This window comes from Balaenoptera physalus (assembly GCF_965194825.1).
Source record: "Balaenoptera physalus genome assembly, chromosome: 7".
NCBI classification, from domain to species: domain Eukaryota; kingdom Metazoa; phylum Chordata; class Mammalia; order Artiodactyla; family Balaenopteridae; genus Balaenoptera; species Balaenoptera physalus.
In genome coordinates, this window is record NC_138886.1 from 16522881 (window position 1) to 16594969 (window position 72089).

The 72089-nt window shown below is 38.9% G+C and overlaps 1 long non-coding RNA gene across 1 annotated transcript; it reads right to left on the reverse strand.

Moving 5' to 3' along the window:
- Window positions 1-15374: 15374 nt before the first annotated feature.
- Window positions 15375-49840, reverse strand: LOC309664729. The gene is made up of 2 exons (XR_014266008.1): window positions 49615-49840; window positions 15375-49249 (listed from the first exon to the last, which is right to left on the reverse strand). It is a non-coding gene; the product is annotated as an uncharacterized lncRNA (long non-coding RNA).
- Window positions 49841-72089: the final 22249 nt, after the last annotated feature.

Sequence of the window (72089 nt, forward strand, 5' to 3'; positions counted from 1 at the left end):
GATGCTTTCAGCCTTGGTCTCAAGATCAGCCTCCAGGACCTCCAGAATGATCCCATGAAATGACAGCAGGCCTTGGAGTGTCACCTCTTCTGAGATACGAAACAGGCTGTCCCAAACTCAAAAATCTCTTATAAAGATGCCAGCTGACGGAGAAACAAACTTTCATGCTGTTACCCTCAAATACCCTCATTTCTCAAGCCTTTATAGCACACTTTTTAAAACGCTTTTTCTTAAAACAACAACTTTTACAGGCCAGACACACCTCACTTACCTGGGAGACTTGTTATAAAAATACAGATTCCCACATACCATCTGTGGAGAATGTCTGGGGTGAAGCTCAAAATTGTATATTTTTAAAAGCTCCCTATATGTTTTTTACTTGTAACTAGGGTTTAGAACTTTTAAAAGTCTTTTGTGGAGTGCAGAGCCATTTAACATCGGTTATTATTTCATTTAGTGTTCACAGAAATAGCTAAGAGTAGTAGTCCCATTTTAGGAAAGAGAAAACTAAGGCTCAGAGAGATCGGATGACTTGCGTAGCACGGTCCCAACTTTGGGCTTAAGTTGGAACATAAACTCAGGTCTTCCGACTCCTAGTCCGGGGCCTGCCCACTGTTCACTTTGAGGTTGGCAACTGTAGCTACTAACATATGAACATGAACTAATTTATTAGGTTGCACTAAAGGGGATGGGGAAACCAGGGTAATACATTTGAATCAGAAAGAGAACCATATGAGCAAGAAAAGTTCGTATCATGGGAAAGCCCTTGAAAAGCCCCTGCAATCTGGGAACCAAGGAAGGAAAAATTCCTCTCAGATAGTCCCGTAAATGGTCAAGACTTTTTATATTTCTTTTTTTTTTTTTCTTTCCCATCTCCATCACACATTTCCTTTCTTTGCTTCTTCTCTGGTAATAGCTTAGACCCATTACCAATACAAAAAGTGTTAGATGAGATGGTCTCAGCTTAACAGAAAGAAGAGGTTGGGAATGAAGTGTGTATAGATGTACTAAGGTTGTTGCTTCTGAACTATTACTGCCCTGAAGAGGGTGCCTCATTGCCCCTCTTCTCATGTTTATTGCCTCCAACTCTCTAATAATCAGCACCTCTCCAAAGAGAAAAAAAAAAACATCGATATGATTGATCAGAATTCAGGGCTTTCACTGGGCCATATTCTACTAGTGCATGAGTTTACTCTGCCCCAAAAGTTAACATTTGTGTGTATCTCTTGTCTCTTCTTAAGACTTGCAAATGTACAGCATACAAATATACAGAACTTCAGCTCACGAATAGTGTGTCAGACAAGTGGAGAAAGGAGAGACTACTTCCAACTAAGAATAAAATGGTTATTCATATAGAAAAGGATAAAATTGAACATCTCTGTCACTTTATATACATTATAATTTAGATAGGGAAAGATTTATTAAAGAAATGTTTTAAAACTATAGGATCATAGAAACACATGCTACAGAGTTAGGTAAATAGATCAGAGAAAAGATCTGAGTCCTGAGGAATTCCAATATTTACTGATCAGGACAAAGAGGAGACTTTAAAAATGACCAGTGAGACAGGTGGAAAACCAAGAGAAAGAATCCAAAGGGAGAAAATATATCAAGAAGAAAGAGTAATCAACTATGTCCAGGTAATAGAGCAAGGCAAAGACTGAGAAATTACCATTGCATTTGGCAATATGGAGGCTATTGGAAAACCTGACAAGAATAATTACAGTGTGTTTTTTGTGAATAAAATTTGCAATAAGAATAAAATAGGGGAACTGACCTAAGGTAGCTGGGGAAAGGTAAGTAATTGATAATCTGAGATTTGATGGATAAGTAGGACTCATGTTAGTGAATAAAAGTGTAGGAAGTATGGGTAAGAACATTGCAAGAAGCAGGAACACCATACAAGAAGACTTCAACAGGGTAACAAAGTGTGGCCAAAGTGATAAGAATAAGGAAGTGAGAAGTATAATATAAGTTGGAGGAATAGGCTGGGACCATATTACACAGGACACGGTTAAAAGTTCATATTTTTTTTGACGGATATTGAAAAGAAATTGAAGGGACTTTAAGCTATGGATCAACTAGAGCAGATTTGTGTTACAAAAGGATAACTGTTTTATGAAGAAAGGATTGAAGAAAACAAATACATATGTAGGGGAACTGGTTGGGATATTATTAAAGTGGTTCACATGTAAAATGATGGTAGCACAGACTAAGCTGGTATATGGGGATATGGATGGATTTGAGAGATATCCAGGAGTTTGGATTGATAGGATATGGCAGCAGGTGGTTGGTGAGAGAGAGAGACAGATACTTTGAGGATGACTTCCAGGATTTGGGCTTGAATATGTGGGTTGATTTGGTGCCCTTACAAAGAAGAGAAGGTTTTGGAATCATAAAAGTAATGAGTTAATATTAGACATATACGATTTGTGATGTCAGTGAGATTTTCAGGTGAAGATGGCACGCAGTGGACCAAATTCTGCCAAGTGCTATGCTGGGTTCTGCGAACACAGAGATAAACAAAAGTAACTTTCTAGCCTCAAAAAAACTCACAGTTTAGGGGTTCCCTGGTGGTGCAGTGGTTAAGAATCCGTCTGCCAATGCAGGGGACACGGGTTCGAGCCCTGGTCCGGGAAGATCCCACATGCCTCAGAGCACCTAAGCCCCTGCGCCACAGCTACTGAGCCTGCACTCTAGAGCCCGCAAGCCACAACTACTGAGCACTTGTTCCACAACTGCTGAATCCTGCGCACCTAGAGCTCGTGCTCCACAACAAGAGAAGCCACTGCAACGAGAAGCCCGCGCACTGCAATGAAGAGTAGCCCAACTCGCAGAACTAGAGAAGGCCCGCGCAAAGCAACAAAGACCCAACGCAGCCAAAAATAAAAATAAGTAAAATAAATAAAATTTTTAAAAAATTTAAAAAACTCACAGTTTAGCAGCTCGTATTACTATATGAGTATAAAGTTGCTATAGGACTTCCCTCATTCTGAATCTGCTACCAAGTCTGAAAGCTAAACTTTGCCCAGGAATAACTGGAAGGAAGGAAAAAAAAATATTCCAAGTTGATATACTTTAACTAGGCAACAGTCACTCCTAAAAAAGATCAGAATGTGGTTTGAAATATGCTAATAGCATTTATGCAAATGAAGGTTCACTGTATTAACTACAAGATCAAGGGATAACTGCAAGTAATTTGGTAATGGGCTGTAATTACCCTTCCAACTATAGCATGGGGGATGAGGGTGATGCATGAATCAAACACTGTTAGTAAATACTTTCACATTTCATCAGTGTCTTCTCTTTATCATTGTACTTGAACATACCTGAAAAGCCACCACAAAATGAACATGTCATTTTTCATATCAGGTTAAACAGGGGAGAGAATAGTTTATTCTCACTTTTTTCCTTTTCCTTTTTTTTTTTCTTTTCTTCTTTTCTTATTTTTAACATGGTAATGTCTGAAGAGAAGTCTTTCTTAAAGTATTGGGTTGGCCAAGAAGTTCGTTCGGTGTTAAGTAAAAAGGCACACTTTTCATTTTCACCAGAATTTTATTGAACAATGTATTCACTAACCAAACAAACTTTTTGGCCAACCCGATATTAGCAACTAGGGCTATAATTCCAGGTCTGACAAGTACTACTCTTTGACTTTGGGTAAAGTTATCAATATTTTCCATTTGGTTTCCCCATTCTGTAAACAGAAATGTTAACATTTGTAATGACCTCTTCAAAAGAGTATCAGAAATGACTGAGTTTTATCTGTTTAGAAATGTTTAAGACAAATTTTTCGTTTTGACTTTTTATTCTGAAATACTTTAGAAAGTTGTGGAACAAAGAACTTTTCTCCCCTCACTGAATCATTACAGAATAAGTTGTAGGCATGTTGCCCCATTACCCCTAAATACTTAAGCATGTTTTCCTAGAACCATGATTTTATCCTGTATAGTTATGGTAGGATGATACAAGTTAGGTAATTAGCATTGATACTATCTACTCCCTGCTACCAAATCCACTGAACACATTCAATTTCTATCAGTTGCCCCAGTGATACTCTTTGTAGCAAAAGGATTAAATCTAAGGTCATTTAGTCCACATGTCCCTTTAATCTCCTTCAATTTGGAACAGTTCATCAGTTTCTCCTTGACTTGCATAACCTTGATACTTTTGAAGATTAAAGCCAATGGTTTTATAGAATGTCCCTCAATTTGGACTTGTCTGATCTTTTCTGATAATTAGATTCTAGTTAAGCCTTTTGGGGGACAGAAATATGACAGAATGATGTGTTCTTTTTATTGCATTCTATCAACTGGTACACAGTTTCAATTTGAACCATTACTGGTGATGTTAATCACTCGATCAACATGATTTTTGCCAAATTTCTCTTTTGCAGAACTATTCTTTTTCTCTTTGAAATGAGTAAGTGTTCTGAGGAGAGATAGTTTAAGATATATATAAACATCCCATTCATCTTCAGACTTTCATCCACTAGTCTTAGCGTCAATTTATTTTGTATTTGCCTGATTTAATTATTACTCTGATGGTTGAAATAGTGTTTTAAAAAATTCCATCATTTGTTTGAAATGTATTGCTTGGCATTTTGCTGTAATGAGATGCTTTCTCTTCTTCCCATTTGTTTATTCCTTTAAGTTGTACCAGTATGAACTCATGGATTTCTATTTTATGTAAAGTAGTATAATCTGTTATTATTTTTATTTATTTAAATTAGATTTGGCCAGTAGGAAGGATCCCATTGAAGATGGATTCTCCTTTTTTTTAAACATGTTTCCATGGTTCTCTGAGCTCTGCTTTACTGTTGGCACAATAAGATGTTCTAGGCTCATCTTGTACTTCTCTTTCCCCAGAGCTTTGGCATCAGCCATTTTTTCAAAGATTCCTTGTTCATTTTAGTGGAGGATGGTATTTTGAAACTAAGATATGAATATAAGATGTACTCACTGTGCTGGATGATGTAATATACTGCACAGATCCTAGCTGCTCTGGGAGTGCTGTCCCCAAACAGCCTCTGTCTGTCAAACCCTTTTAGCTGTCACCTCAACTGAAGAAATCTATCTTGCCCAAGGTCATGTTTGCTGTTAGAAGTGTCCCTGCAATGAATGACTTGTTATTAAAGGCTTGGGCTCCTTGCTCCAAATTAGGAATATTCTGAATTACTATCCCATTTCCTGTGGGGTCAGCTGAGGCCTTCATGGGGTCTGCATACCAGCTTAATTTCTCCCTTTGCCCAGTCCTGCTTCTTTTCTCTTCCTTCCACAAGGATAATTTCCCAAAGCACTCCCTACTAAATGTTCAAAGTCTGCTTTCCGGGGAATACAACCCTAGGAGATGTTGAGTATTGCTGTGCCCAGACCCTCTCAACGAACAGAGCTAGGGAATATATGTATGCATTTACCTCTACCTATACCTCTATCTATATCTATCTCTCTTTTTATTGAACATCATGAATGTGGTAGAGAGAAAACGCACACCATCACCACCAAAGATATCCACATCCCTGGAGGCTATGAATATGTTACGTTACATGGCAAAGGGGAATTATATTTGCAGGTGGAATTAAGATGGCTAATTGCTGACCTTAAGATACAGAAGTTATTCCGGATTATCTGGGTGGGCCCAATGTAGTAACAAGGATCCTTAAAAATGGAATAGGGAGGCAGAAGAAGAAGGGAGGCTGAGGAGATGTGACTACAGAAGGTCAGAGTAATACAATGTAAAGACGTGACCCACAGATGCTGGCTTTGAAGATAGAGGAAAGGGGCCACGAACCAACGGATGTGGGTGGCCTCTAGCAATTGGAAAAGGAAGGGGAAAAAATTGTCCCTTAAAGCCTCCAGAAAGGAATCTAGTCTTGTTGATACCTTAATTTTGCCCAGTGAGACCCATATTGAACTTCTGACTTACAAAATATAAGATTGCGGTAATTTGTTACAGCAACAATAGAAAACGAATATAAGGAATTTATACTGATTCCACTAATTCCAGTCTAACAGCACAGGGTTTATTACAGTTTTGTCTCTTTCCATATTTGTAGCTCCTTTTTCCAGCATTGAGAAACTTGGCTCTCATTATGCTTGGGATCAATCCCAAGCCCACTGGGCCACCTTTCTCATCTGGGCTGTCCGTATCTGCCCAGCCACCACTGCTATCTCATGCAAATGTCTTCCTTGCATGGCCCCCAACTAATGGGGGCTTAATTATTAAGAAAGGACTTAATTATTAAGACAATTATTAAGAAAGGAAGGGAGTATGGAAGGAAGGAAATTAAGGAAGGAGAATGGGAGGAAAGGGTATGGAAGGGAGAGAAGAGGTTGAAAGAAAAGAAGAGCAGCTAAGACAGGGATTTTTCTTTCTTTTTTTTTTTTTTTGATCCAAAGTCTATGCGTAGAGTCTATGGATGGACCTCGTGGAGCCATTGTATTACGTACTCCACCCCGCAAATATTCAGAAAAATCAGAGCTTATGTTTGCTTCCCCAGGGTATATAGATCCATATAGTCTTGTTTTTTTTTAACATCTTTACTGGAGTATAATTGCTTTATAATGTGTGTTAGTTTCTGCTGTACAGCAAAGTGAATCAGCTATATGTATACATATACCCCATATCCCCTCCCTCTTGCATCTCCCTCCCACCCTTCCTATCCCACCCCTCTAAGTGGTCACAGTAGATCCATATAGTTTTCATCACTTTCTCAAGAGAGATTCCTGAGCTCTAATAAATTAGAAAGCACCGAGTTTATAACTATTTAGTTGGAAAGTAGAGCAATGACCTAAGTGTCCTCCTTAAAATCCATTTACAAGCCTCGTGATAGACTATAATAGATCTTCAAAACACTCACAACACAACAACTGTTAGTAGGAGCTGTTAAAAATTTTATGTTCTTTATCTCAGTTTTGTCTGAGATACCAAGGATCAGAAAAATTCTGATAGGTGCTCAGAATCCCCACATTTCAAAGACAGATAGTAGGCCATTTAAAGGGAATGCTATAGGATTGAGAACCTAGTTTTTCCAGTTAGTGTTTCTAACTCCAACTTCTACAAAGACCTAGATCAAAAAGACCAGGAGAATGAATTTATTGAAGAAAAATTTTAATGTGTATGTGTACTTACCCTACATTCTACAATCCTAAAAGCTGTTACTCAGGGGTCTCAGTGCCCTGCAAGGAGAGGGGTTGAGTAAGGAAATGCTTCTCGAACTTTGAGGGCTAATTGTATATACATCAGATACTTAGGGATATTTTGGTTAACTTATTTAGCTTTCCTCACCTGAAAAACCACCTAAATACTTTTAAAGTTTCTGGGATTGATTATTTTTCTTATTCAAATTTACTTTCTCTCTAATGGCCAAGGCTATTTCATGACTGTATACTCCCCTCCAGTTGCCTCCCCAGTCACCAAGTTCCCTTTTATTCCATGGAAGTACAATGATTATTAGGAGTAAGGGCAAATGGGATAAAGATTCTAGAAATCATAAATCCTTTTGAGAGATGATTTCAGTAGTTCTTCTGCCTTTAAATTGGTAGTGTTAAATGTGCTTCAAGATATAAGATCTAGTCATTGAATAAGTAAATATTTGTGGGACATCTATTTTGAGCAAAGTCCTGAGCTTGGGACTCAGTAGAGAACCTTTTCAATAATTCTCAGAGAAATTATTATGGTCATCATCATCGTCATCTAAAACAACTCCATAAACCTTGTAACATTCCTTTCATAGTCTGACAACTCTTTTTTTTTTTAAGTTCTGTCTTTTGTTTTGTATAATTTATGTTAACCCTCTTATTTATTTACTTACTTTTGGCTGCATTGGGTCTTCATTGCTGCACGTGGGCTTTCTCTGGTTGCGGCAAGCAGGGGCTACTCGTCGTTGAGGTGTGCGTGCTTCTCACTGTGGTGGCTTCTCTTGTGGTGGAGCATGGGCTGTAGGTGCGTGGGCTTCAGTAGTTGTGGCACACGAGGTGAGTAGTTGTGGCTCGTGGGCTCTAGAGCGGAGGCTCAGTAGTTGTGGTGCATGGGCTTAGTTGCTCTGCAGCATGTGGGATCTTCTTGGACCAGGGATCGAACCCATGTCCCCTGCATTGGCAGGCGGATTCTTAACCACTGCACCACCAGGGAAGCCCAGTCTGACAACTCTTGTGATTAATCCATTTCTAGGTTCTATATATTATGCTCCAGGATTCCATTTCTAGGTTCTATATATTATGCTCCAATCCTGGATTCACAGGTCATTGCTGTGTACTGCCTGAAATCACCTATGTGTAGGCTTGTCAGATATGTGTGTCTGTGTACGCATACACATACATTCATATACACACATATGGATTGTACTAGCTGTAGCATGGGAAAGGAACACATGGGAAAGTTAAGGGTATTCTGAAATAGGCTTTACTTTACAAGTGGATGGTTGAAGGAGGCTTTGCATTTATAAACATTATTTAGAAGTACAATGGCTAAGATCACTAACTTGTATATCAAACTGACCTAGGATTAGTCTTATCTATGTTTACTCTCCAGCTTTATGACCTGACACAAATCATTTATCTTTTGTTAGCTTCACTACTGTCATCTGAAAGATGGGACTAACAGAATTATAGACATTCACAGAAAGACAGACAAAATGAAAAGGCAGAGGGCTATGTACCAGATGAAGGAACAAGATAAAGCCCCAGAAAAACAACTAAATGAAGTGGAGATAGGCAACCTTCCAGAAAAAGAATTCAGAATAATGATAGTGAAGATGATCCAGGACCTCGGAAAAAGAATGGAGGCAAAGATCGAGAAGATGCAAGGAATGTTTAACAAAGATCTAGAAGAATTAAACAACAAACAAACAGAGATGAACAATACAATAACTGAAATGAAAACTACACTAGAAGGATTCAATAGCAGAATAACTGAGGCAGAAGAACGGATAAGTGACCTGGAAGACAGAATGGTGGAATTCACTGCCACAGAACAGAATAAAGAAAAAAAGAATGAAAATAAATGAAGACAGCCTAAGAGACCTCTGGGACAACATTAAATGCAACAACATTCGCATTATAGGGGTTCCAGAAGGAGAAGAGAGAGAGAGAAAGGACCCAAGAAAATATTTGAAGAGATTATAGTCAAAAACTTCCCTAACATGGGAAAGGAAATAGCCACCCAAGTCCAGGAAGCACAAAAAGTCCCATACAGTATAAACCCAAGGAGAAACATGCCGAGACACATAGTAATCAAACTGGCAAAAATTAAAGACAAAGAAAAATTATTGAAAGCAGCAAGGGAAAAATGACAAATAACATACAAGGGAACTCCCATAAGGTTAAAAGCTGATTTCCCAGCAGAAACTCTACAAGCCAGAAGGGAGTGGCATGATATACTTAAAGTAATGAAAGGGAAGAACCTACAACCAAGATTACTCTACCCGGCAAGGATCTCATTCAGATTCGATGGAGAAATCAAAAGCTTTACAGACAAGCAAAAACTAAGAGAATTCAGCACCACCAAACCAGCTCTGCAACAAATGCTAAAGGAACTTCTCTAAGTGGGAAACACAAGAGAAGAAAAGGAACTACAAAAACAAACCCAAAACAATTAAGAAAATGGTATAGGAACATACATATTGATAATTACCTTAAACGTGAATGGATTAAATGCTCCAACCAAAAGACACAGGCTTGCTGAATGGATACAAAAACAAGACCCATCTATATGCTGTCTACAAGAAACCCACTTCAGACCTAGGGACACATACAGACTGAAAGTGAGGGGATGGAAAAAGTTGTTCCATGCAAATGGAAATCAAAAGAAAGCTGGAGTAGCAATACTCATATCAGATAAAATAGACTTTAAAATAGAGAATGTTACAAGAGACAAGGAAGGACACTACATAATGATCAAGGGATCAATCCAAGAAGAAGATATAACAATTATAAATATATATGCACCCAACATAGGAGCACCTCAATACATAAGGCAACAGCTAACAGCTATAAAAGAGGAAATAGACAGTAACACAATAATAGTGGGGTACATTAACACCTCACTTACACCAATGGATAGATCATCCAAACAGAAAATTAATAAGGAAACACAAGCTTTAAATGACACAATAAACCAGATAGATTTAATTGATATTTATAGGACATTCCATCCCAAAACAGATTACACTTTCTTCTCAAGTGTGCATGGAACATTCTCCAGGATAGATCATACCTTGTGTCACAAATCAAGCCTCAGTAAATTTAAGAAAATTGAAATCATATCAAGCATCTTTTCTGACCACAATGCTATGAGATTAGAAATCAATTACAGGGAAAAAGACGTAAAAAACACAAACACATGGAGGCTGAACAATACGTTACTAAATAACCAAGAGATCATTGGAGAAATCAAAGAGGAAACCAGAAAATACCTGGAAACAAATGACAATGAAAACACGACGATCCAAAACCTATGGGATGCAGCAAAAGCAGTTCTAAGGGGGAAGTTTATAGCTATAAAAGCCTACCTCAGGAAACAACAGAAATCTCAAATAAACAATCTAACATTACACCTAAAGGAACTAGAGAAAGAAGAACAAACAAAACCCAAAGTTAGCAGGAGGAAAGAAATCATAAAGATCAGAGCAGAAATAAATAAAATAGAAACAAAGAAAACTATAGCAAAGATCAATAAAACTAAAAGCTGGTTCTTTGAGAAGATAAACAAAATTGATAAACCATTCACCAGACTCATCAAGAAAAAGAGGGAGAGGACTCAAATCAATAAAATTAGAAATGAAAAAAGAAGTTACAACAGACACCACAGAAATACAAAGCATCCTAAGAGACTACTACAGGCAACTCTATGCCAATAAAATGGGCAACCTGGAAGAAATGGACAAATTCTTAGAAAGGTATAACCTTCCAAGACTGAACCAGGAAGAAATAGGAAATATGAACAGACCAATCATAAGTAATGAAATTGAGACTGTGATTAAAAATCTTCTAACAAACAAAAGTCCAGGACCAGATGGCTTCAGAGGTGAATTCTATCAAACATTTAGAGAAGAGCTAACACCCATCCTTCTCAAAGTCTTCCAAAAAACTGCAGAGGAAGGAACACTCCCAAACTCATTCTATGAGGCCACCATCACCCTGATACCAAAACCAGACCAAGATACTACAAAAAAAATTACAGACCAATATCACTCATGAACATAGATGCAAAAATCCTCAACAAAATACTAGCAAACAGAATCCAACAACACACTAGAAGGGTCATACACCATGATCAAGTGGGATTTATCCCAGAGATGCAAGGATTCTTCAATATACGCAAATAAATCAATGTGATACACCATATTAACAAATTGAAAAATAAAAACCATTTGATCATCTCAATAGATGCAGAAAAAGCTTTTGACAAAATTCAACACCCATTTATGATAAAAACCCTCCAGAAAGTGGGCATAGAGGGAACCTACCTCAACACAACAAAGGTCATATACAACAAACCCACAGCAAACATCATTCTCAAAGGTGAAAAACTGAAAGCATTTCCTCTAAGATCAGGAACGAGACAAGGATGTCCACTCTCACCACTATTATTCAACATACTTTTGGAAGTCCTAGCCACGGCAGTCAGAGAAGAAGAAGAAATAAAAGGAATACAAATTGGAAAAGAAGAAGTAAAACTGTCACTGTTTGCAGATGACATGATACTATACATAGAGAATCCTAAAGATACCACCAGAGAACTACTAGAGCTAATCAAGGATTTGGTAAAGTTGCAGAATAAAAAATTAATGCACAGAAATCTCTTGCATTCCTATACACTAATGATGAAAAATGTGAAAGAGAAATTAAGGAAACACTCCCATTTACCATTGCAACAAAAAGAATAAAATACCTAGGAATAAACCTACCTAGGGAGACAAAAGACCTGTATGCAGAAAACTATAAGACACTGATGAAAGAAATTAAAGATGATACCAACAGATGGAGAGATATACCATGTTCTTGGATTGGAAGAATCAATATTGTGAAAATGACTATACTACCCAAAGCAATCTGCAGATTCAATGCAATCCCTATCAAATTACCAATGGCATTTTTTACGGAGCTAAAACAAAAAATCTTAAAACTTGTATGGAGACAGAAAAGACCCCGAATAGCAAAAGCAGTCTTGAGGGGAAAAAACGGAGGTGCAGGAATCAGACTCCCTGACTTCAGACTATACTACAAAGCTACAGTAATCCAGACAATATGGTACTGGCATAAAAACAGAAATATAGATCAATGGAACAAGATAGAAAGCCCAGAGGTAAACCCACGCACCTATGGTCTGGTCAACTAATCTATGATAAAGGAGGCAAGGATATACAATGGAGAAAAGACAGTCTCTTCAATAAATGGTGCTGGGAAAACTGGACAGCTACATGTAAAAGAATGAAATTAGAACACTCCCTAACACCATACACAAAAATAAACTCAAAATGGATTAGAGACCTAAATGTAAGACCAGACACTATAAAACTCTTAGAGGAGAACATAAGAAGAAAACTCTTTGACATAAATCACAGCAAGATCTTTTTTGATCCACCTCCTAGAGTAATGGAAATAAAAACAAAAATAAACAAATGGGGCCTAATGAAACTTAAAAGCTTTTGCACAGCAAAGGAAACTATAAACAAGACAAAAAGACAACCCTCGGAATGGGAGAAAATATTTGCAAACGAATCATCAGACAAAGGTTCAATCTCCAAAATATATAAACAGCTCATGCAGCTCAATATTAAAAAAACAAACAACCCAATCCAAAAATGGGCAGAAGACCTAAATAGACATTTTCTTCCAAAGAAGACATACAGATGGCCATGAAGCACATGAAAAGCTGTTCAACATCACTAATCATTAGAGAAATGCAAATCAAAACTACAATGAGGTATCACCTCACACCAGTTAGAATGGGCCTCATCAGAAAATCTACAAACAACAAATGCTGGAGAAGGTGTGGAGAAAAGGGAACCCTCTTGCACTGTTGGTGGGAATGTAAATTGATACAGCCACTATGGAGAACAGTATGGAGGTTCCTTAAAAAACTACAAATAGAATTACCATATGATCCAGCAATCCCACTACTGGGCACATACCCAGAGAAAACCATAGTTCAAAAAGACACATGCACCCCAATGTTCATTGCAGCACTATTTACAATAGCCAGCTCATGGAAGCATCCTAAACACCCATCGACAGACAAATGGATAAAGAAGATGTAGTACATACATACAATGGAATATTACTTAGCCATAAAAATGAATGAAATTGGGTCATTTGTAGAGACGTGGATGGATCTAGAGACTGTCATACAGAGTGAAGTAAGTCAGAAAGAGAAAAACAAATATCGTATGTTAACGCATATATGTGGAACCTAGAAAATGGTACAGATGAACCAGTTTGCAGGGCAGAAATTGAGACACAGATGTAGAGAACAAATGTATGGACACCAAGGCGGGAAAGCCGTGGGGGACTGGGGGGATGTGATGAATTGGGCGATTGGGTTTGACATGTATACACTGATGTGTATAAAATTGATGACTAATAAGAACCTGCTGTATAAAAAAAATAAAATTAAATTTAAAAAAAAAGAAATAGGCAATAGTTTGCCTGCTCCTCCCTTAAATGTCTTATTTATTTTTTATAGCTAATTCTCATGCAATTGTACAGAATCCTAAAATAATCAGAGTAATTCTCATTCACATTTCTTTTCCCCAGGTACCCATTCCCTTTTTATAAAACCAACAACTGCTCCTGACCTCTCTCTCTTCTTCCAGAGACATGCTTGGCACCCACAAACACATGTTTGTTTTATCATGGGTCCCTTGTCCTGTGTTCTTCCATTTCTCTTGTTTTAAACAGTGATTTGATGTTGCAAATCCTTGAGTAAGTACATGAGCAAGGGACGTCTTTTTTTAAAATTAGCTTATTCACACCTGAGAATACCTTTTTATCTGCCAAGTGATCGAAGCCCAATGAATCCTACTAAAAAAAAAAATTATAACCTGCCGCACTGAGTTATGAGTTATTAAATGAGGGGATACACAAGTGCTTAACTTACTGTCTGGCACATAGTTTATGCTCAATAAATGGTATCTTTCTAGGGCTTGCTGTGTGCTTGTGATCATTATAACTTTATATGGTAGTGTGAATTCACTAACCATGATCACTTTCTTTTTCTAGATGTAACAACTTAAACTGAGAACATTTAGATGCTTATCTACTTTTGTGCAGCTACTAAGTGACAGAATCCCAGACTCAGCCCCACTCCTAGCCATGACATTCTGCTCTCTCCATCTCTCTGGTGCACAAGTGTGCTTGCACACACACAATCACAGGTGAGGCTAGACCTTCCATCATCTGTGACATCTTAGAATCAGGGAATCCTGGAACTGTAGAGCTGGAAGGAACCATCAGTAGTAATATTGGAAATGCAATTCTAAATTTTTCATAGTCCCTTGGAGATTTATATGTTTAACAGACTTTTGCATATTTTATGTATTTCAGTTCTCAACTTCCCAAATATATCTTGAGGTGGATAGAGAATGGTCTATTAATGCCAATTTACAGAAGAGGAGAAATAAGGACTCAGAGTTTTCTTTGACTCTGCTTGGTTCTCAACAGAATGACTTGCTAAAGGCCACACATCTGGTAAGTGATAAAGCTCTGACTCCAACTAAGCCCTTCTAATTCAAGTGCAATGCCCTTGTATACACATTACTTAACACATGAGTTATAATACCTCTCATTTATTGACAGCTTCAGTATTTGCTCAACACTCTTCTAAGGTTTTACGTGCCTCACCTAATTGAAGCTTTGAAACAAACTTTTTGAGGTGTGTATTAACACTCCTTCATTTCCCTGATAAGGAAAAAGGAAAGAAAGGCCTGGAGAATTTAAGTAAATGACTCAAGATCTAATAGAAAAGATGTTTAGAAACAGGTACATGAACTCAGATCATTGTACCGTAGAAGTTATTGCTCTATTACTCTACCACAATGCCTGAAGACTAAGAGATAAGAGAGCTTCACCATGGAAGATTTTCATAAGGCCTTGATGAATACCATTGCTACTTTCATGCACAAATTGTTTTCACGCTTAAGTAGGTTGTCCATGGTCAAACTGCTATTTGGTAGATTCCTCTTCCTTTCTATTCTGATTCAAGCCATCACGTAATGCACATAATAATTGAATTTAATTTTCATGAAAAAATGCAATGTACCCAATCTCCTGTCACTGCACTCTTTCCTTCATCTACACACAGGCTTGATTACAGTTGGTTCAGAGTGGTGGAAATCATTTTTTTAAAAAAGCACGGGTTCCCAAATCCTAGAGTTTTAGTTTTCTTACCCTCTAGATTCTAAGTGGCCACTAGCTGAACCTGAAAGATATAACAACTTCCTGTGGAACCTCTCTGAGTTGTTGCTTTAAAGGGGCAAACTGAGAGGAAAGACACTGATTTTAACATCCACTTATCCTCTAACCCAGTGGGTATCCTTGCTGTGATGCATGATGGAGCAGAAAGTGTTTAAAATGACAGCACATCTTGGTGGGAGTGTAAATGCGGGGGAGAATTTCTGGAGGACAGTCTGGCAACATAGATCAAATTGAAAATGTGCGGATCCTTTAACCCAACGATCCTGGTGTAGAAATAAATTATAAGAAGGAGTTTGCGTAAGAGTAAGAGAGAGAGATTGAAATATTGACAAACTGAAAGCAACCTAAATATTATTCAGTTAGAAAACTAGTTCAGTAAACCGTGACAAATCAATTCAATGGATTTAAAAGGTTTTTAAAAAAAGAATGATGTACACGTATATGTAAATGCAAGAAAATGGATGTTTAAGAATTTTTGATAAGTGGAGAAACAGAATCAAAAATAGAATTTTTGATAAGTGGAGAAATAGGTTACAGGTAAGTACGTACATGTATTTATAAATGCAATGAATGTTTACTGCTCTGATGCAATCAAATCTGTATCACAAGTATTTTGTGTGCACACACACAGTGGGAGAAATATCTAAAGGGTTTCTCATATAATGATAAAAGTATGGGATTTGGGAGACAAATTTTACATTTATTCTATTTTCTTGTCCAAATTGTTTGCATTTCAAAAAGAGTTTGCATGTATCGTTTTTATAATTAGAAAAGTCAAATAAATTCATTTAGAGAAAAAGGTGAAAGAAGAGCCCACTGGTGGATGGACCTTTTGCCATGATGGTTCTGCTCCAATAAGAATGGAGAAAAAGGCAGGGATAGAAATTCCACTGGTGCTCTAGTTTCCCAAGAAGTGAAAAGATAACCCCCCTTCCAGTCCTACTCTGGAGGGGTCATCTTTTAGGCACAGAGAGGGGGTCCAGGAAATGTTGTACTCACTGGGAGACAGTGGGGCATCGCGTGCCTGGAATTCCCTGAGTTAGAGAAGCAGCTGCTTTAATTACAGCTAATGAAGTTTGCAAAAAGAGGCCGGATGAGGGTTGTGTCAGCAATTGTCCCTAGAGCTAATGTCACTTCATTATGCTCAGTCTTAGCCAGAGTCTTTGGTCTTTGCCAAAAACAGTGGATTTGGGTTCATGGTGAAGATCCCTGCTCTTGAGTGTTAGGTACATGGATCTAAATGGTGGGGCCATCTGCTAAACTCTAGTGATTCTCACCTCTGGTTTTAAAGTCATTTGCAGGAAGATTTTTAGAAAACACCAAAGCATGAGTAAAACACGTACATGATTCAATTAGTCTGGTTTAAGTCTGGGTATGAGCATATTTTAAAAGCTCATTAGGTGATTCTAAACATATAGCCAACATAAACATACAGCCAACACTGGCCTTAGAGAAAGAACTCCTACATTCTTGTCTTATCTCTAATACTTAACCGGTTGGGTGGCCTTGGGCATAATATTTAATCTCTCTGAGCTATCACTTGAAAAACAAAATGAAGATAAAAATATTCACTTTACCAAACTCATGTGGTTGATGTGAGGATTACATAAGAGAAATGTATATTAAAGTACTTTATAAAGTGCTAAGTAAATAATATTATTTTGTTAGTTTCACAAGCTTCTGTTCTCCCTGCCCAAATATGTCACATAATTCAAGATCAGCATTATTTCTCAATGTGTGTAATATGAACTGTCTGCATCAAAATCACCTGGGCCACTTGTTAAAAATGCAGAGTAAACATGAAAAAGAATGCCTGGAAATAGGTTCCAAGATCTGCCTTTTAAACAGGCAATCCTGTGTGCGCCTGTGAAATAAGATTGAGAACCAGTGCTAAATTCTTGCAAGGGGATGCAGCTGACTGTGGTAACTCTGATATAGGGCAAAGACTGGCAGCAGTTCAAAGGGTAGTAGCCCTAGAAGCATTTGGTTAATATTAACAGCAAAAGCAGATCAGAAGATACAAATTCACCCTCAGCCCTAACCATGTCAGGGTGGATTCTCCTAGTGCCCTCCTGACATCCTGTGCTATGTCTTGTAAAAAAAAGGACTGATCTCATCACTGTTTGGCCTAAGACAAAAGAGTGGCTTGCCACTGGTGAAATTTCACTTGACTTAAATGCATGGGGTTGGTTGTCTTTATACCACTCCCCTAATTACACTAAGCGTATACCCTTCAGCCCCTTGTGAGTGGGCGACTCTGCTCACTCTGCTTTTTAAGCTCTCTCACTACATGGACTAATTCAGCACCTTGTCCAGCACAGTGCTTTTTCATGGTTGGTCTTACTGCTGTTCTACTGAGAAAGACATCTGAACTTGGATTGAAAGCGCTCTGAGATCTTCCACAGGAAATGCTAAATTCTTAAGTGTTGTATCCTGCCTCCAGTGGCACCCAAAATCCCCCAAAACAGAGAAAGAGCTTAAGATATTTGCTTCTCCTATGAATTCTTACTTTTTTTTACTACTTGTAATAATTGCCTAAGAGATAGTCAGCTCATGGGGCACAAGGTAACACATTCTGGCAGAGTCTGTCAAATATGCCTTTTGTAGAAATAAAGTACCCTAGGCTGGGTAACTCAAGACTTGGGATCATGTCCTTGTACCTATCACTTATGAGCTAAGTCACTTCACTTCTCTGAGCCTCAGTTTATAAACCTAGAAAATGGGGACAGCAAAACTTTTTTCAAGCATTTCTCAAGAAACAACAGATCGTGTGAGATTAGATTGAGAAAATGAAAGGATAATGTTTGGAAAACTACTAACTATTATAAAAAGTTTTATAGGATTTTACATGACTGCAAACAAAGATGTGATAGCTAGTCATCCTTCAAATAATCAATGTTCTCCTCTCAAAATAGTACCCTTTGCAAGTGCTCAATGATTACTGAATTTTTTTTTAACAAGAGGCAAATCCCATCCTACCATAAATTCAAGTCATAGTTTGGAGTGCAAATGACTTGTAGCATATCTGCTATCATGGGGTCGTAATGACATAAAGAACTAAGAGCAGATGTGTTTCTCAGCACTTCTGTATGGAGAGAGTACAGACTCACAGAGCCCCAAAGTAAAGCTGATAAAGGAGGCAAAAGAATAAGGGTGAGGAATGTGCAAATGTACAAGATTCCTGAGTGCAGGCAAGTTAGGGATGCTCTTTGGTACAAAATTTAGATGTTTTGAAGTAGAGAATAACCTTCCCTTTCAAAACCTCTTCTGACTTGAGAGAAGCCTGAATGTGACTCAGGACCCTGAGAGCATCTTGCCTGGAACAGATAGGACATCTTCTCTCTGGGGGTCATGAGGAAGGGTTGCTGGGCCTGGCATTAGCAGAGCAGATTAGTGGCAGGTCAGCCCTTTCACAAGGATAAGCTATTTCTCGATAGAAGTATGCTGCCTGACAGAGGCAGGAAACACTAATTCACAAGCTTTTAGTGGCTGAGAGACACTTCACATTCATATCTTGCTCTCTGCTTGCAACAGCCATTGACCCAGTGGCAGGAGGCTTGGGGCTCCAAAGAGAGCAAGATGACCTTGGTCAGGGTTAGCAGGGAAGAAGAAAAAGAAACAGCATGGAGAGACATTGAGATCTACTCTTGTAACAGTAAAAATAGAATTAAAATAGTCCGAGACCATTGCCACTTAACCACAGAAACCTCTCACCAAGTTAGCCTGATACTCTGTGTTTCTACATTACAGGCTTTTAGATGGTCAGAGTCAATACAAGACAAAAAGAGAACCTAGTTAACTCCACTCCTTTACAAAGTTCTAGGGAGGATGAGTGGTCTTTTCTTAGATACCAATATATTCAGTGACATATTCAGAGTGGAGATCATGGGATAGGGATAATTCTTGAAATATTACATCATGAGGCAGATCTGAAATTCCTACAAAGTACTTCATCATGCTACATTTTGAATATACCTTGTCATTTTTAAATGCTAAAAAAAGTGCAATATTTTATTTAGCTATTTCAATTACAGGCAAAATAAAATACACATATAGTTATAATAATGCTAGTATTAAAAATGTGTATTAGATACTTATATACCAGGCATTGTGCTAAGTGCCTCATGTGGATTTTCTCATTTAACCCTCACAAGAACTCCACAAGACTGGGTGATTTGTCTTCCTATTTTGCAAAAAATAAGACCAAAACTTAGTAAGGTTAAAAGACTTATGATCACACAGTTAGTGGGAGGCAGAGCTGGTATTCAAGCTCAACTTATAGGCCCTTCATAATCCTGTGGATGTATTCAGACTCTTAAGAGAAGTAGTCAAGCAAAATGGTCATAAACATAAACGATGGTGGCCAAAGTGTCTGGGTTCAATATGGGCTTTGCCATTTACTAGCTGTGAAACTTTGGGCAAGTTATCCAATCACCTTGCCTTAGTTTCCTCATCTGTAAAAATGCTGTTATTTTTGGCACCTATGTCAGAGGGTTTCTATGAGAACAAATTAATCATGCAAAGGAGGTAGAGCAGTGTCTTTCATGTAGTTTAGCCTTCATACCTGATAGCTAGTATTACTATTAAAAGGAAAATCAGAAGAAAAATATTTTAAGTGAAATACAGTCTAGAATATGGACGTATTCCTTATGATTCAAAAAATAAACACTGAAAACCTACTATGAGCTAGGCATTGTATACCTGCCGGGAAAATAATGATGAAAAATTCTGATATGGTGCCTGATAACAAAAGTACAGTTTCAATAATAAATAAATGAAGCCTGTCCAACTGTTACAAAATGTTAGAAGTATTTTGTAGCTGTTATGCAGATGAGGAAACTGAGGCCTAAGAGACATACTTGCCGAAGGTTACAGGAATGAGGGGCTGAATCAGAATTTAAATCTAAGTCCTAATTTTTCTGATTCTAAAAATCTGTGTTCTCACCTGCTTCTTTATCTTGTATTATAAATGTGTGTTTGTGCATGTGTGTCCTAACTTAAAAAAAAAAAAAAGATAACTAGTGGCCAAGATGATGCAGGGGGCCCGATTTTTTACTTTCAGTTCAGTGCCCTTTTTATCCACATGAATGGTAAGGGATACAAAAGTACTAAAAATTATAAAGAAAACTCTGAGATTGTAAAAGCTAGTTGGATATCGGAACTGAATTAGATTTAGGTTAAGTTACAAAAAAAAAAAAAAAGTTTACCCTTACCTGATGGATAGCCTATCCATCCACACTATCTGCCATGCACCTCTTCCCACAACCAGGAGGCACAAAGCCAAGGACCTTAACGATGTAAAAATGTACCGTGACTTTACATCCCACCCTATCCAAGGATGATTCAATTCCTAAATGGGAAGGATAAATTAATAAAAGTTTAACAGGGAATAGCTTTATGACCTTAAGATTAGGAAGGATTTCTAAAATCAAGACTCAAAAATCACAAACCACAAAGGAAAGCATCAATGGATTTTAATAGGTCAAAATTAAAATAACGGTTTAACAAAAAAGATAGCATAGACAAAGTTAACAGACAGGTGCCAGACTCAGAAAAGATAATTGCTAAATTAATAACTGACAAAGAATTAATTAGAATTCCTGCAAAACAGCAAGAAAACACTATGAAACCTGAAAAGAATGGACTAATTATTTGAATAGCGCATGAGGAAAAACATGAAAGAATACTCACTTGGAAGAGACGCTCAGCTTCAACACTGATCAGAGTGATGCAGATTACAGCAGTCACAAAACATAATTTTACACAATTAGAATGGCAACAATTAGAAACACGAATCCCACACGCTTGTGATGATAGGTTAAAATGGAAACCCTCATGAACTCCGGAAAGGACATAAACTAACTTTGGAAAAAAATCGTGTTACATTTATCCCATTAGTTTTGCCCATACTCTAAATATAGCAATTCTGCTCTTGTGATAGGTCTCAGAGAAGCTTTTACTGGTGCACAATGAGCCATGTACACTATGTACATCTGCCCTTTTTTCACATGGTAGTAAAGAGTTGAGAGCAATCTATGCTCTATCAATAAGAAAGCAGATTAATAAAATGAAACATTCTATTCATTGCATAAGATTTATACTGTGCAGTGATCAGAAGGAGTGAATTGTATCTACATGTGATGATGTGGTTTGTTCCCCAAAATATGATGTGAAGGGAAAAATCATAGAAACAATACTTACAATATAATAAAGTTTATCATAATTTAAATGTCATACAACCACTCAACAAGGCATATATATTCCAGACTTCTATATATGTAAATAAATATACTAAAGTATATTAGAAGGAAATAAATACTTGAATAGGAAATTTATTGGTCCCCATCAGGAGAGGGAAATAAGATTATACATGTAAAATGCAGGGGAAATAATGAAGCGCATGATGACTGTGTACTATGAATATTGGAGTGGCTGTGACTATCTGAAGTAAGAAGAAAAATAGTGAAGGAGTCATATATAATAATACTTTACCATTTTTGAGGACTTACTATATGCCTAACTCTGCACTATGCACTTTCCATTAATTATCATATTTAACTGTCACTAAACATAACCAAGTGAATATTGCATAGCTCTTTTATGAAGGAGGAATTTGGGGCAACAGGAAGCAAAATTGCCAAAGTTTACAAGGATGATAAGAGGTTGATCCAGAATTGATACCGAGGACATTATTTGTCTGAGTCCAAACCCTGTTTTCTCATCCCCATTGTCTTAGCTCATGATTGTTTTAAGAGAGACTCCTATGTGAATGTGCACAGAAGACAAAAATAAAGTAAAAGCTTATTTCAGCCTAGAGTATCTATGAATCATTTTAGTTTTGAATTTCCAAATACTAATCACCTTGGAGAATCTTGGGTAGCACAATAAATCTAATCTTGAATATGCTGTGCTCCATTTTGCATAAGGAGGCAGTGAATGGGGATGAGACCTCCAGCCTCTAGCTTTATGTCTCACACATGGTAGATACCAAGTGATCGTTCTCCAAATGATACAATGGCTCAATCAAGAAATATGCTTAAGTTGGGGCTGAAGTGGAGTATAAAGAAGCTCAAGTTTTAAATGATAGACATGTCTAGACAAAGAAGATTGGACTCAAACTAAAGATTTTGTCACAGATGGTGAAATAACAAAAGGGTTTAATTTATTTGGACATGTGATGAGCCATTATAAGCAAGTGCCAAGACAGAATCAGTGGAAAAATTAGTTGTGGTTCCATCAATGAATAGAATTTAAGACAACAGGTCAAATGCCAGGGTTGATGTTCAGTCAGAACCATGGACAGCACAACAGGTCTTAATGAGACCATTGCCCTTTGTCTACCGCGTACTAAATTTTCTGCCAGGCTAATCCATGATGCCATCATCCCCTGGGCAGTAAGGGGCCCATGTTTCTAGAGTCAGGTCCTTTTCTTCAGTTTAAGAGTTTTCATTTTCTTTCTCCTAAGAATTCACAGCCTGTTTTATGGCTACACTCTAGGGGTAGGTATACATTTTAGCTTGAGGAGTTTCATGAAATAGGTAGGAGCTGATTGTAGAGAGTATCTGAGGTTCATCTACATCAATACATCGTTACTCCAGGGACTTGTAACAGAAATGCTCAGATTCTCAAGCCAGGGTGTGAAGTGTGTCTCTGTGTTTCCATTCACCTGTCAGTATGCAGTGTTTCCCAACTTAAAGGATGACAGGAAAAGGAAAGAAAGAAAAATCTTTATGAAGAGTAAGCAGAGGCAAGTCATGTCGTCGGGTAGCATGGAGATAAAGAGAAAGCAACCCCAGAAAGTAGCATGCAGCTAGAGAGAGTACAGGGGCAGAAATAAGATGTGGATTATATTTCTGAAGTTTCCAGTAATGAGCTGAATGACTTTGGATTACTCATTCAACTTCACTCTGCTTCATTTGGTGAATGATCACTCAGTTTTCTTATCTGTCAAGTGGGAATAATTAGACTTATTTTGCATGACTTACAAGACTATTGAGGGGAAATAAGATAATACGTATGGAGGCTATTTGGAAAATGTTATATAACTGTGATAAGAACCCAATAATTATTAATGGCAATATGTGGCCAGAGAAGGTATATTTTAATTGACAATGGCTTAAATATATCAAGAGAAAATTTTATTCTCACCTATGTGGGAGTGCAGTAATAGGGGAAGTGAAGGTGTGAACATGAGAAATTCAGGAAATAGTCATTCAAAATGGAATGGAAATATATTTTGTCACACAGAGAATCATAACAATGTGAGAAGATCTAACAGAAGATGTCTTTAAAGCCAAGAAAATATATAGAGAAACACTAGGGACATTCAAGAAATAATTAGATGGCTCCCTGGGGAAAATAAACTGTATTTTGTGAGAAAGATATAAGGGAGCACAAAGATGGAACATGAGAAGCGAATAATAAGACAATCTAGGAAGATCTGATGGAAGATTTCTTGCTTTGCTCAAGAGACGTTTGTTGGATGTTGTTAATGAGTGTGTGGATGCATGAAGGAAGGATCACATTCCGTATGGCCACCCATGTATCTTCCATAAAATTATAGTTTGTGTCCAAATGTTGAGTCTAAGAGTTGAAAGGGTCTCAGAGATTGATTAGCAATTCACTACTTCATGCAGGAATATGAATATGCATTTACTGTACTTTCAGAGAAGGGATGCTCACTACCTCCTAAACTACTCTCTCCCATTATCATACAGCACCTTCTGTCCAACCTGGAGCTGGCATTTGCTGCTGTGCCATGTCTAACAGATGGCTTTATTCTATATATCAAAAATATACTCTGCCCATCTCCCAACATTTTCTGAGTCCCTTCTCTGTGCCAGGCACTAGACGAAGCAGTGAGGATTTAAAAATGGAAAACATATCCTTAAATGATTCATAGATGTGGAATGCAAAAATGATTGTAACTATTGGGAAAGCAGGACACACCTCCTCTGGAGTCCTTCAAATACCGGAACGCAATATCTGAGTCTTTCTTGATCTTTTATTCTACTACATAAGTGCACAATTTACCACCAATCACTTATTTAATATCATTTCCAGATCTTCTCATGCTCTTACTTTTTTTCTTTTCTGAACCTGAGCCAGGTTTTAAAAGTTTTTATTAATATATGGTATTCAAAATGTTAAAGGTAAATGAGCAGTTAATTTTTTAGAGCTTTGCATCCTCCTGAAATAAGAAATGTACTATTAGAAATTTATGAAGGGGACTCCATGATCATATGGAAGAACAAACTTGGGGACTCACAGATAGCCCAGCTTTTGCTGGCATCATAGTCAAACCCTCAACAATAGAGAACAGTTGTAGATTTTAGTAATTTGGGCAGCATGATGTAATGAGACAAACCTTGACCTTAGAGTAAAAAAAAAATCTGGATTTGAATCCTGTCTCTGTCATTTATTAGCTGCAATAACTTGGCCATAATTCTCTGAGCACCATTCTCTGAGCATATTTGATCATATTTAAAATAGGAATACTATCTACCTATTTCACGTGGTACTGAGAAGAAAAAATGAAAACAAAATGAAATCATATCTGTGTAAGTGCTTCATAAACAATAAAATGTAATGCAAATGTAATATGGCATCGCTATTCTTATGATCAAATGGGTTGACACAGAACGAAAAGTTCCATTCTGTAATTACCTGAATTCAGTAAACGTGTGTTATAGTCTAACAAATTAAAATCCCAGTGGTGGTAATAGCTACCATTTATTGAAGTTGTATTATGTGCCAGGCCGGGCCAGGTACTTTACAAACATTATCCCATTTGGTTCCTGAGATACAGACAATGCTATGAGTTTACCCAACCTGTTTCATTTTCTTTTTGGGCACAAACAAAGGTACATTTCCCACTTTAATTGTAGTAAATTGGGGTCATGTAATTGAATACTGTCCTATCCAGGAATGCCCATGAAATGCTCTGCATGATGTTCTGTCTTGTTGCCTACTAGCTGGAAGGATAGAAATGCTCAAATGGATCTCTGGTGTCATGTACTGAGAGTCACTAAAGATTACAGTTCCTCTGTCAGCTCTTGGTTCTTGAATGATGTTACGGATCAGAGTCTCCTCTCCAGAGCCCCCATGCTCACCTGACATGTTGGAATGGGTTGTGAGCAAGAAATAAACTTTTGTTGTGTTAAGCTACTAAAGTTTTGGAACTGTTTATTATAGAACCTAGCATTAATTATCCTGATTATGAGAGTTGCTTAAAACATTTACTTTTTGCCACAATCAGGAAAGAATGTCCATAAGATCCCACCACTGTATCTATCAACCTACAAGCAACTGGGCTTATGAACTTCATTTTCCTCCTTTCCTAACCATAGGGGTTTTTGTCTGCTTTGTTCATTGCTTTATCTTAATTTTCTAGAAGAGGACTCAATCAATATTTGTTGAATAAATCTGTAAATGTATAAGATTCTTTTGATGTAGATGGTTGTTTTTAATACCAGTTTTACAGGTGAGGAAATGGTATTGCTGACTTACACACTCTCAAACACTCTAGGGAACTGCCTCATTTGACCACACCAAACCGCAGTTAAAGATGATGACCATGTTTTATCAACTGCAACTTTCTATTATCAAGATGTTCTCTCTACTTAAGAACAAATTTTGTGGCTCATAATGATGGACCTCAAGGGCCAATAGTTACTTCCAGATCATCCAGGGAAGTTATGGGATCAATATAAGCTTAACATTAATAAATTCCATTTCATTCCCTTTAGCCAATCAGACAGAATTTGGCGTCTCATGGACCATCATTCCCAGGAGACCAAACAAAAAAGATCAGAGAAAAAAATAAGAAAATGAAATGTTTAAAGGGAGGGCAGAAAGCCTTACTGATTTCCATTTTCTCTAAGCCACTATAAGAAATAAAAGGAAAGAAAACTACTACTAATTAAATGCAGTAAACCACATTTAGTCCTAATAGGGACATAAAAAGTTATTTTCCTTATTTTTGCAGATGAAACCTCAAGAGTCGACAAGTTGAAGGCTATTATATAATTTCACAGAGCCGTTACATAGTACACCCTGGTTCTAATCTAGTTCTTTGGTCTTAAAGACTTCAGCTGGTTCAGTTAATATTATTTCCATGGTTTATTATCATGCATTTGCTACTACCAACTAGTAGCAGAAACACTGTTGTAACGGGCAATAGTTAAGGGCAGAGTTTGTAAGAAAGTCAGAATTGGGATTGAAATTTGACTCTGCTATTAACCTGCTGTAACGTTAACTTCTCTAGACTTGAGTTTCCTCAGGTGTATGATGGGGGTTGCTAGTACTAACTGAGTTAATATATCACAAATTTATCACATTTACTATTTGACTTTCACATAGTAAATGCTCAAAAAGTGCAACTATTTGCATCATTGTTATTAGTATTCAAGTCAGTATCTCATTGAAAGCTTTTCGATACTAAAGATTTGCTTTTACCTCAGTAGGACTTTGAGTTTAATAATAGACACTTTTCTTTCTCTGGATTTAGTTCATTCATTTAATATAAATTTATCAAGGACATGCACAATGTTAGATATCAGGGATAGATATGTAATTAAAGTGAGCTTCCACCATGAAACCTCATTGAAATTACATACCATTGGTAGCATTTAGCAACAAAAACAGACAGGGAAAAATAACAAAAAATATCACAGACCCAACACAGCAGTTCCTTAAAAATACAAAACTCCTTTCTGTGAAATGCAATTCAAAACCATAATGAGAGGAAGCTTTGGATTTCAACTCCACTATGTAAAGAACTTGGAAGTCAACACTCATTCTTAACAACAAGATAAACAAACTGAAGATCAAACTGAAGATCAAAGACTTTTCTTGGAATTAGCAGAGAATGGAATTTGCAGGGTAAATCTGCACCCTGAAATCTGGAGAGACAGGCTCATACAGAGAGAGAGAACCAAGTTCTGCTTACCTAGAGCAGAAGCTGCTGAGAGCCATAAACTGGTAGGAACACATAAATGGTAATTTTGATAAGTAGCTAGAGATAGTATGGATGAGCACGAGAGTGAGAAACTTCTGATTGCTACAGTCTTAGGGGCATCTCCACACATTTGTGGCCTTTACCTTGAGAACCCCACCAGGTTCTCAAGGTGAAAATACGAGAAAGATCTCCTCATGGCTCTGGCAGAAGAATTCACATTAAAGTTGAACACCATGGGTTTGAACTGCATAGGTCCACTTATATGCGGATTTTTTTCGAAAAATACATGATCCTCAGTGGCTGAATCCATGGATGTGGAACCATGGATGGGGAGGGCCTACTGTAAAGTTATAAGTGGATTTTCAACTGCACAGGTGTTGGTGCCGCTCACTCCCATGTTGTTCAGTGGTCAACTGTAAAATATGTAGATACTCCACTTTCAGGGTGGTAGAGCATAACTCCCAACCCCTTAAGTATGGGCTGCACACAGTGCTTTCTTTCCAGAGAGTACAGTATTAAAGGGGGGAAAATATAACCTCATCAAGAAGAAAGCTACCCCTGCCCAGTGATCAAGGTTAATATCAGTAGTGATAAATCATGTTGATGGTATGTACTCTTTTTTTAAAAAATTTATTTATTTTATTTATTTAGTTATTTTTGGCTGTGTTGGGTCTTCGTTGCTGCGTGCGGGCTTTCTCTAGTTGCGACAAGCAGGGGCTACTCTTCATTGCGGCGCGCGGGCTTCTCATTGCAGTGCGCGGGCTTCTCATTGCGGTGGCTTCTCTTGTTGCAGAGCACAGGCTTCAGGCACGCTGGCTTCAGTAGTTGTGGCTCGCAGGCTCTAGAATGCAGGCTCAGTAGTTGTGGCGCATGGGCTTAGCTGCTCCGCTGCAAGTGGGATCTTCCCAGACCAGGGCTCGAACCCATGCCCCCTGCATTGGCAGGCGGATTCTTAACCACTGTGCCACCAGGGAAACCTGATGGTATGTACTCTTGATGTGATGTGATGAGAATGATGCTTTACCCCTATGGTCTTCCACCTCAAAACCCATAATTCCACTCTAATCGTGAAATGCCATTTTTAACTTTTGAAAACATAAGACGAATTCCAAATGGAGAACTTTCTACAAAATTCCTGATTGGTACTCAAAACTGTCAAGGTCAAAAACAAAGTCTGAGGAGCTGTCACTGCCCAGATGAGCCTAAGGAGATGGGATGACTGAATACAATGTGCTATCCTGAAATGGATCCTGGGACACATGCACAGACAGGATACTGGGTGAGAACTGAGGAACTCTGAATAAAGTATGGTCTTTATTTATTTTTAAGTGAGATACCATTAACTACACACTACTGTGGCTAAAACTAAAAAGAGTGATAATTCTAAGTATTGGCGAGTATGTGGAGCAGCTGTGCTCTTGCGAGCTATTGATGGGATGTGAAATGGTACAACCACCTTGAAAACAGTTTTATAGTTTCTTACAAAGTTAAACACACACCCTACTATGAGACCCAGAAACTCAACTTCTACCTATTTACCTCAAATAAATGAAATCATACAGCCTCACTAATATTTGTACACAAATGTATATAGCAGCTTTATTTATAATGGCTGAAAAACTGAAAACATCCCAAATGTCCCTTTGCAGGCGAATGAATAAACAGATTTTTGTATATTCATATAGCAGAATACTTTATCTATGATTTAAAAAAAAAGCAAACTGATATGTGCAACCACATCAATGAATCTGAAAAACTTTATGCTGAATAAAAGGAACCAGAAAAAATGTACATTGTGCATAATTTCATTTATATAACATTCTAGAAAATGCAGACTAATCTATAGTGACAGAAGTCAGATCACAGGTTTCATGGGAGTGGGAGTAGAGGGGTGATTGATTACAAAGGGCTCAAGAAAATTTTGAAAAGTGATGGAAATATTTGTTATCTTCTTGTGATTGTTTCACAGGTACATGTGCATATGCAACTGTATATAACTACGTAATTGTACATGCAGCTTATTGTATGTCATTTATTCCTCACAATTTGTTTAAAAAACGAGAAACGTTTTGAAAAAACTTATTCCCTACTTTATTGTCATTCATTTCTAGTGCCACAATCAACAGATTCCCTTATTAACACAATAGTTGGAAAAATATTTTAATCTGTGTTATCTATCTTTAAATGAAATATTAAAAGGAAGCCATATACATAGAGCAGATTAAAATGAAGCTGCTCTGCTTTAAGTGAGGTTAGGTGTCCTGGAAGCCTTGTGCTCTTACTGCCCCCTGCTTTCCACCCCAGCCCTAACGCTACTTCATTGACCCCCACAGAACCTGGACTGTTACTAAATAAATGTCTGACTCCATGTTTTTTCTAAGTTTAAATTTGCAGGTCTGATTATGCCAATCAATGATCATAGCAATCTTAGCTTTGACAGTAAATTATGATTGCTTTGGATAAGTCATTTCATTTCTCTGGATCTCAATCTACTCATTTTTTTAAAAATCAGGGTGATGAACCACATTTCTTATGGTTACTTACTTGCCCAGTATTAGCACTAAATAATATAATTATATAAATGAAAAAAGTACATATTAAAAACTCAAGTTTCAGTGTGGGAAAGGAAAACTAAATATTTCAAACAGGAGAGAATTTAATGCAGGAAATTAAATTCTGACAAAACATTTTGAAGGACAGGGATAGAAATGGTCAGGGAAGATGCTGATACCACTTGGGGATCCAAGAAGTACAAAAATCTCAGATAGTTCTCTGCCAATTATATCAGCTGCTGGGAGCACTGAAGTAAGTAATTTACAGGAGAATGTATGCAAGTCACTGACAAAACGTCACATCTGCCTTGTGTTTAAGCCTAGAATCAACTGCTGCCAGAGTGTGAATGCCTTCTCTTTCTTTCTCACTTTCCAAATATCTTGCCAGTACTTCTCACTGGTAAAAACCTAAATTGGAATAGGCTGACAAAAAAGTCTAGGAAATGTGGATTTTAGCCTTCCAGTTGCTATGATAGAGGAAATGGCCTATCATGTGGTAAGATGCTAACAGATAGCCTGATACAGGCAGTATTTAATGTGATAAATGAAGAACCAAAGTTTACTAGCAGTAAAAATACTAATGAACAGTCACTGTTTGTTCAATGAATGAATATGTTCGATGTAGCTTGAAATGATGAGTAGACTTTATGAAGAAATGGAATCCAAGCAAGTTGTGAATGTGTGAAGATTTTCATAACTCCGGTAGACAGCTCCGTGTATCAGTTTGCTTTTGCTGTATAACAAACCATTCCAGCTAAATGTTAATTTAGCTCACAATTCTGTGGGTCAGCAATTTAGTCTGGTGTCCTCTGAGCTCACTCATTTATGCAGTGTGGTCAGCTGCCCACAATGGCCTGAGGGTTGGTTTGTCTAGATGACTTCAGCTATAATGTCTCAACTCTGCTCCATGTGGCTTCTTGTTCTCCAGCATGTTATACTGAGCTTGTTTTCCTGGAAGCTTGGCAGGTTTCAGAGAGAGAGAGAGTAGAAATACACAAAGCTTTTTGATGCCTAGGCTATGGGAGATACACCATGTCAATTCCATGAGAATCTATTGATTAAAACAGGTCACAAGGTGAGTTCAGATTCAAGGAGTAGTGAAACAGAGTAAAATTTCTTAGGGTCTAGATACAGAAAGCCTGAATAATCATGACAATTATATTTTTTATAGCACACTACTACAGTCTGCTAATTAATTCAGCCAGTAGTTTAAAGCTTTGTAGACAGGAATGTTGTTTGTAGCTTGGAGGATCAGGAAATGTTTGAGATTAGTTATGTGAATATAGTCTGATTCTGCAGTATTAGGTAGTATTAGGTTTATAGAATCCTGTACTCCCAATATTAGGTACAACAGGAAGAAAAGATAATCTTCCTTATGGTCTTGTTTTACAAGACATATTTGACCCAGAAGTGTTAAATGAATTTTTCTAGGTCTTACATCCATCAGGTGCCTTCAAACGGAACTGAAAACCTACCACTACGTCTGTTAGTCCAGGGCCTTGAATGTCAAGGAAAAAACGTTTTGACTTCTCAGGATTATAGAGTGGATTTACAAGACATATGGGTAGGAATGTGTATGTGATGTGTGTGTGATGTGTACATTCAGTACATGCATACGTGTGTGCGCACGCACACACACACGCACACACACAGTAGGAAAAGGAGGCAAAAGAGTACCATTTTGCATAGACCTGCTGCCTAATTTTAATTTGGCTCACCTCCTAATTTCTTTTATACCCTGAGTAGAAGTTATTCCGAGAGCTAATTCATACATACACTGTTTAGCACATGCCATCTGCTTCTGGAACCTGTGGCTGCACATGACACATGTCCTGTAAGGTAACTAGTTTCTGATATTGTCCTAGAATAAACGCAGATGTTACCTTTCTTTAAGAAAAATAAGTAATCATACAGCCATCCCCTCCATCTTATGGAAGACACACAAGATGTACCTTCCTCAAAACCTCATCAATGTATTCTCCAGAGTGCTTATTGATTGCACTGAAGGGTGTGAAATCTCCAATCTAAAAAAATAAAGTCTGAATTAGGGACAAGTCCTACTTATGGGAAATTTTTAAAGAAAAATGTGATATTATTTTGAAGGACATTAAAAATTAATAATAGTCTGTATAGTGTAAATTTGCTGAGTCAAACAGCTATGGTTTTTCAATCTTATTTTCTGGATTTTTTAGTTTTGTGATCTTAGATAATTCATTTGACACCTCTGAGACCCAGTTTCTTCATCTTTAAAAACAAGGGGGTGAGAGATAATTGCAGTTATGCATCCTCTTTATTGTAATCATTACTAGTGATGACCACATATGAAACCTTTAGTGTAGTGCCTGGCACGGGGTAAATACTCAATATATCCTCAATACTCAACAAATGCTAGCCAAATTATATTGTTATATTATTAAACTCACAGCAAAATTTAGTACAAGTTTATAAGTAAACCACTATGACTGCTACAATTCACAAATTAATTGTTAAGGGTAAAATTGGTGAATATTGGATAGCAGAGATCAAGTCAAATTGTGAGTAAACAGGAAAAACTAGCTTTCTGTTATCATGCTAGGTATGTGCTAGATATTATATCGAGGCTTCACACATTATTTTACTGAGTCCTCTTTATTAATTCTGTGTTACAAATAGGAAAACTGAGACTTAGAGAAGTTATATAAATTGCCTGTTGTCTTAGAGTTAAGAAGTGGGGTTTGAACCCAGATATGGCTGACTTCAAAGTCTTTGATTTTAATGAAGATTGGAGCTTTATCAAGTGTTTTTATTCACCCAGATCCCTTTCTGCTATTGTCATATTTAATCTAGATAAGTAGTCAGAATATGAGTCCTGAATCTGGATGACCACACATTGTGCCAGGAAGTTTTGGGCTATATAAAATACAATAAAAACATTTGTTGTGTTTTCTGTCTAATTGGCAGTGAAGTTCAAGAGGTCATAAAACTTGGGCTGATGCAGTCTTTTCCTGAAACAGAAGCCTGATACGGAAACTAGAGCTTAGACAATGCTGGAGAGTTAAGTAGAATGAAAAATGTCAGGGAGGGCCCAGAGACATAGAGAATGATGTTGGGGTCAGTGGACTAAAGATCAGATTTCTCTGTGCCAGTCCCTGAGTGATAGGAAAAGATATGGCCACTGGAATGTCCCAGCAATAAGAGCAAATTATGTCACAGTGTTCTGAGGAAGGGATTGCAGGGCCATAAATGCTGTTTTCAGAATTTTTACTCCAGGAAGACTTGTCTTTTTCACATCACTGCAGGAAGCATGAAAGAAACAACTGATCGTTCCAATGTGTTTCCTCTCAAGGGCATTTTTGTCTCTGAGCTCTGAAAACTGATCAGCTGATAAAATCATTGCTTTCACAAAACTAAACTTAATAGATTGTAGAAGGTCTACAGACATGGTAGGTGCTCCCTAAACACCTGTGGCCAATGAGACAATTCCATGTTCATTTGGAAAGACCAAGGAACTCAAACACAGACCTAGTTAACACCTCATGTGTACCAATTCATTAACTCTTTAACTTCTGTTTTCTCACCTCTGAATCAGGGGTTAGAGCATTGTTAGGGTGAGAAAAGGAGGTAAGGATTATGAAAATACTATTTCTATTTTCTATATAAATCCCTCAGGCTATTCATACATGTTATATACTACTGGACAGAAGACTAAAGTCTGCACCCAATAGGTCCAATGCTTGGGTTCAATTTTCAGATTATCAAAGAAGACCCTGCCACCATGATCCATTTGATAGACATGCAATAAGTAACAGCCACCCGCCTTCTAAGGAGCTCTGTTACCTTTACTTTTGGGACCCTTTTTCAGTAGAAGCTAAAATGCTTTGCAACTACTCAGTAACTCAAACCAGGAAGCTAGTATGCATTTTTAATTTTAATTTAACATTTTAAAATTTTTGTCCATTTTTATTGAGATATAACTGGCTTATAACATTGTAGAAGTTTAAGGAGTACATAATGATGATTTGATATATACATATATTGAGAAATAATTACCAAAATAACTTTAGTTAACATTCATCAACTCACATAGTTACTAATTTTTTTTTCTTGTGATGAGAACTTTTAAGATCTACTCTCTCAGCAACATTCAAACATGCAGTGTAGTGTTGTTAGCAATAGTCACCATGCTGTTATTACATCTCCAGGACTTATTTATCTTATAACTGGAAGTTTGGACCTTTTTTATATTTTTATTTATTTATTTATTTATTTATTATTATTATTTTGGCTGTGTCGGGTCTTAGCTGAGGCATGTGGGATTTTTCATTGTCATGCGTGGGCTCTTTGTTGTGGTGCGCGTGGGGCTTCTCTCTAGTTGTGGCGTGCAGGTTTTCTCTTTTCTAGTTGTGGCACACAGGCTCCAGGGTGCATGGGCTCTGTAGTTGTGGCACATGGGTTCCAGAGCGCATGGGCTCTGTAGTTTGCGGCACATGAGCTCTCTAGTTGAGGCGCACGAGCTCAGTAGTTGTCGCAGGCGGGCTTAGTTGCCCTGTGGCATGTGGGATCTTAGTTCCCCGACCAGGGATTGAACCCGCGTCCCCTGCATTGGAAGGTGGATTCTTTACCACTGGACCACCAGGGAAGTCCCTGGAAGTTTGTACCTTTTGACCACCTTCACTCATTTTCCCCAGCCTCTCCACCCCTCACCTCCGGCAACTACCAATCTATTCTCTCTTTCTATGAGTTTTGTTTTTGGTATTGTTTGTTTGTTTTTTAGATTCCACATAGAAGTGAGATTATACAGTATTTGCCTTTCTCTGACTTATTTTAGTCAGTCCTCATTTTAAAATTCCCCTTTCCTGATCACACACATCCTATCAATCACCCACTCTATGAAAATCTACATCTCTGTCTCCACTGTTCCTTTTCTATATCTACATCTCTGTCTCCACTGTTCCTTTCCTAGTCCTCTAGGATTTTCACAAGGATCTTCAACCTAGTCATTCTATTTCCAGCCTTACTACCTTCCAGACACTTCCTTACATTGCAAGTAGAGTGATCATTTAATGATAACATGAAAAATACCATGTCTATGAGGCTCATGAAAACCCTTAGCTTAATATCCGTACACAGCTTCTGTTAGCTTTTAAGACAAAATCCAAAACTCCTGAACATCATTACAAGACCCTACATGTTGTGACCCTTCCTTCTTTCATCACGTCATCTCTCCATCTTGCTCTACGCTCCAGCTCTACAGAACTCTGTTCCATGTACTTTCCGTGTCCCCCTCGCCTACAATGTAATTCTCCTAATACATTTACCTTTATTCTGTCAACCCTACGGGTCTCAGTGGAAAGGTTGCTTCTTGACCTGACTTGCTGAGTCCTTGATCAGTTGAAGAACCTCTGCTATATCCTCTTAAATCTTCCTATACTTTCTTTATCAAGTGTTCGGTAATTCGCACATATTTAAAACTGGAAAACTGTCTTCTAAATGAAGAATCAATAAATATACATGTGAACTAAACTTTTTTTAAGTCATGTGGGTTGTTTTTTTTTTCATGACAGAGATGACCCATGCCCCACAAAGGATCATTTCTTTTATCTCTAGAAAATGTCCTGGCTCTCAAAAATTCAGTGAATGAATGAATTCATATGAACTAGATTCAACAACAGACTTCATTAGTTCAATTCTTCCTTTTCAGTGAGTCATGAGATATGCTCAAATACAGTCCATAGTGATTATGAGTTACACAAAAAAGTACACTTTTGGTTCTGGTGGCCAATCTGAGTGGGAAGAGACTCAAGGGACAAGCAGACGGGTATTGAATGAGGTCCTGCATTTGCCTTCTCTGAGCTCACTCTCCATCTCTGGCCTCATAGGCTTAAGTCCTGGAAAGATCTGGCTGGAAAGATTTAAAGCTGTGAGTTAATTTATAAGATCGTAGACAGCAAGAGAGTTGGTTTAATTGAAAGATATAATTACCAGGTGTTGAAGGTGAAGGGGTTCATTAATTTCACCGACACTCTGTTGACTGAACTGTCCTCATTTTAATTTTTCACGACACATCAAGGAGGGGGACACCTGTGGTTCATGGGAATGGACCAATCCTGGGCTTGCAGACACTTACAATTCCACCGCAGGGGCAAGCAATCTTTTGGAATTGAAAGGCCAGGTTGTTTTCTCCTGCTCAAAACTCCTCTTTATAAAACTCTGAAACGATCCTCACTGCCCCCTCGGGCTCCGCAAAGCCCTTCATAATCTGGCCTTTGCCTACTTCTCTGCCTCCATTTTCAATATGCTCCCCCATCCCTGTGGTGTCTGCTTCTGACATTTTGAACTGATAATAATACAAATAGTAATTAACGTTATAATCATTTTTCACCATTACTACTGCAACTAATATTTACTGCACTCTCACTATGCACAAAACACTGCTCTGAGCATTCATTTCCTTTAGTGCATGAGGTCCTCCTGATGACCCACGGTAGGTACTCTTCCCATTACTCGTCCAATTACTTGTCCAAATCAAGCAGCTAAATAAAAGCAAAACCTGGATTAGACTGCAGGTCTGTCTGACTTCAAACCCTGTCCTTTAAACACAGATTTTAGTTTATTGAATCCTGTTGTCTTTCACCTTTGTTTGTGTGTTCTTTGAGGGTGACTACTACGTCTTGTTAATTGATGTGTTCCCCAAAAACAGCAGGGTGCTGGGCAGTTAGAAGACCCTCAGAAAATCTGATGGATGAAGGAATGGACAAATGCACTTTTCTTTCCCTACTCAGTGATAGGAATAGTGGTATCTAGAAAGGAAAGGTTGGTTATACCATTGTCATTGCTCAGGTAGTGAAGCAAATGACAGCATCTGCTGAAGTAAGTGACTCAAAGGTCCATGGACCTTATAGTGAAGTCCCCAGAAATGCTTGGGTAGGGTCAGCATAGTTGTATTTGAGGAGAGGCTGAGCAGATGGAACGAGCTTTGCAGACCATCCTGCTTATGTTGGCCCTACAAGTCAGAGGCTCTCCAACTTGATAATACACTTTTGAAACATAGACATATCAATATTCCATGGGAGTCATGAGATCATCTCATATGCCTGGAATTATGAGATTTTTTGATACTTGACCGTAATCTAGAAAACTGAGAATAAACATAGTGGCAATAATAAAAGTAAGAGTAATAATAGCAATTAATTATTACATATCTGTTATGTGTTTGGTGTTATCCAAACATTACCTCTAGTCTCTCACAGCAGTACTATAAAGTATCAGTTAATATTAGTTCTATTTGACAGAGAAAGAAACTGAGAAATAACTTTCCCAAAATTAGCTATTGCCCAAAAGAGCAGGGATTCACATTTAGGTCTTTCCGACTCTAAAACTTTTTCATATTTTTTTTCAGTAAATATCTCACTATTTCAGCATTCTTTATCTTAAATTTTAAAATATGTTTTTAGAGTGTGGCTGTTGACTAAAGATGTGTTTCACACAGAGGATGAGAGTTCACATTCAATGTAAGGAGGCTATTTCAATGGGGAAATGACCTTGAGTTTGAATGTCCCTGATGCTGCTGGCCCAAATTATCCACATACCCCAGACCACAGTAGAGGCTGACAGTTCAATTAACCAAATATGGAGGAAAATAGCATTGATTAAGTAGGAATCTTAGGAAGTGGTTAATTACATTCCTGGATAACTGAAGACATTTTGTGTTCGAGCCCATCTTAATGAAAATCTAAATATATCAGGCCCTTTGCAGAGGACAGATCACAATGCATTTATTTCTGTGTCCTTGAAGATAATTTAATCAGGCTATGCAGACCATACACACTGTCTTCTTTGGCATCTCTACAATTATTATAGTGGTTAGTAATGATTCCTAATTCTAGAGAAGAGATTGTTTTCTAATGTTTGCAATAAGACAACGCCATGCCATTGTAACACTTGAAAAAGTATATCACATCAGAGAATTTGTATTTAATGACTGGAAATCCATAGATCTTTCATTTCATTCTTCTGAGTCTCATAGATGTCTTCTTTTGAACTTGTTTTCACCTTGTTCTAAACCTCAGTCAAATCCATTTGGGGCAGTAGATGCAGAGTTGTAAATGATTTCCTGGAAGATAGACTGACCTCAGAAAATTGTCAGCGAGTTGTTGAAAGCTACTGATCCCTGGAATTGATTTAAACAATAGATCCTTGGCATTTATATACTTAATCTGCCTATTGGTTTCTTGTTATTGTTACTTTTACGTTTACTTGCTTTCAACTATTTAGCATATTTACAGAGCACATTAATTTCTATCGTTGTAACCCGATTATCTCACACTCCATCAATTAACCTGTACACATGTGGCAACACTGATATCAGTGCCCAGATCCCCATTACTCCAAGCCTATTCTGCTGTATTACTCCAGCCCCTCCATCACCTGAGTGGTGATGTCTCATATGGGTTTAGGAGAAAGTCTACTAATTCTCCCTCCTCTTCAAGGTGTCTTCTCACTGTACCTGCTTCATTGGGTATAGTTACTCTTACTTGGTAATTACCCAAGCACAGAGAGTGATCAAGCTGCACTTCTGTCGACTGTGGTCTGTTAGGGGAAAAGGGATCTGTCCATACTTCAAAATTCATCAGGAGGCTTTCAAAGCAGAGTTGCTGTAGCTCAGAGTCTTAAAAGTTTTGCTTAAACCATTCCCTCTACTTTATACTCTTTCCTCAGGAGTTCAAATCCAATTCCTTCACAAGGTGGAAAGAACACAAGCCATCTCTATTGTCCTTTTCTCCTAGAAGGTTTTAGGGGAAAAATATACAAAACCCAAAACAACAAATCCCTCCTTATTCACTTAGCCCTCATCACTGCTTGGCTTCTCCAGAAGCAAGTGCTAAGACAGAGTTTTGGGGAGCATGATCTTTCTTAGAAATTAACATCTGTGAAAGAAAGAGAGTGGAAGCAGAATTGGGTAGAGGGAGAAGGTGAACTGCAATGCAGACCCAACAAAGTCTCTATCTACATGGCAGAGAGCTCTAGAGTGAGCATCACCATCAGAGATCCAACAGTGGGCTGAAATGGTCAGGCATTTACACCTGTCTAAGCCAATCACTACATGTGAACTTCCCTAGGAAGGCCATGGCTTCACTGAGGTGACTCTCTGCAGTCGAGGCTGACTCTGAAGAAGATGACAGCTGGAGGATGTTTGCAGACAATGCTTCCTGAAACCTGGCAGCCACTCCTTTCTTGCAGGGGTATCTGGGCTTTTTTTATCACGACCCCCAACAAAATGGCCTCATGCAGCTCTTTGGATGGAAAAAAATACATGGGTATTTGGGTGATGTCTAACTCTTCTTCCAGAAGCATCTGAGCCCTATTCCCACAAGGAAAACAAACCATTGCCTTCATATTGGATTTATGTATGCACAAGTTTGAGAGCTTATCTGTGAAGAACATAAAGAGTATACAGCATTCTTTGGACTGCCCTGACAGTCCAGTGGTTAAGACTTCATCTTCTAAGGCAGGGGGTGTGGGTTTGATCCCTGGTCGGGGAGATAAGATCCCACATACCTTGTGGCCAAAAACCAAAACATAAAACAAGCAATATTGTAACAAATTCAATAAAGACTTTAAAAATGGTCCACATCAAAAAAAAAAAAAAGAAAAAAATCTTAAAAAACAAAAGGACTATACAGCATTCTTGATATGTACATCAGTTGAAAGGTCTCAGTCGTTCTCACTGATTACCCTGGAATTGTGATTGTTCATGCCCCACCCAGACACAGTGAAACCAGAAAGGAGTTGTCCATTTACCAGACCTGAGTTAGATGCACAGTGATGAGAACTGGAGTGTTAGATTATACAAAACAGAGAGAGAGCATGGGGACTCAAGTGGTCAGAGCCAGATTTCTAAATCCAGGACATTAACACCTACAATCAGAATTAAGAGGGTCAGAGACTCATTCCAAGATATAGACTCATTATTTGAAGCAACATAAGAACAGAAAGATACATTTTGATAGGAAAGAGATAACCTGGACTCCTGCGACATAAACCTTGACTTTCTGGTAACATTTTTATTAGTAACATTGATACAGTTTTTTTTAACTTTTTTTAAGAAACATATCATGTATAAGGCACTATGTTGAATCCATTCTACATGTTATCACATTAATCCTCAAAATAAAACTATGATTTAGGAGTAATCTTGTCTGTTATATAAGTACAGAAATTTATTATTCATGTTAAAAATTTGCCCTAAGTCAGCAGCCAGTAAATGGTCAGGCCTCTCTTTTCAGCCACATTCTATTGTATCCAATGAGTAGAACAAAAACAAATAACAGTGAGTCACAGAGACTAAATTTGGGTTAAATACAAGAAACATTATAATGATAAGAGTTGTCCAAACAAGAATTGGCTGCCCTAGTGGACATGGCTCCACCAATGGAAGGGTTCCAGCAAAGGCTAGGTGGCCATCTGTCATGTTCATTGCAGAAGCAAATTCTGATTGGTTGGGTGGTTGAATTTAATGATTTTATGATTCCCTTTCCAATCCTGAGGGTCTGAATTAAAATCCCTGGTAACCCCTACGATTTTCCATTTCAATCCTGTTTATAAGCCTTTATACAGCTGACTTGCTTCTCCAATATTTTGACTTCCCCTTAATTTAGAGTGAACATTTCCAGTTAAGAATGGAATGTGGATAATTTACACTTCAATATAATTCTCATTGGAAAAAAGATAGATGCCTAATTATACACTATGCCAGCATAACCAAGATAAAGCTAGAACACTCCAGAGCCTGCCTCAGCACAGTGTCACATTCAGAAGAAACTGTAATTTCATATAAACAAATATTTAAAAATTTTAAAAGCCATCTTTAATGTTTAAAAAATGATGCCAAGCATAAAACTAAGAGGAGGAGATTGGTTCAAGATGGCAGAGTAGAAGGACGTGTGCTCACTTCCTCTTGCAAGAGCACCAAAATCACAACTAACTGCTGAACAGTCATCGACAGGAAGACACTGGAACTCACCAAAAGAGATACCCCACATTCCAACACAAAGGAGAAGCTGCAATGAGATGGTAGGAGGGGCACGATCACAATAAAATCAAATCCCATAACCGCTGGGTGGGCGACTCACAAACTAGAGAATAATTATACCACAGAAGTCCACCCACTGGAGTAAAGGTACTGAGCCCCACGTCAGGCTCCCCAACCTAGAGGTCCAGCAACGGGAGAAGGAATTCCCAGAGAATCAGGCTTTGAAGGTTAGCGGGATTTGATTGCAGGACTTTGACAGGACTGGGGGAAACAGAGACTCCACTCTTGGAGGGCACACACAAAGTAGTGTGCACGTCAGGACCCAGGGGGAATAAGCAGTGACCGCATAGGAGACTGAACCAGATCTACCTGCTAGTGATGGAAGATCTCCTGCAGAGGTTGGGGGGAGGGGGTGGCTGTGGCTCATGGCAAGGGACAAGGACACTGACAGCAGAAGTTCTGGGAAGTACTCCTTGTCATGAGCCCTCCTGGAGTCCATCATTAGCCCCACCAAAGAGCCTGTAGGCTCCAGTGCTGGGTCGCCTCAGGCCAAACAACCAACAGAGAGGGAACTCAGCCCCACCCATCAGCAGACAAGTGGATTAAAGTTTTACTAAGCTCTGCCCACCAGAGCAACACCCAACTCTACCCACGATGAGTCCCTCCCATCAGGAAGCTTGCACAAGCCTCTTAGATAGCTTCATCCACCAGAAGGCAGACAGCAGAAACAAGAACTACAGTCCTGCAGCCTGTTGAACGAAAACCACATTCACAGAAAGATAAACAAAATGAAAAGGCAGAGGACTATGTACAAGAGGAAGGAACAAGATAAAACCCCAGAAAAACAGCTAAGTGAAGTGGAGATAGGCAACCTTCCAGAAAAAGAATTCAGAATAATGATAGTGAAGATGATCCAGGAACTCGGAAAAAGAATGGAGGCAAAGATCGAGAAGATGCAAGAAATGTTTAACAGAGACCTAGAAGAATTAAAGAACAAACATGTGGAAGAATTAAAGAACGAACAAACAGAGATAAACAATACAATAATTGAAATGAAAAATACACTAGAAGGAATCAATAGCAGAATAACTGAGGCAGAAGAATGGATAAGTGACCAGAAAGATAGAATGGTAGAAATCACTACCACAGAATGGAATAAAGGAAAAAGAATGAAAATAACTGAAGACAGCCTAAGAGACCTCTGGGACAACATTAAATGCAACAACATTCGCATAATACGGGTCCCAGAAGGAGAAGAGACAAAGGACCCGAGAAAATATTTGAAGAGATTATAGAAACTTCCCTAACATGGGAAAGGAAATAGCCACCCAAGTCCAGGTAGCGCAGAAAGTCCCAGGCAGGGTAAACCTAAGGAGAAACATGCCGAGACACATGGTATTCAAACTGGCAAAAATTAAAGACAAAGACCAATTATAAAAAGCAACAAAGGAAAAATGACAAATAGCATACGAGGAAACTCCCATAAGGTTAACAGCTGATTTCCCAGCAGAAACTCTACAAGCCAGAATGTAGTGGCACAATATATTTAAAGTGATGAAATGGAAGAACTTACAACCAAGATTACTCTACCTGGCAAGGATCTCATTCAGATTTGACAGAGAAAACAAAAGCTTTACAAACAAGCAAAAATTAAGAGAATTCAGCAACAACAACCAGCTCTACAACAAATGGTAAAGGAACTTCTCCAAGTGGGAAACACAAGAGAAGAAAAGGACCTACAAAAACAAACCCAAAACAATTAAGAAAATGGTCAAAGAGACATACATATCGATAATTACCTTAAATGTGAATGGATTGAATGCTCCAACCAAAAGACAGAGGCTCGCTGAATGGATACAAAAGCACGACCTGTATATATGCTGTATACCAGAGACCCATTTCAGACCTGGGGACACATACAGACTGAAAGTGAGGGGATAGAAAAAGATACTCTATGCAAATGGAAATCAAAAGAAAGCTGGAGTAGCAATACTCATATCAGGTAAAGTAGACTTTAAAATAAAGAATGTTATAAGGGGAAGGAAGGACACTACATAATGATCAAGGGATCAATCCAAGAAGAAGATATAACAAATATAAATATATATGCACCCAACATTGGAACACCTCAATACATAAGGCAAATGCTAAAAGCTATAAAAGAGGAAATCGACAGTAACACAATAATAGTGGGGGACTTTAACACCTCACTTACACCAATGGACAGATCATCCAGACAGAAAATTAACAAGGAAATACAAGCTTTATATGACACAATAGACCAGATAGATTTAATTGATATTTATAGGACATTCCATCTGAAAACAGCAGATTACACTTTCTTCTCAAGTGCACATGGAACATTCTCCACGATAGATCACATCTTGGGTCACAAATCAAGCCTCAGTAAATTTAAGAAAATTGAAATCACACCAAGCATCTTTTCCAACCGTAACGTTATGAGATTAGAGATAAAGTACAGGGAAAGAAACGTAAAAAACACAAACACATGGAGGCTAAACAATATGTTTCTGAATAACCAAGAGATCACTGAAGAAATCAAAGAGAAAATCAAAAAATACCTAGAGACAAATGACAATGAAAACATAATGATCCAAAACCTATGGAATGAAACAAAAGCAGTTCTAAGAGGGAAGTTTATAACAATACAATCCTACCTCAAGAAACAAAAGTCTCAAATAAACAATCTAACCTTACACCTAAAGAAAAACTAGAGAAAGAAGAACAAAAAAAAAACAAAGTTAGGAGAAGGAAAGAAATCATAAAGATCAGAGCAGAAATAAATGAAATAGAAACAAAGAAAACAATAGCAAAGATCAATAAAACTAAAAGCTGGTTCTTTGAGAAGATAAACAAAATTGAAAAACCGTTAGCCAGACTCATCAAGAAAAAGAGGGAGAGGACTCAAATCAATAAAATTAGAAATGAAAAAGGAGAAGTTACAATGGACACCGCAGAAATACAAAGCATCCTAAGAGACTACTACAAGCAACTGTATGCCAATCAAATGGACAACCTGGAAGAAATGGACAAATTCTTAGAATGGTATAACCTTCCAAGACTGAACCAGGAAGAAATAGGAAATATGAACAGACCAATCACAAGTAATGAAATTGAAACTGTGATTAAAAATCTTCCAACAAACAAAAGTCCAGGACCAGATGGCTTCAGAGGTGAATTCTATCAAACATTTAGAGAAGAGCTAACACCCATCCTTCTCAAAGTCTTCCAAAAAACTGCAGAGGAAGGAACACTCCCAAACTCATTCTATGAGGCCACCATCACCCTGATACCAAAACAAGACAAAGATACTACAAAAAAAAGAAAATTACAGACCATTATCACTGATGAATATAGATGCAAAAATCCTCAACAAAATATTAGCAAACAGAATCCAACACCACATTGAAAGGATCATACACCATGATCAAGTGGGATTTATCCCAGGGGTGCAAGGATTCTTCAGTATACGCAAATCAATCAATGTGATACACTATATTAATAAACTGAAGAATAAAACCATATGATCATCTCAATAGATGCAGAAAAAGCTTTTGACAAAATTCAACACCCATTTATGATAAAAACTCTCCAGAAAGTGGCATAGAGGGAAACTACCTCAACATAATAAAGGCCATATATGACAAGCCCACAGCAAACATCATTCTCAATGGTGAAAAACTGAAAGCATTTCCTCTAAGATCAGGAAGAAGACAAGGATGTCCACTCTCACCACTATTATTCAACATAGTTTTGGAAGTCCTAGCCATGGCAATCAGAGAAGGAAAAGAAATAACATGAATACAAATTGGAAAAGAAGAAGTAAAAATGTCACTCTTTGCAGATGACATGATCCTATACCTAGAGTATCTAAAGATGCCACCAGAAAACTACTAGAGCTAATCAATGAATTTGGTAAAGTTGCAGGATACAAAATTAATGCACAGAAACCTCTTGCATTCCTATACACTAACAACAAAAGATCAGAAAGAGAAATTAAGGAAACAATCCTGTTCACGTTTGCAACAAAAAGAATAATATACCTAGGAATAAACCTACCTAAGGAGGTAAAAGACCTGTACTCAACTATAATACACTGATGAAAGAAATGAAACATGACACGGACGGAGAGATATACCATGTTCTTGTATTGGAAGAGTCAATATTGTGAAAATGACTATACTACCCAAAGCAGTCTGCAGATTCAGTGCAATCCCTATCAAATTACCAATGGCAATTTTTTCACAACTAGAACAAAAAAATTTTTAAATTTGTATGGAGACACAAATGACCCCTAATAGCCAAAGCAAACTTGAGGGAAGAAAACAGAGCTGGAGGAATCAGACTCCCTGAGTTCAGACTATACTACAGAGCCACAGTAATCAAGACAATATGGTACTAGCACAAAAACAGAAATATAGATCACTAGAACAGGATAGAAAGCCCAGAGATAAACCCATGCACCTATGGTCAACTAATCTATGAAAAAGGAGGCAAGGATATACAATGGAGAAAAGACAGTCTCTTCAATAAGTGGTGCTGGGAAAACTGGACAGCTACATGTAAAAGAATGAAATTAGAACACTCCTTAACACCATACACAACAATAAACTCAAAATGGATTAAAGACCTACATGTAAGACCAGACACTATAAAACTCTTAGAGGAAAATATAGGAAGAGCATTCTTTAACATAAAGATCACTCTTTAACAGCAAGATCTTTTTTGACCCACCTCCTAGAGTAATGGAAATAAAAACAAAAATAAACAAATGGGACCTAATGAAAGTTAAAAGCTTTTGCACAGCAAAGGAAACTATAAAGAAGACGAAAAGACAACCCTCAGAATGGGAGAAAATATTTGCAAATGAATCAACGGACAAAGGATTAATCTCCAAAATATATAAACTGCTCATGCAGCTCAATATTTAAAAAAACAAACAACCCAATCAAAAAACGGGCAGAAGACCTAAATAGACATTTCTCCAAAGAAGACATACAGATGGCCAAGAGGCACAGGAAAAGCTGCTCAACAACACCAATTATTAGAGAAATGCAAATCAAAACTACAATGAGCTATCACCTCACAGTTGTTCGAATGGGCATCATCAGAAAATCTACAAACAACAAATGCTGGAGAGGGAGTGGAGAAAATGGAACCCTCTTGCACTGTTGGTGGGAATGTAAATTGATACAGCCACTATGGAGAACAGTATGGAGGTTCCTTAAAAAACTAAAAATAGAATTACCATATGACCCAGCAATTCTACTTCTGGGCATATACCCAGAGAAAACCATAATTCAAAAAGACACACGCACCCCAATATTCATTGCAGCACTATTTACAACAGCCAGGTCATGGAAGCAACGTAACTGCCCATCGACATACAAATGGATAAAGAAGATGTGGTATGTATATACAATGGAATATTACTCAGCCATAAAAAGGAATGAAATTAGGTCATTTGTAGAGACATGGATGGACCTAGAGACTGTCATACAGAGTGAAGTAAGTCAGAAAGAGAAAAACAAATACTGTGTATTAACACATATATGTGGAATCTAGAAAAATGGTACAGATGAACTGGTTTGCACAGCAGAAATAGAGACACAGATGTAGAGGACAAACGTATGGACACCAAGGGGGGAAAGTGGGTGTGGGGGGTTGTGGTGAGATGAACTGGGAGATTGGGATTAACATGTATACACTAATATGTATAAAATTGATAACTAATAAGAACCTGCTGTATAAAAAATAAATTTAATTAAATTAAAATAAATACTTAGAGGAAAAGAAACTCCTTAAAGTAATTTTTCTCAACGCATTTTTCTTATACTTAAAATGAGTAACAGATAGTCCCTAAATATTTTCCCTTTTCCAAAGCCCCAAAATCTTTAACGTTTAGCCCATGCTGAACTTTACACCTCTTATATGGATCTGTCATTTTATCCTAAGAATACTTCTCTGCCCTTCCTGTTTAAACAAGTTGATCTTTCCGCTTCCTCCAGTTCTTCATTTCACCCATTAAACCTGAGTATCCCTCTCATAGAAGGCAGGAAAGATGATAGCATCTGAATACTCACATTTTATTATAAACCTTCAGTGAAATATTCAAAAACCTCCTCAAAAAGAGGAACATGTCTACTTGTGCCACCTGTAGATCCACTTTCTCATTCATAGCTTGAACCCCCTCCTTCCTGGCCTTTCTTCTCATTCTCCTACAGGGTCCAGTGAGGTCTTCTAAGGGATAAACATTGACTGTGTCCATTAAAGTCATGTCTAACCAACTGAGGTGTGAATAACTTAGACAAGTCCAGAGTAGCAACCATGTTGGCTTTCAGATTCAGTCCCCTCCCAATCCTGGTTCTATTCCTCCTTAGAAAAGGAAGATAGAATGTCTATCAACTTTGTTGTCCCCCAGTTACTATGGCTGACTTGGTGTTCCTTTGCATCTCCAGTTTATCCCTGACATTCTCCCATCCATGCTTGGGTCTACAGTATGCCAGGGAACATTCTCCACTGGGGCCAATTTTCCATAGTGGAAATGATTCAGGAGATGGAGCTTCTGGCAGTCTTTGTGGCATCAGTTGATGGAGTTGAAACCACATATCCACGTCTACCTGGGTCACATTTTAGGGAATCCAAATTCAACAGGCTTTAGCACCTCCAGATTCTTATATATTATCTGGAGTTTCAGTCTGAGTTCTCTTACTTGACTTGTTCCCAGGGAGACATTATGATCACCTTTTTCCCCCCCTTTTCCCCTTTCTCTAATTAGCTTTACTAACAGCACAAATTCAGGCATCTCATATAGGTGGTGAAGTCTGAAATAGTTGTGTAACCCTTGGCTGTAAATTGGTACTGTACTGACCTGATCTAGGAGTTTCTGATCCTCCTCCAAGCCATCTTCCACCACCTGCTGCCCATTTACCAGCCGCAGAAGTCCCTCCAGTTCGGAAGAGTATGCAGCTCGTTAAGTCTCTTTCCTGACAATGTGCAGCTATCAACCAGACACAAACATCCCAGCCCCTCTTCATTCATTTTAGGAGGTTCAGTCAGGCAGTCCACTGCCAAAATAGATTGCACAGAGTGCATAAATAAATCCTAATCCCAAACCCTGTAGACTCACTTAATTGCCATGATTTCTTCTCCTTCCTCCACCTCTTGGTTCACTGCAAGTTTTATGTACAACTCAGTGTTTCATTTGTTTGTTTTTTCTTCTCACATGCATTCTAGTTATCCCTGTACATTGTTAAATTTCTTGGAGTAAAAGAAGATGCATAGATTTTTTTTTTTTTTTTTGTACAAGCACTGTAACTTTAGAAACATTACATAATTAAAGATGCTAGGTCATGATTAAAGGGTGTTAGGCCTTCCTGTTTAACAGCAAAAGTCATGCTGCTTGGTGGCCCTATCAAAGACAGTTTATAACTCACTAAGCCAACTTTGAAATTATGAAATTCTTGATGAATTGTTTTTAATTTGAGCAAGTCATGTAGTGTTAAATATTGTGCATAAAGTGAGACACTGATACTTTATGTGATGGTATTTCTAATTTGCAAAATTCAAATTCACATAAAATGCTACTATACTGTAGCTTGTAATATTGGTTCCAAAGTGTGCTTGATGGAATACCCCAGAGATGGAGCTTAATTCTCAGGGATTTTGTCTTCAAAATTTGGCCAGTGAAAAGCCTTGGGTTAGTCCATTATGTCTACTACTGACCACCTCTCCCTTTTGAAAAAATGGTCTATGATTCTTTAAGATATTGAACATTCATAGGAGCCAGGTTAAAACAATAAATATATGTAACCTAAAATTCACTGTGGTAGCCATGCAAATATATGGCTCAAATCTCCTGCTTTGGGGAACCTAATTGACAGATGGCCTCGGCCATTGTCACACTGGCTCCATCACCTCAGAGGTCACACATTCCATGGGATGCTCCCAGCCAGTGACTGCACACAATGAAGGTACTAATGCTACCCCATTCCTGTGAGATGCAGGACTCCTGTAATGGGTGATTTGGGCCCTTCTGGAAACCTCCTTAAACAACTGCAATCTGAGACTGTTCTTACCCAACCCTCCTTCCTGCCTCTCCTCCTGCCCTGGTGTTATACCTCCATCCCAATCTGAAGTCTCTCCCTGCCCTCTCCTGCCCCCTCCCCTTTATCCTTCATAGGCATTTCTTCCCCAGTAAATCTCTTACCCTGCCTTACCCACATCTTACCCTGTCTTTGCATCTGCTGTTCCACAATACTGTCCTTTAGACTTCCTCAATTTAGTGAACCTCCACTTTTTTTTTTTTTTTTTTTTTTTTTTTTTTAATAGCTACTTTATTTATTTATTTATTTATTTTATTTTTGGCTGTGTTGGGTCTTCGGTTCGTGCGAGGGCTTTCTCTAGTTGCGGCAAGCGGGGGCCACTCTTCATCGCGGTGCGGGGACCGCTCTTCATCGCGGTGCGCGGGCCTCTCACTATCGCGGCCCCTCCCGTTGCGGGGCACAGGCTCCAGACGCGCAGGCTCAGCAGTTGTGGCTCACGGGCCCAGCTGCTCCGTGGCATGTGGGATCTTCCCAGACCAGGGCTCGAACCCGTGTCCCCTGCATTAGCAGGCAGATTCTCAACCACTGCGCCACCAGGGAAGCCCTGAACCTCCACTTTTAAACTCTATTGCCCATATACCATAATTCTGACCTCACAGAGGCATCTGCAGTATCCCTCTGTCAATGAGGAGGCATCCTCAGGACCACTGTTGCCCATATTGGTTCACATCTACCCCATGTACCATACGTGCATTAACTTGGCAGCCACAAAGAAAATACACTCTTGGCTCAGTTGCAGGGTGATGACTTAATCTGAGTTGAATCTGAATATTGCACTTTTTTTTTTTTTTTTTTTAATTTTATTTATTTATTTATGGCTGTGTTGGGTCTTCGTTTCTGTGTGAGGGCTTTCTCTAGTTGTGGCAAGCGGGGGCCACTCTTCATCGCGGTGTGTGGGCCTCTCACTATCACGGTCTCTCTTGTTGCGGAACACAGGCTCCAGACGCACAGGCTCAGCAATTGTGGCTCACGGGCCCAGTTGCTCCACGGCATGTGGGATCTTCCCAGACCAGGGCTCGAACCCGTGTCCCCTGCATTGGCAGGCAGACTCTCAACCACTGCGCCACCAGGGAAGCCCTGAATATTGCACTTTTTAATGCCAAATCCCAGATGTGTCTTCTAGAATGAAACCGAATAATGTTTGGCTACTCCATAAATCTCAAATCTTTAACTTTTCCATCAACTGTTAACTATTCCTTCCACTCTCCAAACTTGCTAAAATTCTTCTTTCAAACTCACCCAGCCCGTGATGGCTCATCTTGTTCTCAGTCTCTGCACCCACCCTTCTAGATCCTTCCTTTTCTCCCAAGAGTAGCTCTGTCTTTCCGGTGTCCATAAAGCTAGCATGTGGGTTCTCCATTTCACCCTTCACTCATTGCCTTTTTATCTTAGGAAACAGAAAATGAGAAAGGATGTCAACATTACATTAACAATTGTCTTTGTTCCTGTAACCCCTTCATACAAGTAAATGGTTATTCCATATAAAAGGGTCTTAACTGCAGCATCTTAACTCCAAGGCCGGTGAGAAATTCTCAGGCTGACTTTTGGGTCCTTCCAAGTGAGGGACTCATGAAACTAGCCCAAACATTAGCAGTTCAGCACCTTTAATGATGAAAAATCCTTTCATCCAAGAAAATTTAGGAGGCAGCAGAATGCCTGGCCTTGTGGCTAATTCAGCAGTTATCTCTCATTCATACTACTGAGGCCTGGCAGCTCAGTCAGGGGTTGGCTAAGGCTGGAAGAGAAGTACATCCCTGCAGGCTGGTCACGGTCCTCCTCCTGACACCCCTCCCTGCTTCACACCACATAATCAATCCTGGCCACCACTACCCGCTTGCTGCTGCTTGGCCTGAATTGGTATTCTTCTTGCCTTACCAGTCTACACTTAGATTTATGATGTATTTAGAATTGGATTACATCAAGTCTCAAGGCCAAGGCGCCATAATCCGTCACAGTCTCCACTGTGTCCAAACACAAACATTTGTTTTAGCTGCATCAGCATCCCTAAACTCTGTTGGAAGGATACCCATTGTTAATCGCTATAGCAACTGCATCTTCTTATGTTTTTTTCTCCTCCAACCCCAACCTCTTTGCCTCCCTCCTTCCTCATTCCAGATAAAAGCATTGACTCCATCAAGTGATAGATATTCATAATTTAACAGAATGGTGGCAAGTCTAAGTTATGCTGTGAAATACATCACAGCCAGAGTTGCTTTGCTATTTGTTTTTGTGCTGAATAGCAGCAAGTGTTTTAAGTTATGGGTCTCACACACACACAAGGAGAAGAAAAGAGGTATATGTAATTGTCTCCAATATTGATGATGGCTTCCTGCCTGCTTAGTAAAGTCTCAAGAAGCAAAATTAGGGTGCTGCTTCCCTAACTGGTGTACATATTTTTATACTTTATTATTATTTATTAATAATAGTGAAAAGAACCATATTTGATATTTCTGTGACTCATCACCATTAACAAAGGACAAATATTACCTCATCCAAACTTTACAGTATTTTGTTAAATGAGGATATTTATGCTCTGTTTTATGGGTGAGGATATGTAAGTTCAGAGAAGTGAAGTAATGTGCCTAAGCTTCTAAAGTTTGTCATGAACAAGCAGAGAACTGAAAGCAGATCTTTAGATTCTAAGCTGAAAGTTCCTGTTATACCATTATTGCCTGTTTAACAAAGGAGGTATCTATGTGGACCACTAAACTAACACATTAATTTAAAATGGACTTATTGAAGGGCATCAGAAATATATCTTAGTGAGATATATCTCTTTTAAGGTATACAAAAGTGGAAGTACAATGGGTTAAGTGACCTGTACTTTTGAGGACCTGGGTCATGCCCCCCAGGTATTGCAGAAATAAAATAAACAATAAATAATATAGAAAATGAAATGGATGGAGGAGACCTTGCTTTTAGTCAAACTCAGTCATTAACTCACTTGGAGTCATTTTTCCTCTCTGAGACTTATTTTGTGTGTAAATTGTGGGGATTGAGATAGATTATTTCTAAGTTGAGAAACTTGTAGTATTCATGAATTCTGTCTTAAGTGCACATTGCATGCTTAACCTTGTGCTTGACATCTGAGAAATGAAAACAGAAGAAAAGAAGGAAGTTTCTATCTTCCAGCATCTTATAACATAATTAACCTTCACAAGGCTTAGATAGTGTCACAAACACACAACACCAAACAAAGGGATAGGAAACTGTATTTAAGTGTTATGTTTTAGGGTTCAGTTGTAAGAGATGCAGTTGGCCAAAGGAAAGAAAGTTCAAAGAGGGCTTGAATGATCAAGAAATGTTCATGGTATAAGAGAAATCTGAGCTGGATGATGAAGGTGAGAAGAATGTGAAGGGATAGGAAAATGGAAGTCCATACCCAACAGGGAAGATGATACAAATGAAATCCCAGTAAATGGAGTGAAATGGGACATTTCCATTTAGCTATGAGTGTTGACTCTCTGTACCATAGTTTTCTGCTTTGTTGTGAACCTTTGAAGTTGGACCAAAAGTAGGTACAAAAAGGGCTGAAATGACTATCCTCCATTTATTCAAAATTCAATTTTCAAAAGCTTAACCAGAGAGAGGAGGTGAAGGAGAGGGAAGAAGAAGAATAGAAAATAACAAAATATAAATCAGCATGATATAAAATGTTAGTGTTGGAAGGGAGGTATAATCCTATCTAATCCAATCAACTAAATATGGGGGGAAGATGCAGAAAAATGAAGTGAGTCTTCCAATGGCATGCAATGACCACAACCATAATGATCTGTCCACACTCTCTGTCCCCATTCTGGTGCCTTTGGGCTCTTGGGAGCAGTGGAAGGAAACCAGAAAGGAAGATAGAAAAGAATGACTAAGAGGGAGGAGAGTGGGGAAGGGAGAAGGACTGAAAAGTATGCCAGTAGGATTCTTGCAGAAGAATGTGCTCGCTCAGATGTGGCAAGACTGGTTCAAAACTGCCAAAAATGATGTGAAACTGGAATGCTGTTCCTGTTCTCCCCTCATTGTCTTGAGCACTTCCTTGAGTCTTTCAATGGCTGACAAAGACAAGAGGTCACCAAAATGAGGTCTTCAGTCTGTCTGTCTGCATTAGATTCCCAGCTTGGATTACTGTAGGTGGCACAGGAGACTGAATCAGAGTAAAGCTAATTTTCAGTGAATGGTGATCTAGACTAGTGGGTCTCATCCTGATCATTGAATCACCTCAGGAGATGTAAAAAATGCCCAGGCCTGTGCCTACCCTGAAAGGTTCTGATTTAACTAGTCTGGGGTAGGAATCAAGATTAATACGTTTCTGTTTACCTAGATTAAAGAACAAATTTCAGAGTGATCTTAATCAGAACAAATACCTGATTGTCCCAGACAGTTGCATCAAGGAAGAAAGGAAGGGAGGGAGGAAAGAAGGAAGGAAGGATGGGAGGGAGAAAGGAAGGAAGAAAGGATGGGAAGGAGGGAGGGAGGGAGGAAGGAAGGAAGGAAAGAAGGGACAGACTCAGTGAGGTAGTAGAAATCCCTCTGTGGGTCATACCCTTAGTTTCCCCAGGGTGGCCTTGTACTTAGTAGAGCAGAGCTGACTTTTCTAGGGCCCATATCCCAAACCTGAATTGTACCTGAATTTCTAATAAGAATGGACCTGGGAAAAGAGAAAGACATTTATCTTTGAGACAGAGGTGAAACAGGGTCCTGTTGGTCAGTGGGATTCCCCTGCCTGTATTTTAAGCTGAGAATGTCAACAGCTTGATAAGAGCTATCAGTGACTCTGACTTGTCATGGACTCTGGAGTCTTGAATCTCAACCTCTCTTCTGGGGAATGCTGACCTCCATCAGCTTCATTCTATCTGAGGGGGAGCTTTACAGAAGTTCTTTTTCCATGAACTGAATGGGATTGCCAATAGAGTAAGAGAAATTATGGCTGTGCTTGAGGATATTCTGAAGGCAAAACATCCCAGCTCCTGTCCCAGCACCTATGGGAACTCTCACTGAAAAATTCTTGTGGTTTTATCTGTTGGTCACATTTGATGATGATAGTAATAAACCATGTGTAAGTGTTTACTATTTGCTAATATCTTGCTGAGTATTGTATACCTATACTAACTTGAAAATAATGGATGTTTTTGCCACTAACATGCATATTAGAAGTTGAATGAGAGAGTTGCATATATATGTATTCATTGAGTTGCATTATTATGTGCATATATAAATATGCATAGTATAAGTTAAATTAGCGAGTTGAACAAAATGTTTTGGAAGCACTGATTAGGCAATCCATTCTATAGGGCAGCGGTAGTGGTATTAAAGACATTTCAAAGAGCCTGTGACTTCTGAATGAGAATTAAGGATGTTGAGGTATTTAGCTGGGTTGAAAATACTAGGAAGAACATCTTCATTGGAAGAAAGCTTGGGGAGACAGACAACTCAAGAGTTTCTGGATTCTCCTACTGTCTTGGAAGGCTTGTTTAGTATGGCTTGAGCACACAGCTGGGCAGCATAAGCTGAACTGGTCACATCACTTCCTGAAACCCTTCTATGGCTCCCTCTTGTCCTTGGGACAAAGTTCAAATTCCTTCCTGGCCAACAAGGCCTTCAAGGTTCTATTCCATGCTTCTCTGTCTAGATTCATCTTAAACCTCATTTCCTGGCTTCTCTTTACTTTAGCTACCTCTCAAGCCCACTTTTCGTTTCACAAGCAATCTTTTTGTTCTCTCATCTTTATGAGTTCTAACAGGCTTTTCTTTCTACCTGGAATAACCCTTTGCCCTCAGTCTTTACCTTGTTAATGTCAACTCATCCTTGAGACTTCAGCTTAAATATCACTTTCTTAAAAGAAGTCTCCAGACGAGCCTAGATCTCCTCTTACTTCCCTTTTTGTAACATTCATCATAAAATTATTTTTTTCAGGATTTCTGTCCCCACTAGACCTTAAAATAGACTGTGCCTTGTTTACCAGTATGTCCTTGTTACTTGGTATTTTCCCTAGCACCTAGTAGGTTTTCAAAAATCTTGTTAAAAGAAAGAGTAGGACCAGATTGTGAAAGACCATGAATGGCAGGGTCAGGACATTATCCTACAGGTGCCAGGGATTCATTATAGATTTTTTTAAAGCCAGAAGAAGCACTACCAAGCTACAGAGAGCTCTCTCAGTGTAGATAATGCCAAAATTAGAGAGAGCTGAGATTTCCAGCGTGAAGAGACTCCCTGACTGTATATCTTAAGAAACCGTGTTAGTCAGTCTGTTGCTGGACCAGAACCCTGTGTTGTTGTTGCTGTTGTTACTGCAGAAAATACTTCTTCTCCACCCTCCCTCCCCCATCATATTCCCAACTGATGGGAAGTACAGCCAATCAGGTGAAGCAGGGATGAAGGAAGAGGAAAAACCCTTTCCTCAATTGCTTCCAAAATCTCCCCAGTGCTTTGATTTGCTTTCAGAGAACACTTTAGCTCAACAAACAATTGCAAACTACCCAGTTGCAAGGTAAAATGAAAAGCCCACAGGCATTAATTATATATAAAGATATTAAAAAAAGGAAGCTACTGCTTAATTATTGTTTGTAAATCTCAGTATTTAAATTGACTTATTTGCAAATGTCTGTTTAGAAATTGACTTTGTAATTATAAAGTCAGTGCAGGAATGTCTCAGGCCCTGGAGGAGTCTCTAACGAGGAATGATAATGTAACAGCCAGAGTGAGACATCCTGAGCTGCATTTTAATAACTAGAGGTGGTTGGCAGGGGGGCTGAGATGTTTAAAGGAAAATCCCTAAACTGGCAAATGAAGGGGCCAGGGTCTCCCTGGTTGGCAAGGGATCACCGGACAAGACACGAGGGGACAGTCAGGGGGCATAGTATTCTAAGGACCTAGCAAGGGTGGGGGGCTGGAGCTCTGGGAGAGGGTAAGAATGTGTTGTGTTGTGCATGAGAATAAGTCCTCCTTAGGAACCAGCCATGGAGGTTTCAAGAGGTCACCTGCCACCATCCAGGTCCTTCCCCATTGCTGAAAACCAGGTACTGGTGTAATGGATTCAATCGTGCTCGCCCCAACTAAAATTCACAAGCTGAAATCCTAACCTCCAGTACCTCACAGCTTGTGACCTTATTTGGAAATAGAGTCTCTTTTGATGTTGTTAAGATATGGTCATACTGCAGTAGGTTGAGCCCTTAAGCTGATGACTGGTGTCCTTATAAAAAGGGGAGATTTGGACACAGACATACACAGGGAGAATGCCATGTGAAGACGAAGGCAGAGATTTGGGCAATGCTTCTACAAGACAAGGAATGACAAAGATTGCCAGGGAACCACCAGAAACAAAGGGAGAGGCCTGTAACAGATTCTTCCTCACAGCCCTCTGAAGGAACCACCCCTGCTGACACCTTATCTAGGACTGTTAACATCCAGATCTGTAAGACAATATATTTCTGTTGTCTAAGCCACCTGGTTTGTGGTGCTTTGTTATGGCAGGTCTAGGAAACTACTACAACTATTGTGTGTGATTCTCAGTGACATAACTGAACTCTCATAAGGAACTGGAGATAGACCAACCTGGAGATATCCAGAAGTTCTCTTAAAATACTAGAATATTAGCCATGAAAGTCCTCTGAATTTAAAATCATCAGATGATCAGTGGTTCTTTTTTTTTTTTTAATTTATTTATTTTTATAGCTACTTTTATGTTTATTTATTTATTTATTTTTTGGCTGTGCTGGGTCTTCGGTTCGTGCGAGGGCTTTCTCTAGTTGCGGCAAGTGGGGGCCACTCTTCATCGCGGTGCGGGGACCGCTCTTCATCGCGGTGCGTGGGCCCCTCACCATCGCGGCCCCTCCCGTTGCGGGGCACAGGCTCCAGACGCGCAGGCTCAGCAGTTGTGGCTCACGGGCCCAGCCGCTCCGTGGCATGTGGGATCTTCCCAGACCAGGGCTCGAACCCGTGTCCCCTGCATTAGCAGGCAGATTCTCAACCACTGCGCCACCAGGGAAGCCCGATCAGTGGTTCTTAAACAGGGTTATGTTTGAAAACTGGGGAGCTTCAAAAATACCGATGCCTTATCCTATCCTCAGAGATTCAGGCTTAATTAGTCCGGGGTTCCTCCTGGGCATCAGGCTTTTGAAAGCACCACGGGGGTCTAATTTGCAGCCAAGGTTGTGTGGACTGAAAAAATTGCATAACCTAAAAGTTGAGAATTATGTTTTATTAGACAGATATACTGAGGGCTTATGGCTGGGAGACAGCCTCTGAGATAGCTCTAAGGGACTGATCTGAAGAAGTAAGGGAGGAGCCAAGATATATAGGAATTTTTGCAACAAAAACCCCAGATAGTCAAAAGATTACTGTTAAAGAAAACCTGGGACTTCACTGGGTGTCCAGTGGTTAAGACTCTGATCTTCCACTGCAGGGGGCTCAGGTTCAATCCCTAGTCGGGGGAACTAAGATCCCATATGCTTCACAGCATGGCCTAAAAAAAAAAAAAAGAAAAAGAAAAGAAACAGACATCTCAAGTTAATGAATTTAGCACTTTTCTCTGTATGGGAAGATGGAAGAATCTGGGCTCATTGAAATCATTCCTTTGATATGCACCTTAGCTATCTAGGGCCGATAAGTATCCTGTTTTTCTCCATCCTGAATTCCCTAAGGATGCACAGTTGAGGCGGCTGCAGTGGCTGAAAGCTTGATGGCTGCAACATCCTTTGTTTACTGATATGGCAGGCAACATTTTTCATCAACAGTTGAGAACCAGTCTTCTAGGTTTTAGGTGATCCCCTGTATTTAAGAAAGTGAGCATCAGAGAGGTGAAGGGATGATTGCCCAGGCTCACCTTGCTAATGAGTAGACAAGATGAGAGGCAGCTCGGACACCTTGACCTTCAGTTCACAGTTCTCACAGGCAATGCTGCTGTCTTCTTGACTCTAGATATAGAGTATAAGTACTGATTTCCTTTTTCCTAGGCATCCTCTAGTTCTAGTTGAATGGTGACCTTGGGTGTTATTATTAAAGGAAAGTTGTCACCTCTACACGTGCACAGTGAGTTTACAAAATTATTTCACAAACACTCCATTCTATTTCTTCATAAGAAATTTGTGATATTAAGTGGGGCAGATATGTTCCACCTTTCAAAGAAGAGGGTAAGTACAGAGAAATGAAACTGGGCTGCAAATGACACCATTGGTTAATGGCAGAACAAGGATTCAAACTCAGGACTTTTGAAACTATTCAAGTATCCTTCTTTTTTGCCCCCTGTAGTGGAAGTGCGAGTCCTTACCACTGGACTGCCAGAGAATTTCCCAATTATCCTTCTCATCACTTGCCCAGTGAGAGTGAAGTTAAATTGTCTTGATCTAATCTTTGTTTAAAATCGTTCTAAGCACCCTTCACCACTTCTCCACCTTCTAGGGGAAAGTTTGTGAACAAAAATGTACTGGGTTCAACTCAAATGAATGTAGTCTATTCTTTCCCCAAAGATAAAAGTCTTGCCATGAACTGTGAGCCTTCATTCCAGATTCTCAAGACTCAGAATAATGATGGACAGTCTTCCCATCACAATGTTAGGAGGGTACCAAAGATAGGCTTGTTAACCTGCTACAAGATGACCATCTTGGTTCTCATTCTACTCGCCCCCAATACCACTGCACATGGGTATCAAACTAGAGCTACTTAATTCCTATCTGCAGTTCTAATTGAACTCCACTTATATCCTTACATAGCAGATTGAATCCAGGCTTAGTACTTATACAGATATAGGTCCAGCATTCAAGTCTTGGCTCCAGTATTCACTAATTATAGAACAGTAGGGAATCGAGTACTTTGAGCTTTAATTTTATCAACTGGATAATGGAAAGAGTAATGCCTACTTCAGGTTTTCTGATGAATAAGTTCAAGTAACACAAATAATATTCCATGTATATGTTGAGCCCTCACTCCACAAGGTCCATTTGAATCTCCCCTCCCCGCAAGAGGAGTGGCTAAAAGCAATGGTTACAAAGCAGTCATGGCTTGTCCTGTTTTGGGCCATTACATGGATTGTTCATATTCCCAAGCCCTATCTTGCAATTCCACCTTGTTTGCTTCCTAGTTCTAGAGCCCCTGCTTTAGCAAATTATTTAGGACTCAATTTCTCTGCATTGGATCCAGCCTTCTTCTCACTAATCCTTTCAGTGGCTTAAATCCAGCCCCCCGCTCCTATTTCTCTATTATCCTTCTGGACCTGCCTTATTTCATGTCCTTCCTGCCTTCTGTGAATCGTCCTACTCCTTCACACTAGAGATCTAGGCCTGAGTTTTGGTTATTTCCTAAAGAATAAGAACATGAATGGGGGAACATTGATAGGATAAAGATCCCAAGCTCTTTAGAGAGATGACTTGTCACCAAAGGAAAAAGAGCAAAGTAAAAATGGTAGGATTCAGAAAACCAAGGGAGAGTTAATTCTCAAATTGTTGAGGATCAAGCGCTCAGAATAATACTCTGGGTACATGTTATTAATTATGGGGAAGGTGGTCTTCAATCTCTGTTGATGGATATCCCTCTCCTCCTAAGGAGCCCCTGAACTTATCTTCTTTTATTGTATTAAATCAACATGGGGGACTTCCCTGGTGGCTCAGTTGGTAAGACTCCACGCTCCCAATGCAGTGGGCCTGGGTTCGATCCCTGGTCAGGGAACTAGATCCCATATGCATGCCACAGCTAAGAGTTCACATGCCACAACTAAGGAGTCCGCCTGCTGCAACTGAGACCCGGTGCAACCAACTAAATAAGTAAATATTTAAAAAAAAATCAACACGGGAAAAGGTGGCTTGGCCCTCAAGGATTACAAAACTAAAAAGTGATGATTGTTGTAGGAAATGTTATCACTTTTGATACTTTGCAATTTGACTTGATTCACTGAAAAATTTTAAGCAAAGCTTCTAATTCCGAAGGACATCCTCAACAATATTCACATATTCTATTTCTGCCTAGTATACAGGCTATAATATTGAGAATCCACATATTAACTAAAGCATGTTAAATCTATAAATATGGGGCACATCCTGTGGGCCCAGCATTTCTTGAATCCTCATAATGTTCTATGACAAAATACATGTTGTTATTCCTGTTTTATAGATGAGAAAACTGAGACTTAGAGAAAATACGTTTATTAAGTTTTATTAAAATTTATTAAGGCAAGTTTGCTCATCCAAAATCAGTAAGCAAGCAGTGAAGTGGTCAGCCAGCAGTGAAGGTGAAATCTGATCCAGTCCTGTGTGATTTCCACATCTATCTGTGCTCATAACTCTTGAGTGATACTAAGAAGTAAAAGAAACTCCACATTCCTTCCACCCCTTAACCCCCCCCACCCAGGGCCCCTTCAGGAAATAATAAGGTAGGGGATTCAGCACTATTATTTATCTCTGTACCTGTACTTTTTCCAATCCTGTTTCCTCATTTGTAAAAGTAGAGGGCTGAACTCATCTAGAAAACCTCTTTAAGTCCCAGTGTTTTATTATTTGGATGCAAATACTTCCAGTCAAAGCAAGCAGCTACTGCTGAAGGGAAGGAATTAACACTCCAAAATTAATACTTCATTTCATTAACAATTAGATATGTTAAATGCCATTCAATTTGTCTGCACCATCAAGTCCTGGAAAGGTGTCCACGTTTCTTGTGACTTTCCAGTAACTCTCCATCACCAACTGAGTTAATTTCCCAGGCAAGCAGGCTCAGATTTTAATTCCCAACCTTTAATATTCTCCAGCCCTTGGGCCATTGGTGGACTTACATGAGCTGATGTTTATTGGCTGCCATCTGAATCCAAGTTAGGACTCTTTGAGATAAAGGCTATGTGGGTCCTTCCTGCACTGAGAAAAAAAACTTAGCAGAACCCAGGTATAGAACTGTTCTTCTCCATGCCTATCCTCCACCATACCCACAGTGATTTTCAGGTGGCAGGCACCATAAATTTATGAGAGGGTATGTTTTCAGATCCAATACAACTATCCCCTCCTCCCTGAAGGCTTCACCCATCAATATAGGCTGCAGTGAAGGAATCCTAGAATGCCAAGTTTGGAAGAGATACCAATAATAATAATAACATTAACAGCAGTAACAGTAGGAACAACATTCATTTATACATTTACCACATGCCAAATACAACACTAAATACTGTATATATATTTTTGCTGTTCATCTTGATAACAACCCAATGAAGTGGATATTACAGTTATCCCCACTTTACTTTTGAGGAAATTAATTGGTTATTTACTGAATTGGTTATTGGTTATTTATTGCTGCATAACAAATGACCCCAATATTTAGCAGCTTCAAATAATAATTATTACCTCACATAGTTTCTGGGAGTCAGGAATCTGGGAGCAGGTTAGGTAGGTGGTTCAGGCTCTGAGTCTCTCATGAGTTTTCAGTGAAGGTTGCTCAGCACTGAAGTCATCTCAAGGCTCAACTAGAGTTGAGGATTGACTTTGAAATCCAGTCACATGGTTGTTAGCAAGAGGCTAACTTCACCCTATGGGCCTCTCCTCACAACATGATGGCTGACTTTCCCCAGAGTAAGTAAACCAAAAGAGGGAAAGTAAATCGAGAGCAGTGTCTTTTATGACCTCGACTCAGAAGTGACATACCATCACTTGTGCAGTATTCTCTGTCAGTGACACACACCAACTCTGAAACAGTAGGAGAGAGGACTATACGGGGCATTTACCAGAAGGTAGAGGACATTGGGGGCCATCTTGCAGGCTGCCTGTCACACAAACTAAGGTGACACAACTAGTAAAGAGGCTCTTAGGAGTTGGATTTACAAACTCAAGTTAGGTCTGACTCCATAACCTGTGCTTTTAACCATGTGTTGGCTGCCTTTTCAAAAGGTTTTCTTGGACATCCCTGGTGGTGCAGTGGTTAAGAATCTGCCTGCCAATGCAGGGGACACAGGTTCGAGCCCTGATCTTGGAAGATCCCACATGCCGCGGAGCAACTAAGCCCGTGTGCCACAACTACTGAGCCCGCATGCCGCAACTACTGAAGACCGCACCTAGAGCCTGTGCTCCGCAACAAGAGAAGCCACCGCTATGAGAAGCCCGCACACTGCCACAAAGAGTAGCCCTTGTTTGCTGCAACTAGAGAAAGCCCACTCACAGCAACAAAGACCCAATGAGGCCAAAAATAAATAAAATAAAAAATTAAAAAGTTAAAAAAAATTTTTTTTAAATAAAAGGTTTTCTCATGCAATCTACCTTCTGGGGCCTCTAAGTACCAATCAAGGTTTGATCAGAGAAGCAGAACCACTAGAATTGATCTGGAATCAAGGAGTTATTATAAGAAGCTGACCTTATATAGGTCTGGATGCTGGTTATACAGTCTGTGAAAGGCAGTTTCTTTGGAACATGGTACAGTGGCCTGAGGTCTGCATGGCTGGCAGTCAAGAAAGAAAAAATGGACATGAAGCGGGGAAGAGCAAGGACACACTGGAACCTGCAAGGCAACCTGGACCCATAAGGATGACGTGGAACCTACGTTGGGCTCTCAGTGCCTCCAGCTCTCCAAATTTGATGGGATGTGTGCGTAACCTGCAGGAGAAGCCGGTGCCCTTCCTTATGAGAAGCTGGAGAAGCTGAAGAAGGAGATCTGATGGGAGCGGAAGGAGCTGCAGGGCTGCTGCTGCCTCAGGATAAACTAGGAGATAAGCAACAATGTGGATGGTTGGCCACAGCCCCTGGTGTCCTGCACAGACTTTCTAGGTCTAAACAGAATATGGTGACTACTTCACTTCCTCCTTTCAAACGTTGTATAAAATGTCTCCTGTGGCCCACAGTAACCCTGCATTTTTCAGGGAAGGGAATCCTTGGAAATTCAGTACCAGCTTAGCTAAATTGACACAATACAAAATCACCATCTCTTCTGTTTTGTTGCCCATCTCCATAGTAGCACCTGCAAACCCATATAAACACTGTATCCATGTACACACTGCATAATCTAACAAGATACCAAACACATCAGGCCTCTGCATGTCCCCATGCATTTGTATGAACTAATTCCTCTATCTGGAATATCTTACCCTCAGCCAGGACTGGCTTTATGGGCACGAGACCTGTGCACAAGTCCTGTGCTGAAAAGAGCCCAGAGCTTGGTTTAATGCTCAATGCATTTGAGATGTTCAATAAATATCAGTTGAGCTGAATACTTTACAGCAGCTTTGTCATCTCACTTTCCAGCCTCTACATCCTTGTCCCCACTGATGGCCAACTCATTACTTCACTAAGGAGCCAATTTTGGACAGGGTTGAATAGCTGTAATTGCTAGAAATTTCTTCCTCATGAAGAAATCTAATTTTATCTGCATTTGTCTTTGTATACATTCTACACACTGGTCATAATTTCACCCAGCTAGTATAGAAAAAAATGAATGTGCTCTCTCTTCTAATGATGTCCTTCAGGTATGTGAAGGCAGAAATTATATGCTACATATTATTTTGCTTATATTTGCATATTTAACTGTCTCTGTGGCCTGGATCCATATCTAATGTATCTCTGTGTTATTCACAGGGCCTATGAGTCCTTAGGTTGGCAGCAAACCTAGGCTGTCCTGGTCAGGGGTCATTGGAATAACTTGGCTCTCCCTCGTGTTTCTGATTCTCCTGCAGGATACCTTGGGTATGTTTACATGGTGATGGAGCAGGCACAAGAGAAGACAAGCCTACTTAGCGAGGTCTTTCCTAGTCTCTGCTTGTGGCATATCCCTTTGGCCAGTAGGGTGATCAACCATCCTGATTTTTCTGAGTGAGGGATTTCCCTGAGATGAAAGAAATTTCCAGAATGTGAGATCTTCAAAGCTAACAACAGTCCAGGGCAAGACAGGATGGTTGATCACCCGCCCAGTCATACGACAAGGTCCAGAGACAGAGTGGGAGGCACAGCAAAGCTATGGGGCAAAGGGTATGGATTTGAGGGGCAAAGGGTTGGAGCCATTAGTGTAATCAGTCTTCTGCTGATGGGCTATGTGCTTTTGCATTACTCCTAAAACAGCCTTTAGACCAAATCAGTGCATGTTGTCTCCATTTGATGTCTTTAACTAAAAAATAAACTACCAAACACAGCCAAGGGAAATGGAAGGCACATTGCTAAAAAACACAGTGAGTTTTTATTTATTTTTTAAATCCTCCCTCATGCAGCTATGTTTCAAGTTGATAGCAAAGGTCTCTTGGTCAGCCGCTCCCTAGAGCATTTCCAAAACAAGCTTATGCAGTTTCCAATTAAGCCCAGGTGAACTTAGCCCTGACCTGTAGCTCTGAGTGTCAGTGCAATGCCAAAACAACTGGATGAAAAATGTAAAATGCAACGAGCAGAAGTTTTGTTTTTGATTTTACTTTGTCTCCACTGTTACAAGCAATTTTTGATCGGGTATTTCTCTCAAATCAGGTCAAACTCATGCATGATGACCTGGTAGTCAGAGCCTTCATTCACTGCAGTCACCTACCTCTCCCACTTATTTCCCTATTATTGACTCTCCGCTCCCAACAGGAAGTGCTGCTTCAGCCAGTTGTTCATTCTTCATCCACTTATTGAGCACCTAGTACTGAGTGTATACTGTACTAAACTCATGGACTACGGGGATAAATACATCTAACTCAATAATTTCAAACAGAAATAGACTTTTAAGCAGGTAATGAGTGCAAATGTTTATATACAATAAATGGAAAATGTGCCACCATAGAGATACATATAAAGTAAATGTAAAGGACAGAATGGTTCTCTTTGCCTAGATGAGTCAGGGAAGATTTCAGAGATGAGGTGCCCTTGGATTAGGCCTTGAAGGATGACTAGAAGCTCACTTGTCATAAAGCAGAACAGTTAAGAATATGGGTTTTAGAGTCAGACCAGGTTTGGAACAATACTCTGCCACTGGCTCTCTGTGTGACCTTGGGTAAGTTAATTAATTTCTCATTTTCCATTTCAGTTTTCTCATAAATAAAATGGTCTTTTAAGAATTAAATGAGATTAAATTATGTGTGTGGGTGTATCTACATACACTCACATATAATACTAGCCTTGTGCTTCTCAGAGAGAAATCTAAGTGTAGCTATTACTGTTACGGTTACTTCTGATAGAGAAGCAGCAAGAGTGGCTTGAACAGAAGTGTTTCCATATGTAGAAAACGCTAAATTCAGGAGCATGGAAAAGCATGGCATATTCTTGGAATAGAAAAAAAAAAGTTAATTAGGGAATTGAGTGTTACATGTCAAGATGCATGGCAGAAAGCCCAATAGATTGTTAAGGAGATGATGTTGGAGAGGTGAAGAGATAACTGAGAGTGAAGGACTGTGAATTCCATGTCCAGGAATCCTGTATGCACTTGGGTGAGGGTGGTCACTAGACAATAGAGAGGGGCCAACCTAATGTCCAAGACCCACTAGAATATAAGAAGATGCGTAAGAGCAAGGGCCATATCTGGTTTACCACTTCCTCTGCGGACCTAACAGAGTGCCTTTCTTAGTGTACATGCTTCACAAATACTTGCAGAATGAGCAACTGAGTGAGTGGCAGTGACATCCAGAAGGCAGTCAGACAACAAAACTAGCTGCAGCAGTTCAGGTGGCTACAACCACTTGATCTATGTCAGTGGCAACAGTAGTATTTTAAGAAAAAACTAGGAGGCAGAACTGTTAGAACTTGGTTACTGACTATGGATGATGAGGAGGACAGCATCAAGGTTGAACCAGACTCTAGCATGGATCTCTGGGCAGAATCCCAAGGCAACAGGATTTATAGTGAATTATCCCTTTTTGCTGGTGCACTTAGAATGATTTGCCATATTTGTGTGTAACACTGCTGAGGGGATCAAATGAGATCATAGATTTGTGAGTACTTTGTAAGTTGTAAAGCAACTGTGTAATAGTGAGAGATATTCATTCATTCACAGGAGTCTGATTGCCTATTATGCGCCCCTCATAATTTTAAGTGCTGGGGATATAGCATTAAACAGACAGTGACTCATTATTCAAGGAGTTTACATTCTATTATAATAAGAACTAGTCTGATTTTAAGTTGGGCAAGAATCCTACATGCTCCTCCACTCAGTAAGAACCAACATGAATTCAACTCTTTCATTATACAAGGAGATTTCTAGACAGAATTTTATTTAATTATGGGAGAACCCTCAAAATAAATATATAATTCCCATTTTGATGGTGAGAAAACTGAGACTTCGTGTATTTAAGTAACCTGCCTAGGTTCACAATACTATAAAGTGGTAAAGCCAAGATTTGCAACTGGGTTGGGGGGGTGGGTCATGATGTAATTTTTCAGGAAGGTGGGGTGGAAAACGTGGTATAATTTGGAAGGGCATAATAAATATTACAAATGCATATTTGGAAACTAAAATGAAACCCTTTTATTTTCATAACAGAAGATATAAATTTAAAGCTCAGCCAGTCTCCTTGGGGGCCTGGGTTTAAAAGACTAGGGAACTCTCTCCTAGATAAAAGCTTGATGGGGCTTTCATAAAGACCCTTCCCGGTTAAGAACCTCAGCCACCTACATTTTCAACATAAAACTATTAAAAACAACATCTCAAAAACCCCGTGAAGTTAAATACCTTTGTTAAAGTGATCACATATATTCCAGTTAAATAATAGCCGTAGGCGAGGGCAAGTAGCAGATTAGGTCAGGAGAGAAAAAGATATGTTTTCAGATGAGATTGGAAATGAGATGGAAAGTCAATGAGGCAGAAATGTACAAGACACTTTTTTTCCCCTGAAGTTTCTTGAATTCTGTTACTAATGATACCTTCAGATTCTGAGGCCTCTGACTGGAAAAAGACACCTTGCGTTCAAGGAGGTTCAAGGAGACTGACACAAAGTCCAACCGCAATCTCTTTCTGCCTAGTTCTTTCTGGACTGTCACCACAATCTTGCTCTATCGCTGTCATGTGTCTATCACTTGAACTGAAAAGGAATCAGCCATTATGTTCAGGTACCTAATCCAAAGGGAAGAAAGAAAAGTCTGCTCCCCTGCCGGCCCAACCAATGAGAAGGAAGTCATCAACCTGGAAACAGCAAACAAGACACACTCAGCCCAAATTCTATTCCCCAAGTCCTGCTTTAAATGCCACCACTATTTTGCCATGACTAGGAATTTTGACATTTTTGGGTCTTCCAGACAGGCTGCAGAAATGCAAATACCCATCTGTGGTCTTCCACAGGATATGCTATACTTGTAGTTAAGAAATGCAAAGGAATGTAGTAGATCTCTGTCGGTCAGTGAAGGAAAAAGAAGGCTCTCTGTTCATATGAACCGGATTTAAATTCTGACCCCTACCTTTACTAACATGTGTCATGTGTTCAACTTATCACTGTACCCCGTGAACCAAGAACACCTCATGACATTTCAATAAATATTTATTAGAAAATGAATGTGTGACCTTGGACAACTCTCTTTATCTCTCACTCTCCTTTTCACACTCATCCTTGCTCTTGTGTGTTCACTCTCTCTCTCTCTGTCCTTATGACAGAGCCCATTATTAAAATAATGTGAAGCATTGGATGAAATAATATGTAAAATTCTAACCCAGCTCCGGATCCATAATAAATACTTTAAAAATTTCATTTCCTTTCCTTTCATAATTAGGAAAGTTCAACCCAGCTATACTACGTACTAGTACTACTCTTGACCAGATCAACCACCATCTCTGAGACTTTATTTCATTGCTACAGAGAGAATGATAAAGACATTTCATCCACCTCTCAGAGTTGCTCTGAAGATTACAAGAGTTTATGGAGTTGGATACATTTAGTAAACAGTAAAGTGCTGTTTAAATATTTATTATCATTATCCCTATCATGTCTTTATAGATTTGGGTCAAATTTTCTCAGTGGAGACACGTCTTCCTTTGGTTGTGGGAGCATCTACTGTGTCATGGCAAACTTGGAGTCATTATTAAAAAATCCCACTATGTTTTTATTAACTAAGTCTAAGTCTAAGCAGCCAGATGCTTTCTAGTGCATCTAATCGCACAAAGCAAAAGATCCTGGAGGAATTTATGTGGCCTCAAGGAACATTATTAATGGGGGTCCCTTTTAGGGATGTAATTTTGGAAGCAATTTTCCATGAAATTGCTGAATGTATGCATCCATATAAATCTGAGCCCGTTTGGTATAATTTTCATTTAGTCCAATGATTGCACTAATGATATTTTTCAATAGATATTCTCATTTAAGAGGAGAGGATACATTTATCTGTTACACGTGTCTGGAAAATATACTGCAAGCTGGATTGTCAGATAAATGTTTCTATGAAGGTTTCCCTGTTTTTTTCTATTCACCTTCACTGATATACCACCACAGGCCTTTTACAATTGAGTAAGGAAAAGGTCTGGGTCACTGAGTTGTCTTCAGTTAGGGTTGAAACATACATCAAGAAAAGGAATTACATTTCATCCTATTTTGTGACCCAACAGACTAACATTGTGAGTGGTTTAAAGGATGGATTTTGGAACCAGGCAGATACAGTTTTGAATTCTAGAGCTTGCCTACGCAGCAGATTGCACTGAACTTTACGTTTTCATACTTAAAAAGGGGTGTAGTAATATCAGTCTCCAAAGTTCTCCCAGAGTTGTTTTCAGAATTAAAAAAAAAAACTAAAAATGTAGTAATGGCTTAGTACACTGACTGGCATATAATGCACTCATTAAATAATTGATGTACATGACATCCTCATGGTATTCAATTTTTTAGTTTTTTAATCAAGGTGTAGTTAGTTTACAATATTACGTAATTTTCAGGTGTACAATATAGTGATTCACAATTTTTAAAGTTTATACTCCATTTATAATTATTATAAAATATTGGTTATATTCCCTGTACTGTACAATATATCCTTGCTTATTTATTTTATACATAGTAGTTTGTACCTCTTAATCCCCTACCCCAATCTTGCACCTCCCCCTTCCCTCTCCTTACTGGTAACCACTAGTTTGTTCTCTCTATGTGTGAATCTGTTTCTTTTTTGTTATATTCACTAGTTTGTTTTATTTTTTATATTCCACATATAAGTGATATCATACAGTATTTGTCTGTCTGATTTATCTCACTAAGCATAATAGCCTCCAAGTCCATCCATGTCATTGCAAATGGTAAAATATATATATATATATATAACATCTTCTTTATCCATTCATCTATCAGTGGACACTTAGGTTGCTGCCATATCTTAACTACTGTAAATAATGCTGCTGAACACTCTTTGACATAAATCTAAGCAGTATTATTTGGATCTGTCTCCTAAAGCAAAGGAAATGAAAACAAAAATAAGCAAATGGGACCTAATTAAACTTAAAAGCTTTTGCACAGCAAAGGAAACCATCGACAAAATGAAAAGGCAACCTACTGAATGGGAGAAAAGATTTGTCAATGATATGACCAATAAGGGTTAATATCCATAATATATATAAACAGCTCATACAGTGCAACATCAACAAAGCAAACAACCTGATTAAAAATGGTCAGAAGACCTGAATAGACATTTTTCCAAAGAATACATGCAGATGGTCAACAGGCATATGAAAAGATGCTCAACATCACTAATCATCAGGGAATGCAAATCACAACCACAGTGAGGTATCACGTCACACCTGTCAGAATGGCTGTCATCAAAAAGACCACAAATAACCAATGTTGTCGAGGACGTGGAGAAAAGGGACCCCTGGTGTGCTGCTGGTGGGAATGTACACTGGTGCAGCTGCTGTGGAAAACAGTATGGAGGTTCCTCAAAAAATTAAAAATAGAACTACCATATGATCCAACAATTCTACTCTTGAGTATATGTATGAAGAAAACAAAAATGTTAATTTGAAAAGATACGTGCACCTCATAGAATTTTTTTTTTTTAAAGAAATTCACGTTCTTTTATTTATTTATTTATTTATTTATTTATGACTGTGTTGAGTCTTCGTTTCTGTGCGAGGGCTTTCTCTAGTTGCGGCAAGTGGGGACCACTCTTCATCGCGGTGCGCGGGCCTCTCACCATCGCGGCCTCTCTTGTTGCGGAGCACAGGCTCCAGATGCACAGGCTCAGTAATTGTGGCTCACGGGCCCAGTTGCTCCGTGGCATGTGGGATCTTCCCAGACCAGGGCTCGAACCCGTGTCCCCTGCATTGGCAGGCAGATTCTCAACCGCTGCGCCACCAGGGAAGCCCCACCTCATAGAATTTTGATGCTGAATAGAACCAAAGTCAAACGTGTGTGTGCGTGTATGTGTGTGTAACCTGAAATCCAAAATGGTTACATAATAAGTCCAAATGAATCTAAAGCTATACAATTAATGAAGCAGTGGTACTGGGAGTAGAATGAGTTTCAAGGGACCTTGGAGATGAGTCAGGCCAGGCTCCTCTATTTCAAGCGAGGAAACTGAAGTAGAGAGGATACGTGACTTGCCATAGCTTGTGGAAGTAACAGGACTAGACTACTACTCTTAAATTCTAATTCAATAGCACCGTATTAAAACAGCCCTTCTCCCAGAGTTCCACACAACTCTTTTTTCCATCTGCCTGCCTTCAGCTTATTCTCACTCCATACATATATCAGGCTGCTATTTTAGAAATGCAACCCTGTATATTACCCTGAACCATGTCTTACCTAATTTTTCCCAAGACAGAAAGAAGGGCGTGGGGCGTTAGAGATTGTTTTTTACGTCTTTCACTTCCAGAAAGCCAAAATACCATTCTCTTTGCAGCCTTATTGTGTGTGTGTATGTATGTGTGTGTTCACGTATGCACACACAAGCACGTGTGTGAGGTCCCCTCCCAATTATACCAAGTTTAGGACATCAGCAGCAACTTACAGGTTGCCAAGCCCTTCTGCTTTCCTCAAAGATATCAGTATCAATGATGATCATGGTGATGGTAATGATCCTATAAATATTGAATATTCATAGTTACATAACTCTCTTGACCCCACAGAAAACCAGGTTCTTTTGGTCTCCGTCAGCAATCATCATGGCCACACTGTTACTGAGTCACATGCCTGGTTCTCTCTTACATCCTTTAAACCTTCCTCAGGTGAATCTACAACTTTACTGGTACCTCCCATCTCCAGAGGCTTCCACATTAAACCAATCTATCCATCATGTCTTCTCCCTCATCCTTCAAAAATATTACAAGTCATTTAATTATTTTCAAAAGACTTCATCTGACCTCATTATAACCCTGAGTTATTATTCTATTCTCTTATCCCTTATTTGGCCTAACTTTTCCAAAAAAAAAAAAAAATATATATATATATATATGTGTATATATATATATGTATGTGTGTGTATGTGTATATATATATATGGCAGTTTGCTTCCACATCCTTCCCACTTAATTCCTCTAATTCCCCAAGGCAAGGTTTATGCCTGGTGTTTTCTGATGTTGATGTCTCACCAAGATAGCAGTAGTTCCCCACTGGTAAAGGCAATTTTTTTCTATTCTTTGTTTATTTTGCCCTTTAGAACATGTGGCACTGTTGATCATCCTAACCACACCATTCTCTAAATTTGAAACTTACATGGGAAAAGTTGCACCTAAAGGAAAAAAATAAGCATACAAATTTACTGGTGTAAACTACCAAGAAGCCTAACAAGGAAAAAATGCCTGCTTTTGTAGCATTGCACACTGGTAAAATGATTCTTTAACTTGAGCATGAACACTACATCTTCCTAGTCAGTTTCCATTATTCAGGATTATCCCAGAAATCTGGTGATTTTTTAGGGTTTAATTTTCTCCCAGCCTTCTTGACACTCACTTTGAAATCAGAGGCCCTTATTCCACATGAGAGACACAGCACTGAGAGCAGAATCTGGATCTTCTCTGTTTGTGTTCCGTTTGCTTGTTTAATTTCATTTTATGTTTCACCCTTACACAATTTATATTTAAAGAAAAAGCAAAATATTTTCTCCAGTTGGATATTGTTGATATGACATTTCAGCAGCTGGGTTTTGCTGTTTTGTTTGGGCTTGAACACCTGGGTGCTTGACTATATCGATATTGGTTGGACCTTGTCCAAACCACTTGAGTGTC